Genomic DNA, 72089 nt, shown 5'->3' with positions numbered 1-72089 from the left:
CCTTGATTATTTCCCTGTCTCCTTCCCAATGTTCCCCCATTAGGCTGTCCCTGGGCTGTTTGCATCTGCACGAGCATCAATTTATCCTTCAACTTCCTGTGCTTGGATTCTATTTCATCACTGCAGTATCTAGCATACCGTAAGATCTCATCTACAGGCTTGTTCTGCCAACAAATCAAATGCTGCTGTATCATGAGACTAACCTCTGGCCTCAGTCCCAACACAAACTTAGAGACAAACTGTCCCATGTCTTTCGTATCCAACACATCTAGACCACTGTACTGTTTAAAAGCCTGCAAAAGTCTCTCATAAAACTCATGCACAGTCTCCTTAGGCTCTTGCACTGTCCTATCTATCTTCACCCAATCGATGTCCTGAGGTGAGATCTTTGACTTCAACCATGTAATCACCTGTTCAAACTAATTCATCACTATAGGCGACGGACCATTCGAAACCGGGTCCCTGTCAGGCTCCGAAGTCGGTCACTCAACAGCAATTTTACATGCCGACCACAAATCACCCGGAACCACAATGTCGAACAACGTGTTCAGATCGATCCACAATACCTTCGAAATTTTGACAAAGCGATCAACTTGCTTATACCACTCCACAGGTTTCTCCCTAAGTCGGGGAAAATCATTTGTGAAGGCAGCCAAATCACCCCTACTCCAAAGTACATGGACATATCCTCCATTCTGCACCTCCCGTAAAGGGTAATTCCCTATCTCCGTCGTCCCTCCACCCGGAGGACGTGTCTCTCCAATTGTTCTCTTAGAGCTTTTCTTCTTGGACCATCTTTCCTCCCACTTGTCAAGCATAACCCATGCACGCATTGCTATGATGAGATCCTTGATATGGGTTCTCAATCCCATGATTCTTTTCTCTTCTAGTTCCTGATCACTGTACTGCAACCTATGGCTTCCTTGCAATGATTTCGTTTTAGACAAATCCACCTCATACCGCTTGGCCAAATCTGACAATTTCTCATGAGCAGTTTGTGCTTTGCGAGTCACATCCTTCGCTACAAAAAGCAATTCATCTTGTTCGTACATTTAGACTCTCTCAAGAGGTAGATTCCCACTTCTTACCTCGTCCACCTCTGCCTTCAATCTTACAACGTCTAACATCCTCTCTTTCAGGGCTCCCTTCAGTACTTCTCGACAAACCACGCCATCCCTTTCGTCATACCTACATTCTCGTTCCGATGACCTACTCTCTTCTGACATACTCATAGGAACAGAACGATTCACTATTGTGCCTCGTTCGCTTTCTGCTGTTATCACACTCTGGCTCTGGTTTCTCACTGGTGGTGTCCACATTCACAAATCTGATTTTGACTCGGCTAAAGACCTCGGTCTCACTGGTCTCGGCTCTCCCTGTCCCCTAGAGGAGTCTGCTGTGGCTGGCAATGGTGTACTCCATTCTATAGGCTTCAGAGTCTGCTCCATCCCACTCACTGACCCACTTCCCTCGGTCACACTCCTCACGCCAACAGCTGACTGTACTGAGCGTCCAACCTTCTCTTGATCTGGGTCGTAAACAGAAACAATGGGTCCAATAGTGACCGGTACCCTCAGAGCATCAGGCAGCCTTGCACATCTTCCAACCTCTGCGCTAGCTACAGACTGATTTCTAGTATCCCCAGCTCCTGTCGAGATCTTTCCTACTACTCTCACCTCTGACTGAGTTGGTACTCCCCCTGTCCCTTCCATCGGAGCTGACCTCCCTTCCGGGGCATCTGGGATGTATGGAGGTGGTCTCTCAGATAATAACCTCTCTAGTGGGCTATCATCAGTATCACTGTCATCCTCATCGTCCGCTGCCTTTACTTTTGACCCATCAGTTTTTACTCATAAGGGATACAACCTGTGTCCTTCTATTGCCTGTACTCTCCATCTTTTCTCTTCTGCATCCCATCTGGCATCCTGGAACGCCTTAATTGACTTTTTCACCCTTTCCTGGCTTCTATCTCTTTTCCTATCATGCGCCGCTCTAATCCACGCATGCAATTCCTCAAATTGTGTTGGCCTCGGCAGAGGTCGTAAAGCCGCCATTACGGACTTCAACTGGTACAATACGTCCAACTTGAATGAACCATATCTCGGGAACGCTAATTCTCCTTCTCCTTGGGTAACTTTATGCCAATTTTCAAGCCAAATTATAGTATGCAACCCCACATTTCTTGCCATGTAATGTGCCGGAGTATCCTCTGGAGGGGCTTCTTCTCCCCCACGAGTAACCACATGTTTGTCACCTCTACACAACTCTCGGAACACTTTAAAGCACTTCATTATTACCAAATTTTGAATGCACACAATATTTTCGTTTACTTCCTGGTATTAATCCACCAATGACAACGCGGCTCACACCAACCGACCTATCGCAGCGCAACACCCTCTGACGTCACTTTTTCCTCCACTCGCAGCAGCTCCCCTCCTTCACAACTCACGTCTCACTCTTACATTCGTCCCATTCATACGCTGAAATAACCGTTTGTCCCAAACAAGTTACTTCTCTGACTGTACGTCCACAGTCTCTCGAAATTGTCGACCTCGGTTGGCAACTGTCTGTCCCCATCCGAACAGACAGATCGCCTCCGATAGGTTACAAATACTCAAATCCACATACAACAACCCACGACCAGTGTCGGCTTGTCATACACTCACACGATCGCTCCCCCTATCTCGGTCCAGGTGATCGATGGCGCCTCACGATCTCCTTAGGGTGGTCAACAAAATCTACCGCGGGTGTCTTCTACACCCAATCGCTTAAGCTACTCGTCGAGACTAAGACTTTCCCGGGCTGCGCGCGCTCACAGCCTGATCTCCCAATCACTCAACATTCACACCAACTCCGCAAGACATCACACAACAAATCAACACCGCAATCTACAACATCTCGCCCTGTTCATACTCACTCCTCGAACCACTGCTTTCTGCCGCACTGCTACTCTCCGTCGATGTCCATCAGCCGCCGCCGTCCGCTGCTCACCATCTGATGATTCACCATCACTTAGCGTCTATGGGCCTCAAGGATCACTTATCCTAATCTAGATCTTCCCTCGCTATCGGACATAACCATCCGTCTCTGCTACCAACTGATAGGGCCGGATTCTTGTCGACCCAATTATCTACAAGAACCCTTTCAGGTCGCCAGGATCTTTTTACTTGCCAAATAGCGTAGAGGGAATAAACACAATTATCAACAGATAACTACCACAGGTTGACATCATTAAAGGACTAAGGACTCAAGATCTAAAATTTCCGAGATTTTATTATGAGCAAAAACATCTGAACATAAAGGCACCTTAGTACAAGGCACAAAAGGTAAATGGGCACTGACACAAAAGCTAACCTACGAAGAATTTGCATTCGACTAAAAATGAAAAGAATTACAGATTCTAAAAGCATCAGATATAAAATTGAAATACTGATGTCAATACTGGGTATCATCAGTCAAAGTCTTTCTGTCCCTACTCTATTCTAAAGTGGCATCCCTACTTAGCATTCCGTCCCATGCAAGAGAATCACTGGAAAAAGGTTTCAGACGTGAAACTCCCTAAGAAGTCTTCACTTAGTGAGAGCTCGATCTTCGATGCTCCTTCTAGCTTCCCATCTAAGCCTCGTCTGACTCACCCACGGGGCACTGTCCCTAATACAAAGCCCCCATAATTCAGAACACGCCCTTTGACACCCCTCTTCAGCCAGATCTTCCTCCGGTAAATTTCCATCCAAAGCTGTCCATCTTCCATCGTCCGTTAGCTTGTCCTTGAGTCCCAGGCACCTTCCATCCCAAGAGTTACAGTTGCACATTCCAATGCACTCCCCTGTTGGCTCCACACCGTATCTCAACTCCTAAAACAAAGACTTATTCTCACTAACGAGCTAAATGTCCTTGCACCTGCAACAGAAACATGGGAACGAAAAAGGAAAACTCTTCGCATCTTGAAGTTTTACTTCGCTGCAACTCAAGCCTTAACCAAGAAAACCCTGCAGGCCTACAACATAGCTAAAATAAGAAATAAACAGGCCTTTTCTTCAACATATGCGGTTAGGCCTTACAAAATTAAACACACTACGAACTCACATTCTAGGCATTAATTCGACATTACCATCATGTAAATAAGCAACCTACACTTTAATTCTAACATGACACACATTTAATTCGCATTACATTGCTTGTGAAACCTAATCAGCTACGTTATAATGAATACATTCACGATAACTTGCAACGTTAAACTTCCCAAAACGTTATTACATTCTAACACTTCTATGTTACATGATTATAGCAAATACATTTTTATAACGCTTCTAAATATACATTGATTATATGCGGGTGCCGACTAACAGTGAATATGGTGCACCCCTACAAATCTCAGAATCACATGGCGCTCTATCAGCTGTGATGTGGGAGAAGGATCTTCCGCCTGCTCTGGCTCTGTGGATGCGTGGGGTTTCAGCCAGAGCGAGGTTGATGGATCCGAGGTTTCTCTTGGGTACGTGGAAGTTGATTCTGTCGATAAGGTATTTTGGCCCGTTGTTGTGTAGGCATTTGTAGGCGTGGGTGAGGATCTTGAAAGTGACTCTTTTCTCCACGGGGAGCCAGTGGAGTCTTCGTAGGTGCTGGCTAATGTGTTCCTGCTTGGGGATGTCTAGGACAAGTCTGGCAGCGGTGTTCCGTATTTTCTGGAGTCTGCGGAGTAGGGACTTGTTGATGCCGGCGTAGAGTGCATTTCCATAATCCAGTCTGCTGGTGATGAGTGCGTGGGTGACCGGCTTTCTTGACTCATGGGGAATCCATTTGAAGGTATTGCGGAGGATTCGGAGTCTGTTGAAGCAGCAGGAGGTGACAGCGTTGACCTGTCGGTTCATGGTGAGTGATGAGTCAAGTACGATGCCGAGGTTCTTGGCGTGGTCTGTGGGGGTGGGTGGACTTCCGAGGGCAGTCGGCCTCCAGGTGTTGTCCCATGCCGAGGGGGTGGTTCCAAGGACGAGGACTTCTGTCTTCTCTGTTTTGCGTTTCAGGCAGCTGTTGGTCATCCAGACTGTGACATCTTGCATTCCTTTCCGGAAGTTGAGTTTGGCGGTGGTGGGATCTTTGGTGAGGGAGAGTATGAGCTGGGTATCGTCGGCGTAGGATACGATGTTGAGGCCGTGTTGTCAGACGATGGCAGTGAGGGGGGCCATATAGATGTTGAAGAGGGTCGGGCTCAGAGATGACCATTGTGGGACTCGGCAGGTGATTTTCGTGGGATCAGAGAGGAAGGGTGGCAGTCTGATACTTTGGCTTCTTACGGTGAGGAATGATCGAATCCATTCCAGGGCTGTTCCCTGTATGCCGGCGTCGTGTAGTCTGGCGACTAGTGTGCGGTGGGAGACGGTGTCGAAGGCCGCTGGTAGGTCGAGGCGGATGAGTGCTGCAGAGTGGCCCGTGTCCAGGAGGGTGCGGATGTCGCCAGTGGCGGCGAGTAGGGCGGTCTCGGTGCTGTGGTTGCTTCGGAATCTGGATTGGGAAGGGTCGAGGATGGCGTTCTCTTCGATAAATCGTGTCAGTTCCCTGTTGACTGTCTTCTCCGCAACTTTGTCTGTGAAGGGGAGGAGCGAGATGACACAGTAGTTCTTTAGGTCGTTGCGGTCCGCCGTGGGCTCTTGAGCAGGGGCCTGACTTCTGCGCGTTTCCAAACATCTGGGAAGGTGCCTGCTTTGAAGGTGGTGTTGATGGTGCGTTGTAGTTCGGGTGCGATGGCGCCTGTGAATCTGTGGTATACGTGAGGAGGGCAGGGGTCGGTGGGGGCACCCAAGTGGATGCCTTTCATGGTCGAGGCGGTGTCTTCGGCCGTGATTGGTGTCCAGTTGGAGATGGTGGGCTAGCTGGTGTCTTTTCACACAAAATGTGTGGATTTTCACAAACCTTCATGCAGAGTTATGTTCAATTTCACACGTTCTTAAACACTACTACAGTTTTATGCTGAAGGGCAAATCAGGAGAGCACTGCCTGGGGATTAGACTGGGAAACAGATGAAAAGTAACCCACAATGAGTATGGGAATACCTCTCCATGAATGTTGTTTTACAATTCTAGTTGGAGTGTTTGGGCCAAAACTAAACAAAAAATATTTTTCATCCGCAATTTAGGGAACCAATTTATTGTAATATATAATGAACACAGCCAGCAAAAAATGTCTGCGCATATTGGAAATGCATACACTGGAGTTAGTAAATATACTATGGGAAATAATGTCATATAGTATTTAGCAAATGGGTCCCGTCATTTAGTCCTCCAGGATCGTTTGCAATTGACTACCCTTTTCTTGACTTTTACAATGAGTCTCACTTTTTGAGTCTCACTCACTGTAAATTCACAGTAATTAGACTGAGCATGTTCACCACCAGGGTCCACCTTTTAAGATAAGGTCACTGCTATGCACTTAGGGTAAGAGGCACTGGGGTGGTTACATGTAAACACATGTGCACATGTGTTGACACACATGTGTGGACTGCGCATGTGAGACTACAATTGTATGTAGCCTGATATTTGTGTACAGGTATCCTGGTGCAGAATTGACTCTACAAGGATTGGTGTTGACCTGTGGAAGGCCTTATAAAATGAGGGGACATTCATAGTGTAGGTCATTAGTGCTTTAGCTGTATTCTACATGTATGAGAAATCTTACCCAAAGTACAGTTTTGCTCAACTTAGGCCCACGTGTCCAGCAAGGTATCAAACTGGGACAAAACATGTACACCAAGTTTGATTTTGCACATTTCATGGGACTTCAAGATTTCCCACATTTCCCTGAATCAACTCACAATCAGACTGCAGGTCTTTGCCCCCCTACTGGGTCAAGTTAATTACTCTCCTCCTGCAAAAGTCTCACCACGGAAATGGAGCAATTATCAGTGATTGACCCATGCGAGAAATTGGGTAGTTGGTTGAGTGGGGTGTTAACCCCGCACATGCAACAGCCACAATCCTTGTCAGGGTGAACCACAAAAGTCACTAATTTAACCTGTGCTTAACCTCCCGATAGCTTGGCACAAAAGCAGTCAGGCTTAACTTAGAGGCAGTGTGAATTATGTATGCAGCACACAAACAGTAATAAATTGGAAACACAAAAGTCTTTGGTGAAAATTGTTTTAAGTTTCAAATTTTAGGGTTAGGCCTGGGGGGGGGCTGCCACTTGGAGGTGGGGGGGTTATGACACTTCAGCAGAGGCAAGGTGCAGGGTGGCCTCCGTAGCTTGTTATATCCCTGTTGTTCACATAGGAGGAAAACCAACTATCCCTTTGAGTCACTTCTGGCACTCCTGGGTTCAACCAGCTGGTCCAGCTCTCCTTCAAGCAGCAAGGCAGTCCCCTGGTACCAGCAGGGCAGAGGTTTGGGGCCCAGCTCAACACGTCCAGGAGTGTACTGAAGAGTTGTTCCCAGGGTCCAAAGTGTATAGCTGGTGCCAGCCTTTAAAGTGAGGGGATTCCCTATACTACCCTCACACCTGTCTCTGGACAGCTATTCCCTTCCCCTGCCAAGGCTCTAAGAAGTCTGGGGTGACAAAAGGCTAGTGTCAAGTTCCTTTGTGTGTGCTAGAGGCAAGCCCTTTGAAGTGTAAGTGAGGCAGGGAAGAGCTATGCCCCCAGCCATCCTGGGGGGATGGCCCATCTTGCCCATACCCACTCCCTTGTCGTCACTGTCTGGGAGGAATACGCAAAGCCTAACAGCAATGCCATTCACAGTCATGTGATCCAGGGCACTTTTAGGAAACACCAAATAGTTTAGGCAAGAAAATGCAAACTTTCTAAAAGTGGCATTTTCAGAATTGTGACTTAAAACCTGACTTTACCATTACATCGGATGTTGTAAATTACAATTCATTTAAGTCCAACCGTAATATCCCAATCTGCTCACAGTTAAAAGTTAGCATTTGTTAAAAGTAATAAGGTAACCCAATGATATTCAATGGGCGAGATGGGCCTTACAGTAGTGAAATACTAATTTAGGAGTTTTTCACCAAGACATGTAAAACTTAAACCCACATGTCCTCCTTTATAAATACAATATACCCTGCTGTATGGGCCTTTAGAGACTACCTTGGGGGTTACTCATTTTGTATGTATTAAAAAGGAAGGTTTAGGCCTGCAAAAGGTTTGTTTTGCTTGGTCGAAATGGCAGTTTAAAACTGCACACTGGCTGCAATGGCAGGCCTGAGACATGTTTTAAAAGGCTACTTTAGTGGATGGCACAATGAGGGCTGCAGGTCCACGAGTAGCATTTAATTTACAGGCCGTACCATATACTAGTGGCTCATAAGTAAATTACATTTGCCAATCAGGTGTAGGCCTATGTTACCATGTTATAGGGAGAGAGCACAAGCACTTAACGCTAGTTAGCAATTGTAAAGTGCACAGAGTCCTATTGCCAATAAACATAAAATCAGAAAACAGGAGGGGTGCAGGCAAAACGTTTTGGGGAAGACCACACCTAGCATGCCAGGTCGAACAGTGGACTTGTACGTTCACATGTGCATGCATCACAAAGGATGAGGTGGGCCATTTTACGGCCAGGTGAGGATTGGACCCAGATGCAATTGTATAGACAGAGATACCCCACCCACCTTTTCATTAGCAAGGAACAATTAAAATGTGGTTCATACATGTACTTTAGTTGCATTCTCCAAAATAAACCGCATCAACCTACTCATTAAATTTGGTAACAAATATTGTTACCCAAAAATATTTGGGGTGAGAAATAGCGGACAGAAAAACAAATTACCTAGTTTGTAAAAAATGAAACACTTTCCTGTACTTTTTATCATAAAACTATGAATGCCTCTTTACTTAGATCAATAGAACATTGCAATTGTTTGTGAAGAACTTGTGTCTGCCACCATGGATGGAACTGCTCATAATCACATTTGTGCAATAATGTAATTAAAAAAACTGCTTTGATGTATACGATGCACATTATAAAACACGCCTGTCCTCTGTGTTTCTTCAATGACTTCAGTTTCTCATATTTTGTTGTGGATGTGTTTTGATCATTGGTGCGCTAAGGGGAATAGGTCAGGACAACATGAAGATGGACCGCTGCTCGAGTAAGAATGACTCACGTGGGAGCCAACCTGAAAACAGATTTTGTGAAATGGGGAGCGCTCTGATCCTGTTACACGAGGCTTCTCTTTCGCGGTCATCCATCAGAGCTTTCCTGGTACAAGGATCATTTTGTTTGGAAAAAACAGAATGAACGGCTCTGATATCTCTTTGAATGGAGCGCGGTTCGTGAATTTTTCTGTGTCCTGCAGTCTTTTTATATTAATTGACGATGAACCCATTCGTATGCATCTCTCCGTCGCATTACGCCTATACTCGTGGTTCAGTGAGCTCAGTGATCGGCAGGTCACGAGTCTGCATCTCAGCAAGGCCCATTCAGTTTTCCATCCTTCCAAGGTAGACGAATTGAGAAATTGTAACACTAACCATTGACAGCACTTAGAATCGATAGGCTGAGTTATTATTGAGACAGTCCAATTCAATTGAGGGGAAACTGGCTGTTAATCTGCCCCCCAACAATCTGTAATCCGTTCTCATTCATGCGCGTTCGTGCATAAACAAATACAGGTCGCTGTTTTATGTTATCTCATTTACTACTCATAGCTCTAAAAATTTAAAGTGTTGCCCATTATTTATTTATACAATGATTTTGCAAAGTTTTTAGAATGTATAAATTAGTGCAACATTAGTTTTTATTAAAACATAATTAAATTACTTTTGATCAATTCTATACAACACTTTTAATAATTATCAATGCACAATAAAAATAGTTTTTTTCTACTTTAGGTCAGAATTTATTTTTTAATTTAAATTTAATTACAGTATGTTTTTTATTTAATTTAACACATTTAAATGAATTGCATTTCTAATACAAAATTATAAAAATAGTCCCTTGACATGTTTTTACTTTTGTACCACATTTAAAATAAATATGAAAAATGAATTACATTAATATTTAATATATAATCATTTTAAAATTATTTTTATTTAAATAAACTTTTTTACTTTTCTCTATATTTTGCCATAGGGAGACTCTATAGTCAGGATGGACATTTCCTCATGCTAAAGTATATGGGGAAAATTTAAAACATTTATTAAACTAATAAATTAGGGAAAATAATTTGTATTTTCTGCTGAGCACTGGGTTGTGATGGGAGCCGATTGCCATGACTATTCATGTAGGCAAAAAGGTCTTGGAAAAACTTCATCTTTCAAAGATATAGCATTAACACATAAAATATGATTATCAATTATAAGCAAATGCAAACACTCACCTTTCATTAATGATTCAGCTATATTTTATTAGTGACCTGAACAATCAATAATGTATTTAACTGAGAACTTATTTGTTTTACTAAGGAGAAAGGATAAGTAAAAAAAATAGGCTGATGTAATCGCTTATCTGATCTATACTCTAAATATTGTAGGCAGGCGTTGGTAGTATCCCTCCCCAAACCGGGCCGCTCGGAGGTGGACCTATCAGGCTATAGACCCCTGTACCTGCTCACGACTGAATACAAAATACTGAGCAAAGTTCTTTCAAGTTGCCTACTCCCTTATCTACATACGTTAATCCATCCAGACTCCTGAAGTGGGTTAAACCTCTGTATACAGACCCCACTGCGGGAGCTCGCACTGGGAGCCACATCTCGCGGGAGTACCCGATAGGTAAAGGCACCTGCCAGGGATGCCCCTTGTACCCACTGTTGTTCGTGCTGGCCCTGGAGCCGTTAGCCATTAAGGTGCGGCTCTCAGCCGCAATAACAGATATACGCTTGGGACAGGTTGCACATGCAATTTCTGCATACGCAGATGATTTAATACTGTACGCCAACGACCTGACCATAGATCTCACACCTATCCCGGACATTTTCACCTCCTTTGCACGGCTCTCAGGCCTTACAATAAACGAAAGTAAGTCCTATGCCTTCTTTTTACACCAGGGGGCATGCCCTGAGCCGATTCAGTTCGGCCCTCACTCCTTAACGATTGCTACACACACTTTCAAATACCTAGGCATACAAGTGTACAGAACTGATCCGGATCTTTTAGAGGGTAACGCCTCGTAACGCCAAATTTAAGTTTATCCAATACATGGTCTTACACAGAGCATATCTCACCCCACACCGGCTGAAACGCATATTCCCAGCCACACAACACCGCTGCCCCAGATGTAAGCTAGAAGCAGCTGACTTATTACACATGCTCTGGCAGTGCCCTGTGCTCTCATCTTACTGGTCGGACGTGACTACATTGATCAAATTTACGGTTGGGATCCCTGTCCCAGATACGCCTGCAGTCTGCTTTCTAGGGCTGATGCGACGCCCTAAAGCACAGAAGGTACATCTTCGCTTTATAGATTTAGCACTACTTTTGGCCAAATGCTCCATAATGATGCGGTGGAAGTCGGTTACACCCCCACCGCTCTGTGACTGGCATGGGGTGGTAGTGAGGTGGGGTGGTGCGGAGAGTGCAGCTATCTGTCAGGAGGAAGCCCAGGGACTGCGCAAAAAGATTATCTCTCTAGATGGGGATAGCACACTGGAAGTGTTCAAGGCCCTGGCACTGCCACCAGTCCCTGTAATACAGGACTAATGGAAGCTTTACGGTCCAGACCCTTTTTTTTAGCTTCCACTGCTAATGATTCGTACGTCCTGTAGACCTAACACTGTATGGTGTATATATTGGATGGTTTGAGCGCAAACAGGAGCAGCTAGCAGAGCACTCTGACAAATAAGTTGATGTGGGAAGGGCCAGACGACGTTGGGGTTGGGAGGGAGGGACGGGATAGTTGAATTAATGCATTTTACAACTCTCGTTATTACATTGAAACAGTGCTGAAGTACAGCAGGAAACTGACTAATTTGGACTGCATCCGAACAGCAGTATGTGTCAAGAATGGACACAATAGGAAGTGTGCTGATGCTATACACACATGAGACTGCTGCTGTGCTCTATGCAGCCCTCCCCCTTTTTTATTGTTTCCCAATCCAGACTTTACTGCAACATTTAATGTAATTCATATATTTGTGTATTTGGTAATTGCTGTTACTAATGGCAGAAAAACAAACATGTAATAAAATGTGTTATAAAAAAATACTCTGAATATTGTTGATATGTCTTTTAATATATAGAAACATTATTAAAAACAAGACCCTCAATCTTTTAGTCACCTTTTTTGTGTCAGAGACCCTCTGATATGGCTTTGCTGTAAAACATCACTCATCTACATGGGAAGCACACAATGCGGGTGGGGAAGCATGATGGCCTTCAAAAATCTATTTTCACCAGGGTGCCAAATGCTATTGGGACACCTGTGACTCTGATATGTATGTCAGTGGGCATAATACCCATATCTGCAGTCCATGCAGTACAGGGGTGCCCTACTCCATCAGATACCTCTACTCACCAATATCTACCCAGGGCAGTAAACACTGGCAGAAGGTAAGTAACCCACTGTCTTTGAAGCTAAGCACAGATAACACTGTAATCAGGCCCGAACAACAGCCTTTGGGGGTGGCACACTTATGGTTTTGGCAGTTCACTTATAACATGGGTAGCAAGAACCTCTGGAGGTCCTAGAATACTTTGCATGTGGGCCCAATCATTTCATATATGTACAACAGATGCGGATGAGCTGTGAAGCTGTGATGCAGAGTTTTGTCGTTGTCGTTGAGGCTGCCGTCAAAGAGGGATGCAAGCATCCGCTCTGGGGAAAGCATTCTACAGTGGCGATTATGAAGGCAATATGTCAGTCACAAGATGCAGGTTGCGGCGAAGATACGAGTCTTTTGCGACTGGTCCAAATCACGCAGCAGCGTAAAGCATCAGTTGTGCTCTGGGATGCACCACTCAGCTTAGGATATGCATCGGTTCTGCTCAGGGATGCGTCACTCACCAGAGAAGATGTGTCTGTTCTGCTGGTAAGCACATTAGGCCCATATTTTGGAAGCCTGTTATGTCCCTGAGGCTTCAGTTCAGGAGGCCAGCCAGCTAGTCCTTGGAGTCACTCTGGGCTCTCGGTTGAACAGAGGTAGGTTGAGTCCTTCTCACCCAGGCAAGTGGGCAGCGGCAGCAGATCAGCACAACAAAACAGGGATCCAGCAGATTAGCAGTCCTTCAGCAGAACAATAGTCCTTCTTCTTGGCAGTGTATCCACAGGTCCAAAAGTGTAGTGAAGTGGTGGTGTCTGGTGTCCAGTATTTATACCCAGTGGTGCCTTTGAAGTGGGAGAGGTTTCTAAAGACATGCCCTTGAATTGCACAGATGTCCTGCCTTCTCTGCCCTGGCTTCAAGACTAAATAAAGGGGGCTTTGTGTGGAGACAGGAAACAGCCTATTCAGGTGCAAGTGAGGCTGGGTCCAGCTCCACCCTCCCATCCTGCCAGTGATGGCCCATATAGCCAAATCTCAGCTCCCATTTTGTGTGGGTGTCTAGGAGGAATACTCAAAGCCCAACAGCCAACTGCACCCAGTCATGTGATCAGAGACAGCTGCCGGCTAAGGCAAGAAAATGGCAACGTTCTAAAAGTGCCATTTTCAGAATTATAACTAAAATTCTGACTTCACCATAAGTTAGGATTTTAAATTAGGACTCCAGAGACACCAAACTTGATCCAATCATATCTTCCCATTTGGAAACTGCACGTATAAATTGTAATAAGTTGATCCCAATATTATCATATGGGAGATATAGACCTTGCAGTAGTGAAAAACGAATTTAAGAGTTTTTCACTGCTAGGACATGTAAAACTTGAGAATACATATCCTACTTTTTAAATGCGGTACACCCTGCCCTTTGGGCTGTCAAGGGCCTCTCTAGAGTTGACATATGTATTAAAAAGAAAGGTTTTGGTCTGGTAATAAGGTTTATTTTGCCAGGTCAAAATGGTAGTTTACATTGCACACACAGGCTCTGCAATGGCAGTCCTGAAACATGTTTAAAGGGCTACTTAAGTTGGTGGCACAATCAGTGCTGCAGGCCCACTAGTAGCATTTAATTTACAGCCCGTGGCACAGGTGGTGCACGTTACTAGAGCTCTATAAGTAAGTTAAATATGCCATTTCGGTATGCGCTAATGTGACAATGTTTAGAGAAGAGAGCACATGAACTTTAGCACTGGTTAGCAGTGGTAAAGTGCTCAGAGTCCTAGGGCCAGCAAAAACAAGGTCAGAAAAAGTGGAGGACAAAGGCAAAAGATCGAGGGGAAAACCACCCTAAGGCTGACAGGTCTAACACCCCTACAGTTGAGCTTGAAGAAGTGTACCCACAGCCCCTACTTCTGGAACTGATCTCCAGCTGAGATACTGAGGAAGTTTGTGATTGAGCCTGGAAGCAAAGAGATCTACTGGAAATGGACCCCAAAGTAAAATGAGATGAAGAAACACCCATATGTCTATTGAATAATTACTTCTGTCCTACAGAAATTGTGAGCCTCAATCTACTGGCAAGTTGGCTAAGCCTGAAGATATTGGCCTGCACTGTAACTCTGCTATCTTGACAATAATGCCAACACTGTTCGGCTTTTGGCTAAATCCACTAAACATTCTGAATGGTTCTACAAAGATAAAAATCGTCCTGTAGGTGGTGAGGGCTGTTTTAGTGTAAGGCCCTCATTAGAAATTTGGAGGGTTTTGGTGTGAGAATACCGGAGTGCCAGAAATTCTGATTCCCAAAAGTATTCTAACACCAAAATTTGTTTCTAAAGCGTTTTTTTCCTGAGATGAGAAATAGCCACAGTGACCTAGAAATACTTGTTCCATTTCCATGTTGTTTTCACAGATTCCGAGTAGAAAACAACAGATATCTCCTGCCTTCTCTCTGTAGGCGGAAAGTGTCTGGAAAGTGCCAATGGTGGTTGTAGTTGTGTGGTCAGGGAGCCATGGGTGACAGTAGGCTTTAATCTGTCTGGGGTAGCATTGCTTCCAGCATACTGCTGGATGGGTTGAGTTGAGCTGGACTGTGATGATGTGCACCACTCCTGAAGCAGTGAAGAGAGGTTCAGTGTCTCTGGGTCTGGGATTAGCAGGTCTGGAGTTTGTGGACCTGATTATACTAGGGTCGGAGAGAGGTGGAATTGTGGGTCACAGAATATCACGCCAAGTTATTGCTCCAGGTGAAATTACCTCACTCACAATAAGGGTGAGGGCCTAATTGTAATTTAAGCCACACTTCAATTAAAAAACTAGATAATGATCCTACATAATCATAGAGTTATAAACAGTGTCACAACAAAGATGCTAGGGGCCTTAGTGAAAGTAAGCAAAATGTTGGACTTTGTTGGTGGTGATCACTGTTGTCCTCCAAGTTTCTGCCCCATACAGAAGGACCAATTACGTTGGAGTGTGCCACCCAGCTTGTCTATGACACTACCCAAATAGATGAAGGCCTCAACCTCTTCCATGTATTGCCTGCAAGAGTGACTACATTTGTGCTGGTCATGTCAGCCTTCAGGATCTTGTTTTTTTCCATTTGGATGTTGAGGCCAAGTTGTGTTGATGTGGCTGCCAGATTGTCGGTCTTCTCTTGCATCTGTAGATGGGTATGGGAGAGTAGGTCGCCTGCAAAGTCCAGGTTGTCAAGCTGCATCCAATATGTCCAATGGATCCTATTTCTTCTCCTTGCTCTGGATGTCTTCACAATCCGGTCTATGGTCAGGAGGAAGAGAAAAGGTGAGAGCAAACAACCCTGGCGGACTCCAGTCCTCACTTGGAAGGCTACCGTGAGTTTCCTCCATTGACTATCTTGCAGGTCATTCCCTCGTAAGAGTTCCTTACGATTCTTACAAATTTCTCTGGCACACAACAGTAGCAGAATAGTTTCCAAATGGTCTCTCTGTCCTTGCTGTCAAAAGCCTTTTCATAGTCAATGCAGTTGACACAGAGGGGGGAGTTCCATTCCATTGATTGCTCAATGATGATGCGCAGTGTTGCAATCTGGTCAGTGCGGGGTCAAACTTTGCGGAAGCAAGCTTGCTGGTCTAGCAACTGAGGGTCAACTTGTTCCTTCATTCTGTGCAGAATGACTCTGTTGAGCACTTTGCTTGGGGCTGATAGAAAAGTTATTTCTCTATAGTTTGCCCAGTTACTCAGGTCACCTTTCTTGGAGATCTTAATGAGATATCCCTCCTTTCAGTCTGATGGCACATTTTCCTCTTCCCAGATTCTTCCAAACAAGGGGTAGAGCAAGTCTACTGATGTTTCAATGTCTGCCTTTAGGGCTTTTGTAGGAATGTTGTCAGGTCCTGCTGCCTTCCCATTTCTCAGATGTTTGATGGCTTGCCGTATTTCTTCCTTCGTTGGTCTGCTGCAGTCTATTAGCAAGTCAATGTCAACTGACTGTAGGTCTGGTGGAGACTGCGGCAGGCACTGGTTCAGCAGTTCTTCAAAGTGCCCCACCCATCTTCGTTGTTGGAATTTGTTACTCATGATTGTCTTCCCAGCTTTGTCTTTCTTAGAACCGGGGGCTCTAGTTGGCAGGGGTATGCACCCTAGTCCAAATAGGGACCACCGCTTCCGACAGGGTAGCTTGGCGCAGAGCGGGCGGGCTTAACTTCAGAGGCAATATGTAAAGAATTTGTGCAACACACCCCCAACAGTGACACAGTAGCAACACTCACAAAAGGACACTACACCAGTGTTTATAAAAATATTTCAAAAAAATCTTTATCTATAGTTCAGGCAAGGTTAGATCAATAAAAACGAAAATGCACATATGCTCAGGACTTTCCTTGTGAGTATAACCATAGTCGAGATGTGCAGGTTCAGGGAGTCTCTTGGGACAAGCGTCCTGTAATCCCCAGTTCAGTCTTAGGTAGGGGGGAAAGTCCCGTGGGAAAACAATGTGGGCTCAGAATAATGAAATCCTTCGGTGTTGGCCCTGTCTCCTGTGCGCAGGGCCTCTCACTCTATTTGACCTGGTTAAATTACTGCTGTAAGGGTTGAGCCTGCCAGCGCTAATGGGCTCCCGCCGCACGTAGAATGTAGAACAGGAATGCAGCCAATGTCCGTGTCAGTATGCCACTGAGGTCAGTCACGGGGCCCCGGTACCGCAATGCCTCTCAATGCGCATACGGGCCGTGACTAACGCGGGCACTGAGGGGGAAGGGGACAGTACCGGCCTTAAGGAATGCCCCTCAAACAGTCCCCACAGCCCCGTAACCCGCCAGGGTCTGTTTCGTTAGCGCGGCAGCTTGGCTTGAAACGCCGATCATTACCTGGGGCCGGCACGCTGGCTCGGGGCTTCCCGCTGGAGCTTCTTGCGACGGTGCACGGAGGGCGGGCCAGCCTTCCCGGGTGCGCGCGCATCTCCTCTCCCCCCGTCAGCAATGACGCATCGCTGTAGAGCCCCGGTCGCTAAGCGACGCCTCCGCCAGCACCAATCCCACCGCGGCGTTCTCCTGACGTCACTGGGGATTCCCTTCGGTGCTTCCTGCGGCTCCCCGGGCCAGCGGTGGTGATTTCTGGGCCAGCAAACTTTTAGGTTGGGATACGGTCGGGTTGCCCGGGCCTGCAGCGGTGATCTTTGGGGAAATCAGCGCTTTTCTGTCACAGCGCTCCTCAGCCACAGCGCAGTCAGGTCACGGGCGGTGATTACGGCAGTTAAAGGGTTTTTCCCGTGCACCCGCAGCGGCGTTGACTTCTTGGATAACCTGGAGAGGGAGTCCGCTCGCCAGCAGTGGTGATTACAGGCATGCAGCGCTCTTCCTCCACAGCGCTTCTCAGCACACTCGGGGTCCCAGGCGGCAGCGGCGATTTCTGGCTCTCAGAGCTGCGGAGGCAGTTCAAATAGGAAATAAAATGTTGTTGCCCTTATGAATCCCCCACTAGGCAGGGGAACAGTCAGTAGCAGGTTTCTTATTGGTCTTGTGATCCCAGTGTCCAAGGGATCGGTTAGTCTTCTTGTGGAGACACCCTGGGGATGTTGCCTTTAAAGTCCCTCTAGCAGGGCAAGATCAGCAGGCAGCAAGGCATCTCAGCTAGTGGGGCAGCAGTTCCTGGGAGCAGTCAGCCTCAGTAGACAGTGTCAAGCCTCCTGGCGCAGCAGTCTTCACTCCAGCACAGCCTCTTCTTAGTCCAGTGGTGTAACAACGATGTGAGGCCAGGACCCTCCCTTTTATACCCTACAGTCTAGTTACTAGAAGGGGCAGAAGTCTCTGGAAGGGTCTGGGGGCAGGGGTTTCTGGAAGAGTCCAGGGAGTTCTGGGATGTTCCCTGCCTTCCCTGACCTGGCTGTCACAGTGACGAAAGGCAGGGCCGTTAAGGCTACAGTGGGCAGCCAGTCATTGTTATTGTTATTGTTATTTTAATTTTATACCGCGCCTAATCACCTGCAGGCCTCTAAGCGCCCGGAAAGATGGAATAGGACAATAACACAACAGGTCAGAACAAAAGATCGCATTGGATTAAGCCATGCTCAGGCTTCTCCTGAACAGTAGCGTTTTCAGGCTCTTTCGAAATTTTAAGAGGTTTCCTTCCTCACGTAGCCCTCCAGGCAAGTTGTTCCACAGCTGGGGAACCAATACCGAGAAGGCTCTGCCTCCCTTCGTCACTAGCCTGTACCGAGAGCAAGTCAGCAACTGCAGGTCCGAGGACCGAAGTGATCTCGTCGGGCGGTACAGTTGTAGGCGCTCCTTGATATAGGCCGGAGCCTTACCGTAGATGACCTTAAGTCAGTCATAGCCTGTTCAAGGGGAGAAAGTGTGAATCACCACTCCCACCTCACAGCCCAGGCAGGCTATCCGTATGCAGATGGGAGGGGGGAGTCTGCAGTGTCCAGACCAAGTGTAGGCAAAAAAGTATCTACTTTCTAAAAGGGAGAATTCTAGGGTAGTAGTGCCCAATATCATTGGAAAGGGTTCCCTCCCCGATTCTAATGAGACCAAACATGACAGACTTATTAGATCCCAGTCAGAAATTATCCCAGAAGGGGGTTCCCAATAATAACCTATGGAGGGTTAAGACTCACTGCAGTAGCAGGGGCTTGTGGCAGAAATGCCAGAGTCACAATGTTTTAGGGGAGAGCACCTGCACCTCAGCACTGTTTAGCAGTGGTGAGGCGCCCAGAGTCCTAAGTCCAACAAAAAGGTACGGTAGAATGGGAGGCACAAGGGTGAAAAATGTAGGGGGGACCACCCTAAGGCTGACAGTGCCAACACGTGTGTCCCCCCAGCTGAAAGTGGGGAGAACTACTCAACCTCTAGGGAGTTCTTATCACTAAGGCGGAAAAACCTAGAGAGATTCTCAGCATTGGCGTGGTTTACTCCGGGTCTGTGTTCCACCCTGAAGTCCATCCCCTGTAGGGAAATGGACCACATCAACAATTTGGGATTTTCGCCCCTCATTTGCATAAGCCACCTGAGGGGGGCCGGTGGGCAGTCTGAATCAGGAAGTGGGAGCCAAACAAGTATGGCCTCAGCTTCTTAACAGCCCAGACCACCGCGAAAGCCTCTCTCTCTATAACATTTCACCGCTGTTCCCGGGGGAGTAGCCTCCTGGAGATGAAGGCCACTGGTTGGTCCAGGACCTCCTCATTGAGTTGTGAAAGTACTGTCCCTATGCATTGCTCTGAGGCGTCCGCTTGGACAATGAACTCTTTGGAGAAATCAGGGGCCTTGAGCACAGGAGCTGTGCACATGGCCTGCTTAAGCGAGTCAAAGGCTTTCTGGCAAGCCTCGGTCCAGATTACTTTCCTAGGGTGTTTCTTAGAGGTTATCTCAGTCAAGGGGGCCACAATGGTGCCATAACCCTTGACAAATCTGCGGTAGTATCCTGTGAGGCCCAGGAAAGCCCTGACCTCAGTTTGCGTCTTGGCGGGCTCCCAGGCCAGAATGGTTTCTATCTTGGTCTGTAGGGGCTGCACCTTACCCCCGTCCACCAAGTGTCCTTGGTAGACTACCGACCCCTGCCCGATCTGGCATTTGCTGGCTTTGATAGTCAGGCCTGCCTGCTGCAGGGTCTGAAGCACTTCCTGGAGGTGACACAGATGGTCCTCCCAGCTGCTAGTGAAGACAGCTATGTCGTCCAAGTAGGCAGCAGATAAAGCCTCTAAAACGGGGAGGACCCGGTTCACCAGCCGCTGGAAGGTGGCAGGAGCGTTTTTTAGTCCAAAGCGCATCACTCTAAACTGGTAGTGGCCCTCTGGGGTGGAAAAGGCGGACTTCTCCTTGGCTCCATCCATTAGGGCGATCTGCCAGTACCCTGACGTGAGGTCAAAGGAACTCAGGTATCGGGCAGCCCCCAGCCGGTAAATCAGCTCATCCACCCTAGAGATGGGATGAGCATCAGTCTTGGTCACAGAATTTAGCCCTCTGTAGTCCACACAGAACCTAAGTTCAGGTGTGGTGCCCGGTGGGGCAGCTTTTGGTACCAGAACCACCGGACTGGACCAAGGGCTGTTGGAAGGTTCTATCACCCCCAACTCCAGCATCTTAGTGACTTCAATCTGGATGCTGGCCCTCACTTTATCTGACAGCCTGTAAGACTTGGTCTTGACAGGGAGGCTGTCCCCTGTGTCCACATCATGGGTGGGTAATCCCAGGGATAAGGGAAAACACAGAGGAGTACTGTTCCAGGATCTGGCGGCAGTTCCTCTGTTGCTCAGGCGTCAAGGATGGGGAAAGGACCACTCCCTCCACCGACCCGTCCTTCTCTTGGGAAGCAAAGAGGTCCAGGAGAGGTTCACTTTCCTCTTCCTCGGCCCCATCAGTCACCATCAGCAAGGTGAGCTCCGACCTCTCATGGTGGGGTTTGAGGCGGTTGGCATGTAACACCCTGTGGGTTTGCCTGGGGGTCTTAAGGTCCACCACGTAAGTGGCCTTGCCCTTCTTTTCAAGTATCTTGTAGGGGCCAGTCCACCCGTCCTGGAGGGTACTGAGCTCCCTAGGTTCCATGACCCACACCTTCTGTCCAGGCTCCAACTCCACAGGGTGAGAGTTCTGGTCCTACCATTCCTTCATTACCACCTGGCTGGCTTCTAGGTTGTCAGAAGCTGCTTCCACAACTTAGCCATCTGACTGCGGAAGGCCAGCATGTAGCTCACTACATTTTGGGGAAGCCTCCTAGGAGTCTTCTCCCACCCATCCTTTACTAAGCTGAGAGGTCCCCTCACAGGGTGACCGTACAACAGCTCGAAGGGGCTGATGCCCACCCCCTTCTGCGGTACCTCCCTGTAGGAGAACAACAAACAGGGCAAGAGGACATCCCACTTTTTCCTCAGGCAAACTCCTGATCATGCCTTTTAGGGTCTTGTTAAACCTTTCCACGGGACCATTGGTCTGTGGGTGGTAAGGGGTGGAAAACTTATAAGTAACTTCACACTCCTTCCACATGGCTTGCATATAGGCAGACATAAAGTTAGTGCCCCTGTCAGATACAACCTCCTTGGGGAAACCCACTCTGGTAAAAATCCCCATCAGTGCTCGTGCCACCGCAGGTGCAGTGATGGTCCTCAGAGGGATACCCTCTGGGTACCGGGTGGCATGGTCCACCAGAACCAGGATAAACCTGTGACCAGAAGAGGTCGGCGGATCCATAGGCCCAACAATGTCGATGCCCACACTTTCGAAGGGGGTGCCAACAACAGGTAGTGGTTCCAGGGGGGCCTTCAATTTGGTCCCTGTTTTCCCACGAGCTTGGCAGGTCACACAGGTCCTGCAGAATGTATCTGAGGAAATCCTCATCCTGGGCCAATAGAAGTGTGGGACAAGCCTAGCAAAGGATTTTTCTTGGCCCAAGTGTCCCGCCAAGGGGATCTTGTGAGCTAACTCCAAAAGGAAGGTCCTGTAGCATTGAGGGACCACTAAGGCCCTAATGACCCATGCACAGGAGCCTTGGGCTCACTGTAAAGGAGGCCGTCCTCCCAGTAAATGTGATAGTTCCCAGAAGCATCGCCTGCTGCTTGGGCTTCGGCCTGTCGCCTCATACCCTCAAAGGTGGGGCACTCCTTCTGTGCCCGACAAAACTCCTCCCTGGTGGGCCTTCCTTCCACCTGCCACTCTGCAGGGGTAGGCAGGTCCCCCAAGGGAGCAATCTCGCCCTCCGTGGACTCCGGTGCGACCTCCTCAGGTGTCCCATTCATCTCACAGGGTGACCGCCCCGGGGCGGGTTTCCAACGCCCTCGGGCCCTTGCCTTCTTAGCAGCTGGCTGGACCATTGTTCCAGGCTCCAGCCCTGGTTGACTCCCTTTCCGGGCAGCCATGGACCGTGTGGTAGCACAGATCCACTCTGGTTATCCCAGCATCTCAACATGCGCTTTGAGCTCTACCTCCTTCCAGGCAGTGTGCTCAAGGTCATTCCCTAACAGAGAGTCCACTGGCATGGCAGGGCTCACAGCAAATCGTAGAGGGCCGGAAACCCCTCCCCACTCAAATGGAACCTGTGCCACGGGATAGTGACCCTCTCTGTTGTCAGCCATCACAACTGGGTGGAATGCATTGGAAATTTCTTGCTCTGGGGACACCAGCTGACTCCTTACCAAAGTCATGCTGGCACCTGTGCCCCTCAGCGCCTCCACCCCCTTGATAATTGATGGTGACCCACTGCCTATACTTAGTAGTATTTGAGGGCACATGGATCTTAGGAACCATCTCACTGTCTCCCAGGGATACTAGGGTCAACCCTGCCCCTTCACCCCCATTATCTAGAGACAGCTCCTCCCCAAGCGCTACACTAGCCACCCCGGGGTTTTTACCTCCAGTGGGATGTGGTGCTCTCTTACGACACTTGGGATCCCCCTTGTAGTGTCCAATTTCACCACACTCATAGCACCGGACAGTTTTGGGCTGCTGACCTTTGTCAGGGTAAGTAGGCTTTTGGTGGCCAGATTGGGGCTGGGACCCAGACCCATACCCTTGTGAATTATTTTGGGGGCCTTTAGAGAACTCCTCTTTTGTATCTCCCCCCCTCTTTCTTCTGGTTGGAACCCTGACCACCCCTTCGGGAGTCCCCCTCAGATCCCTTGGTGGACACCCTGTTACTGACCCAGGTGTCCGCCTCCTCCGCAAGCTTTCTAGGATTAGTCAACTTGCGGTCAACAGGTGTTGGCGCAGTTCTGGAAAACATTTCTCTAGAAGGTGCTCTCTCAAGAACAAGTCATACAACCCTTCATAGTCCTGAAAATTGCTGCCCCTCACCCAGCCCTCCAATGCTTTACTCACGTAGTCCAGGAAATCTACCCAGTTCTGAGTGGGAAGTTTGTGGCTGTTCCTAAATCTCTGCCTATACCTCTCAGGGGTAAGACCAAACCTTTTGAGCAACGCTGCTTTCATGACAGAATAGTTGGTTTGGTCTTCCTTCTCTAGGTAAAGGGATTTGTCCCTAACTTCTGGAGGTATGTACTTGTACAAACCACCCCCCCAGTAATTCTCTGGGACCCCATGGGCTCTTAGGGACACCTTATAGGCTGCTTATCACTTATCAATATTATCCCCCACCTTAAAACTGGCCATCACATCCTTAGGCATAAAGACCCTGGACTCACGTGAAGCTTCCGTAGGTACGCTGCCACCATTCTTGTTGCTGTTGGCCCCTATTTGTAGGGCTCGAATTTCCAGCTCCTTCAGGCTGAGCTCATGGGCAAGTTTCCTCTCCTCCATGGCCCACCATTCTTTCTCACGTTCCCTTTCCAACTTGGCGAGCTCCAATTTAAACTGTCTCTCCTCTCTCCTGTCCTCCAATTCCTCTGAGGACAGGCTCCTTACTGACACACTACTGCCTTCCCTGGAAGGTACCCTTGTACCTGGTAACAAATTGCCAATTTCCACTGAGGGCAGTAGGTCAAGATCTCCTGCGGCGTCGTGCTCTGATCCCTGCTCGTCCCTTTCTCCTTCTGGGTGGGCCGTTACCCATGCTCTCAAGGCTTTCTGAAGCTCTGCCTTCTTGGCGCTTGGTTTGAAGGGCACCCCTTTCTCCTGGCAGAATTCCTTGAGCTGTGCCACCGTGTACGCTTTCAGGTTGGCTAGCTCAAATTCCATTTTGCTGGGTAGGACCTCAGATGTTCGTGGAGAAAATCAAATAGGACTTAGGCAAAAGGACTTCGAGAAAGAGCAGCCAGTCAGGGAGAATTTAAAAATAAAAATGCCAATTGGAGAGGGTAGACAAAAAGGTTTTCGTGGAGTCAGGTGTAGGGTTGTGGTGTACACTGAGTCACTGTGTGGTGTTACACAAGCACAAGTCCTAATCCCACCGCTTGATCACCAATGTTAGAACCGGAGGCTCTAGTTGGCAGGGGTATGCACTCTAGTCTTAATAGAGACCACCGCTTCCGACAGGGTAGCTTGGCGCAGAGCGGGGAGGCTTAACTTCAGAGGCAAGATGTAAAGTATTTGTGCAACAGACCCCCAACAGTGACACAGTAACAACACTCACAAAAGGACACTACACCAGAGTTTATAAAAATATTTAAAAAAAATATTTATCTATAGTTCAGGCAAGGTTAGATCAATAAAAACGAAATGCACTTATGCTCAGGACTTTGTGACTATAACCATAGTCGAGATGTGCAGGTTCAGGGAGTCTCTTGGGACAAGGGTCCTGTAATCCCCAGTTCAGTCTTAGGTAGGGGGGAAAGTCCCGTGGGAAAACAATTGTGAGCTCAGAATAATGAAATCCTTTGGTGTTGGCCCTGTCTCCTGTGCGCAGGGCCTCTCACGCTATTTGTCCTGGTTAAATTACTGCCGTAAGGGTTGAGGCTACCAGGGCTAATGGGCTCCCACCGCACGTAGAACAGGAATGCAGCCAATGTCCGTGTCATTATGCTGCTGAGGTGAGTCACAGGGCCTCAGTACCGCAATGCCTCTCAATGCGCGTATGGGCCGTGACTGACGTGGGTGCCGAGGGGGAAGGGGACAGTACCGGCCTTAAGGAATGCCCCCCAAACAGTCCCCGGAGCACCGTAACCCACCCAGTTCTATTTCGTTAGCGCGGCTTGGCTTGAAATGCCGATCGTTACCTAGGGCCAGCACGCTGGCTCGGGGATTCCCTGGACGCCAGAGCTTCTTGCGACGGTGCACGGAGGGCGGGCCAGCCTTCCCGGGTGCGCGCTCAGCTCCGCTCCCCCGTTGGCAATGACGCATCGCTGTAGAGTCCTGGTCGCTAGGCGACACCTCCCGCCAGCACCAATCCCAGCGCGGTGCGCTCCTGACGTCGCTGGGGATTCCCTTTGGTGCTTCCTGCAGCACCCCGGGCTGGCGGCGGTGATTTCTGGGCCAGCAAACTTTTAGGTTGGGATGCGGTCGGGTTGCCCGAGCCTACAGCAGTGATCTTTGGGGAAATCAGCGCTTTTCTGTCACAGCGCTCCTCAGCCACAGCGCTTCACAGTGCAGTCAGGTCACAGGCGGTGATTACGGCAGTTAAAGGGTGTTTCCTGTGCACCCGCAGCGGTGCTGACTTCTTGGATAACCTGGAGAGTGAGTCACCCGCGCCAGCAGCGGTGATTACAGGCATGCAGCGCTCTTCCTCCACAGCGCTTCTCAGCACACGGGCGGCGGCGGTGATTTCTGGCTCACAGCGCTGCGGAGGCAGTTCAGATAGGAAATAAAACGTTGTTGCCCTTATGAATCCCCCACTAGGCAGGGTAACAGTCAGCAGCAGGTTTCTTATTGGTCTTGTGATCCCAGTGTCCAGGGGATCGGTTAGTCTTCTTGTGGTGACACCCTGGAGATGTTGTCTTTAGTGTCCCGTTAGCAGGGCAAGATCAGCAGGCAGCAGGGCAGCTCAGCTAGTGGGGCAGCAGTTCCTGGGAGCAGTCAGCCTCAGTAGACATTGTCAAGCCTCCTGGCGCAGCAGTCTTCACTCCAGCAGAGCCTCTTCTTAGTCCAGTGGTGTAACAACGATGTGAGGCCAGGACCCTCCCTTTTATAGCCTACAGTCTAGTTACTAGAAGGGGGCAGAAGTCTCTGGAAGGGTCTGGGGGCAGGGGTTTCTGGAAGAGTCCAGGGAGTTCTGGGATGTTCCCTAACTTCCCTGACCTGGCTGTCACAGTGATGAAAGGCAGGGCTGTTAAGGCTACAGTGGGCAGCCAGTCACAGCCCATTCAAGGGGAGAACGTGTGAATCACCACTCCCACCTCACAGACCAGGCAGGCTATCAGTATGCAGATGGGAAGGGGGAGTCTCTAGTGCCCAGACTAAGTGTAGGCAGAAAATAATCTACTTTCTAAAAGGGAGAATTCTAGGGTAGTAGTGCCCAAACCCCATATATCATTGGAAAGGGTTCCCCGCCCTGATTCTAATGAGACCAAACATGACAGACTTATTAGGTCCCAGTCAGAAAGTATCCTAGAAGGGGGGTTCCCAATGTTAGCCTATGTAGGGTTAAGCCACACTGCAGTAGTAGGGCTTGTGGCAGATATGCCAGAGTCACAATGTTTTAAGTGAGAGCACCTGCACCTCAGCACTGTTTAGCAGTGGTGAGGTGCCCAGAGGCCTAAGTCCAACAAAAGCTATGGTAGAATGGGAGGCACAAGGGCGAAAAATGTAGGGAGAGACCACCCTAAGACTGACAGGTCCAACAGTCTTTAACAGGTCTTCCTGGCTTGCTGTATCTGCCAGAGTGTCCTTGTTGTGTCATAGAGTTCTTTCAAGTTTCTATGGCTTGCTGCTTCCTGGGCTTCTGTGGTAAGACTATCGATGAGTCTTTGCTTGTCTGCTCTTAAGCTTTTCTTTGCTTCCTTCTTGGTTTTCGTGTATTCGCCTTGAGCTTTTGCTTTTTCTGCTCTTGTCTGGCTGGTGTTAAAAGCAGCTTTCTTCTGCTTTCTCTCTTGGATTTTGCAGAGAGTCTAGGTGGAGACCCATTCTTTTTGCTGGTGTTTCTTGGGACCCGGTACCTCCTGGCAGGTTAATGTCACTGTTTTTTTATCTTCTCCAACTCACTTTCTACTGGGTCTCTGTCATCCTCCAGTTCTTGCAGGACTTGAAACTTTGTACTAAGTGTGACTGAGTATTCATTCTGTTTCTGTGCAACTTTGAGGAGGGTTTTCTTATATCGCTGGCATTGGTTTGTCGATTATACTAATGCTTCTTCAGCTTTAGCTTTAGCCTGGCCATGAGAATGTGATGATCTGACACCACATCCACTCCTTTCTTCACTCTCATATCCTGAGGGGACCTTGGAACTCCTTGGCAATGCAGACATGGTCAATCTGATTCTCGGTTGAATGGTCTGGTGACACCCACATTGCTTTGAATATTCTTTCATGTGGGATACACTACCACCTATGACCATACTATTTAGAGCACCAAGATCTGTGCGTCTTTTCACCATTCTCATTCATGTTGCCAAGGCCATGGTTGCCCAATACTTGGCATTGAGGTCCCCCATCAGTATGGTGATGTCTCTCTCAAGGCATTTCTTCAGGATGGACTTGAGTTTGTTGTAAAACTGTTCTTTTTCATTTTCTTCTAGGTGCATAGCTGTGGATAAAATTCGAGTTGACCCTAATTTTCCTTCTGCGGAAGGTTGCTGTGATGATTCTGAGACTGTGGGCTTCCCATCCAATCAGAGTTCTGTTGGCTTCTGGCATCAGCTTCAGTGCTACTCCCTGAATATATGGGGCATTCTCTGCCTCGTGTCCAGAATACAGCATAATTTCTCCTGGAGCCAGTCTTTTTCTATCCAGACTGTGTTCATCTTGCCTGCTAATGCCAAGCAAGGCAAGGTTGTATTTTTTTCGCCACTGTCGTTTGTGCTGTCTTGCCTGTCTCATACATAGGCCTCACGTTCCAGGTCCTGATGGTGATGGTCTTGGTCGAAAGCAGGTGAATCGGCTTCGTGGCTTCCAGGGATCTCTGGCTTTCACCACAAGGTAACATAAAAGAGGGTCCCTGAATATCTATATAGAGGGAGAGGAGGGCAGGGAAAATCAAATTATAATAACAACAAGCCTCTCCCTATAGATTACTTAATACATTTGTGGTACATCCTACAATAACAATAACATCATTGTCCCACAAGTCAAAAATAATTTTTTTCCCAATTTTATTTTATCAAACAATTACTTTTTTTATGGATAGTTTTCATCAAATTCATTTATATAAAAATTATTTTACTGTACATAGTACACATAGAAACAGCCCCACAATAGTAAAACACCATATGTAGAAACAATATAACACCACAACACACACAGACACCAATCATACCATACAATGTTCAAATAAGAAAGAGAAAAATGAAGACGACAATGCACATAAACAAACTATATATGAACAGGGTTACAAAACATACAATTCATAAATCATATCAAGACAACAAAAAGCGCTGACGCACGTTTTGGAGTGGAACTTTTTCCAACAGTTCCTTCGTCAGGGCGCAGAAGGTATAGATCACTAGGTGGTTTGATACCATCCATAGGTCATAGGCATCTATTTATAATGCGGTGTGAGGGGCTCCATATCACAATATGTTCAAACGTATACAAATAGTTCGGTTAATGCGGCAATGTTGAAGGAAAAGCCTCAAGCGGGGTTATGAAGTCAAGAAAACGTCATCGGTATTATGCGTACGGGAAATAGGCAGCCGGTATGACACAACGAATGGACTTCTAGTGGGAGTGTCAAGATTCCTTAAAATTGGCGGGCGTAGCAATTACTGGATAAAAGCAAGATGAAATAGAAAATGTCGGATTGAATTTAGCTTGACTGGAAATGTAGACGGCCTAGCTTAAAAACAACCCAGGGGAGTCATAGCCACATCTTTAGGGTCTGTCTGAGCCGTACGGAAAGGCAGAGACCCCTTTCAGGACAATGTTGCCAGCTGAAATATTTATTCGGTCAACTGGGTTATATTTTAACACCAACACTTTTTTTTAATAACTGTATTTTATTGACTTCAAGCAAAAATAAAAAAGGAACAAAATCATAAACAGTACAAGAGTGCATCATCATACTTATCCCTACAACAATCACAGAGCATAAGCGACTTCCAACATTAGCAGTACAGAATATTACATTTGCATGCTGGAACATCTACTAGCCCAGCCAATGATCAACACAGTATGTAAATGAAACCAAGACCACAGGTCGATTCTCAAAAAAGGAAGCACAATTGCACACTTGGTCATCAGAAATTTATCAAAATACATACATACTATAAGCGTTCTGCATCAGAGCTACTATCAGCACTTGAATCACTGTCATCCTGGAACATGCCTAACAATTGAGCCCACAGCATAATCTCAAAGCAAACACAAGGAGATGATGGACAGAGCGCTGAAACATTTCAGACACTCACCCCCAGTCACAGATCTGGGTGGAATCCATCATCATTCTTTAGCTCACTTCGCCACCTCAGTTCAGACCCAGCTATATGCAAATCAGTCTTGACCCTGTGCCTCATGGGAACAGTCCAGCCCGAACTGTCAAGCCAGGTCTTCCCTGAACTGGAAACAAGCATCCTGCGACCGGTTTCGGGGTAACACCCCTCTTCAGCCGGGCTAGCTTGAGTACAATGGCAAAGTGAGCAAGGGACCCACGTCTGGGCATAACCTGCCAACATAGGGCGAACAAAGCAAACACAAGGAGATGATGGACGGAGCACTGAAACTTTTCAGACACTCACCCCAGTCTCAGATCTGGATTGAATCCATCATCATTCTTTAGCTCACTTCGCCACCTCAGTTCAGACCCAGCTATATGCAAATCAGTCTTGACCCTGTGCCTCATGGGAACAGTCCAGCCCGAACTGTCAAGCCAGGTCGTCCCTGAACCGGAAACAAGCATCCTGGGACTGGTTTCGGGGTAACACCCCTTTTCAGCCAGGCTAGCTTGAGTCCAGTGGCAAAGTGAGCAAGGGACCCAGGTCTGGGCTTACCCTGCCAACATAGGGCGAACAAAGCAAACAGAAGGAGATGATGGACGGAGCGCTGAAACGTTTCAGACACTTACCCCAAGTCACAGATCTGGGTGAAATCCATCATCATTCTTTAGCTCACTTCGCCACCTCAGTTCGGACCCAGCTATATGCAAATCAGTCTTGACCCTGTGCCTCATGGGAATAGTCCAGCCTGAACTGCCAAGCCAGGTCTTCCCTGAACTGGAATCAAGCCTCCTGAGACCGGGTTCGGGGTAACACCCCCCTTCAGCCAGGCTAGCTTGAGTCCAGTGGCAAAGTGAGCAAGGGACCCACGTCTGGGCATACCTTGCCAACTTAGGGCGAACAAAGCAAACGCAAGGAGATGATGGACAGAGCGATGAAACTTTTCACACACTCACCTCCAGTCACTGACTTGGGTTGACTCCATCATCATTCTTTAGCTCACTTCGTCCACCACAATTCAGACCCAGGTACATGCAAATCAGACTTGACCCTGTGCCTCATGGAAACAGTCCAGCCCGAACTGCCAAGCCAGGGCTTCTCTGAACCAGAAACAAGCATCCTGGGGCCAGTTTCGGGGTAACACCTGAAAGCTCGAAACCGGTCCTCGGATGCTTGTTTTCAGTCCAGGGAGGTCCTGGCCTGGCAGTTCGGGCTGGACTGTTCCCATTGGGCGCAGAGTCAAGACTGATTTGCATATGCCTCCTTCCAAACTGGAATGGCATGGTGAGCAAAACAACAATGGATTTAGGCCTAGATCTCTGTACTGGGTGAATGTATGACATTGTTCTGCATTCTGTCCATCAATTGTTCTTTTGGCATTTGCCACCCTGAGTGGGACGGGTATGCCCAGACGTGGGTCCCGTGCTCTCCATGCCACTGGAGTCAAGCTATCCTGGCTGATGAGGGCTGAAAGCCTGAAACTGGTCCTAGGATGCTTGTTTCCAGTCCAGGGAGGACCTGGCCTGGCAGTTAGGGCTGGACAGTTTCCATTGGGCGCAGGGTCAAGACTAATTTGCATATGGTTGGGTCCAAACTGGAATGGCATGGTGAGCAAAAAGCTGATGGGTTTAGGCCCAGAACTCTGTACTGGGGAGAATGTATGACATTGTTCTGCATTCTGTCCATCAATTGTTCTTTTTGCATTTGTCACCCCGAGTGGGACAGGTATGCCCAGACGTGGGTCCCGTGCTCTCCATGCCACTGGAGTTAAGCTATCCTGGCTGATGAGGGCTGAAAGCCCGAAACCGGTCCTCGGATGCTTGTTTCCAGTCCAGGGAGGACCTGGCCTGGCAGTTCGAACTGGACCGTTCCCATTGGGCGCAGGGTCAAGACTGATTTGCATATGGCTGGGTAAAAACTGGAATGGCATGGTGAGCAAAAAAACGATGGATTTAGGCACAGATCTCTGTTGTGAGGTGATTGTATGACATTGTTTGGCATTAGGACCCTCAATTGTTCTTTTTGCATTTGTCACCCCGAGTGGGACGGGTATGCCCAGAAGTGGGTCCTGTGCTCTCCATGCCACTGGCTGATGAGGGTTGAAAGCCCGAAACTGGTCCTAGGATGCTTGTTTCCAGTCCAGGGAGGGCCTGGCCTGGCAGTTTGGGCAGGACTGTTCCCATGGGGAGCAGGGTAAAGACTGATTTGCATATGGCTGGGTCCAAACTGGAATGGCCTGGTGAGCAAAAAGAAATATGGATTTAGGCCCAGATCTCTGTACTGGGGTGAATGTATGAAATTGTTCTGCATTCTGTCCATCAATTGTTCTTTTTCCACAGCATAATCTCATCAGCTGCCCCCTTGACCCTTCGCGAAACTCTTATGTGGTGTTCCTCTGCCACTCCCCATTCCATTAGGTCCCGCAACCAATGGTCCATCAGTGGGATTCTAGTGTCCATCCACCTAATGACCACTCACCGTTTTCTAATAAAAGGGCCAACTGGGCTAATCTATAAGGAATTTTCCACACCTTGGGGTGAGCAACCACTCCTAACAAGCATGCCAACGGTGTCACGGGTATTCTTATCCTAGTGGCCATCTCTATGTGTGGCCCTAGTTGTGCCCAATAATCCTGGACCATCACACAGTCCCATGCTAGATGTAAGAAAGTGGCACCTATTTCCCCACAGCGCGCACACTTGGCTACCCTAGCGGGATTCATTGTATTGAGGCAGTAGGGCGTGACATAGGTGCAATGCAATAAATTGAAGTGAAGCAGCTTGAATCTGCTAATACAGGACACAGTACATACCAGGCTCAATGTTCTCACCCAATCCGGATCTGAGATAGGCAATCCCAAATCCCTCTCACAGGCCCCACGGGCTGGAAACGGTTGATGTTTAATGTCACTCCTTGGGGCTTTGTAGAAGAGAGTGCCGTCCCTCCCCCATCCGTTGAGATCCTCAAGCACCCCGGGGGCCGCGATGCTGCAGGAAATCCTTCAAAGTTCCCCTCATCACACTCTCCAAATTAGCATAATGCAAGAAATAGGCAGGCCCAATCTCAAATGAGTACTGAGCATCCTGGAAAGTAATGAACATATCTCCAGGGTACATAACACCCACCACCAGACACCCTCCCTCTCTGCAGTGGTCCATAGGCATATACCTGTTTATGTTATGGAAGGAAGCCTTAACTCCCTGCTGAAGGGAGCCCTATGTAGAACCTTTTGGACTACCTTCTCCCAGAGTCCTGCCATGGTTTCGATTAAATACGAAACATGATGTTCCGATCTGCCCCCTCACATCAACAACTGTGACAAAGTGTCTCCTCCTGTCTCAGTTCCTAGCAGCCTTTTCTCCCAATTATCAGAGTCTGTGAGCCATCTAGCTGCATGCTGGAGGCATGCAGCAGATTAGTAGAACTGTATGTCTGGGACAGCAAAGGCATCATCCTCCAAATCCCTTTTGAGCATTGCAAGAGCTACCCTGCTGCGCCTACCTGCCCACATTAGAGTCACCAACAGCCAATGAGGCTTGCAGAAGAACCGGTCCCTCAGTGGGAAAAGAGTGTTTTGAATAAGGTACAGGCAGCGTGGAAGGAAATCCATTTTTGTCACAGCTGCTCTGCCCATCACAGAAAGAGGGAGCCTATTCCAAAGTGCAAAGGAGTCCTTAAGGCCTTTCAATACTGTATCCACATTTTTACACTGGTGCTGGGCCTCAGTATATGTGACCCAAATCCCCAGATTTTGAAAGCCCTCCAACTCTCATCTGAGGTTCACTTCCAGCAGCTGGTCCAACTGCTTCCCAATCAGTCCGCCCAAGGGGAACAGGAGCGATTTGCGGACTTTGACCCTAAGGCCTGAAAATGCAATAAAGGAACCCAGGAGCCGCAGCAGAGGGGAACTGACCCGCCGGGTGAATTAACAGGAACCAGTGCGTCATTCTTGTATAATGAGATAATGGATTAGTGTCTCCTGCGAGGGGTTCAATTGCTAGTGGAAATAAAAGGGGTGAGAGGGGGCACCTACCCACGGACCAGGCTTCAGAAAGTTTAGCGCCCACCCTGACACATATAGAAGGCTCAGCATACAGGAGTTAGATCCAGGCACAGAAACTAGGGCCATACCCCATGCCCCGCAATACCGCCATTAAATTCCCCATTGAACTGTATCGAATGCCTTTTCGAGATCGTGGGAAACCAGTGCCATCGCCCTCTCACCATCCAAGGTTTCATGCAGTACATGGGCCAATCTATAGAGGTTATAAGCAGTGCTGCGTGCCGGCATGACCAGCTCCCTGACCACCCCCCACAGTCTGGTTGTCAGTATTTTGCATAATATATTTAGGTCTGTATTGAGCATAGTGAGGGGTCTGTATGCAAAAGGATCGGCAGGGTCAGCCTCAGTTTCAGCAATAGGCACACTACCCCCTCTCACATGATCAGAGCAAGGAGACATTTCTCCTTCGCCTTCATACAGACATCCAGCAGTTTTTCCTTGAGGACAGAGGACAAGACATGATAGAATTCAGCCAGGAACCCATCTCCCCTGGGGTCTTAGATCTGTTAAGCACCTCTACAGCGGCTCCCACCTCTTCCAAGGACAGATCTTCCTCCAATTCCTGCATGGCCTCCCTCCACAACTGGGGTAGCCTTACACTGGCCAAGAACCTATCCATTCCTCTCTTAGAAGTCTGGGGGGTCAGCTTTGTACAACAATTTAAAGTGATCTAGCAGGGCAGAAAGAATGTACTGTTACCGGATTTGATCTGACCTTGCGCGTTCCTTATATGCAAGATGGGGGGTATCTCTGTTTCCCGCCTGAGCACCCAGCCAGGAGCTTACTTGATTAATCTCCCTCTCTATGTAACAGCTGCTGGTAGGATTTAAGGTCCGTTTTATCGAGTGTGTCCCAGAGGGAATGTAGCTCTCTATGGACCACCAAGGCAGTCTTGCACACATCTGCTGAGTACACATCCTGCTTCTGCATGTCAGACAGCCAACCCTCCTGTACCTTTAGATCCGCTATGAGTTGCTTACGGACACCATAGACTGACCCAATGCAGTCCCCTCTACCCATTGCTTTTAGGGCCTCCCATTCAATCGCCCAGGTGTCCATGGTACCCTAATTCTGAGTCAGGTAATTCTCCAGAGCAGTCTGTAGATCTGCCGTGCAGATTACATCCACAAGGAGGTCAGAACGCCATGTCCTGAATCCACTCAGCAGCACACCCCAGGCCACTGTCCCTGGGCACCTATCCCAAACCTCCAGCCAACGCCACATATCATGTGGATGATCAAAGAAGTGTAATTTGCCCCAGATATAACTCTCAGCCTAGCGGGGTACAACAAGATGTAGCAAAGGCCTTGACCTCTAAGAATATTTCCTGGTGCCATGCACCTTGTTGGTGTGAACTGGGTACACAGAGATCCTCTGGTTCTCAAATCTGGCTGTGTCGGTGTCCCTGGCCAATCTGAGGATACAATCCCTGTCTTTGTGGTTTATTATGCAGGCTATTATGGCCTGCAGAGGTGCTCCAGGGTGATGCGGAGCCACCAACACCTGATGCGCCCTCTCTATAGTACACATGAGTGACAAACCAGTGGGCTTCAGGGCACCCCGAATCTAAGACTCAACAAATTGTTCGGTATTCGACCCTTCAGCCTGCTCCGGGAACCCTAACAGGCACACATTATTGCGGTGGAACTGTCTCCGTGCATCCTCCACTCTAGCCTCCAGGGCCTCAGACCTAGATGTGATCACGATGTCCTGCCTCTGCAGGGTGGCCACCGCAGTCTGAATCTCCTCAACTGAACTCTCGAGCAACCAGACTTTTTCAGAGACCTTGCGAAGGTCGGTGCGAGGAGATTGACTTCGACTGTCACAGTCTCTATTTTGTTCTCCGTGGCGATCTGGAGCCCTGAATTGCATCCAGCAACTCAGCACTCGTGGGCTCCTCCACAGGTGGCCAGGATCCAGGTCCCCCTGGCCAAAGGTCAACTGCGTACTGCGATATGAGGGGTTGACAGTGCTCCATAGTTTTCCCCTGAGTGGCGCCATCTGCTTACTTCTCCCCATGACTGATCAGAAGAAGAGCTGCTGTGCTCATCCAGACCCCACCAGGCTCACACTTAAGGGTCCCTGACGTGCTCCAGTAGTACTAAGCTGGGTAGGCCAAGGCTATGCAGTTGTCCCCTATTAGGGCCTGCAGATTCCAGTTCCAATGGCCCTGATACTCAAAGCGGAGGCAGAAGAACAAAGTCCCAGGAATCCAGCAGAGGTCCAACCAGCATATGTCACACAACAGCAGTGGGCCACAGCCCAGCGGGCCCCCAAGCAACATAAGTCACTTACTTCCAGGAGCACGCACACCAACCCAGGGCAGAGGCAGCAGTAGCTGCCAGGTGGCACCACCCTCAGCAATGTTGCACAGGATTCCGGTCACCTCTTGTCGGTCGCGCAACCTGGGAAACTAAACAGGGCCTGGGGCCCGGCCCCCAGTTAGCACAAAAGACTTCCTCTCATTGTCGAGTCACTGGCTGCCGGCACACCCAGAATCACAGGGGTGAAGGTGCCTCCGTCAGTGCTGTATGACCCCCCTGACCAGAATGAGTCCGCAGATGACAAGCCGCCTAGAACGGCGAAGCCCGAGGCCACCCAAAGCGGGAAAGACCGCTCCCCCAGCACAGGCCTTGGTTATCACCGCAGCCAGGCGCTCTCCTGCAGGTCACTGCCGGACCCACCACTTGTGCTCAAGATGTGTGCCCCACTGCTCAGGAGAAGAGGCGCCCGCACACCAGGCCCACCATGAGGAGCCCTGAACTGCACTGCCCAGGGGGATACAGCAGCACCCCAGGCCAGCAATTGGGGTTCAGAGGCTCTCCGGGGGAGCATCCCATGTAACTTTGGGTGAAGATACAAGATGGAAGGCAGGATTCTGAAGGATAATCTGGCCCGGTCAGCAGACCCTTAGAAACATGTCCTGCCGGTCATCTTGCATGGCCATGCTCCCGACACAAACACTTTAAGTAGAACCCTCATGAGAAATTGGACTCACAAGTGGTAAAGTACGGCAATCAATGGAGGAAATGAAATTCTCCTCACTACATGTGTAAAACAAAGTGATGCAACAGTAGTACAGTGCACAGCAGACTGCAGAGCAATTCTCACAGCAAATAGGGGAAAGGAGGGGACATTCCAGGGCTGGTTTGTGACTGTCCTCCAGAGTCAGACTGTGACAGAGAATAGGGCCGAACACCAAAATAAAAGTGGCACACATTAGTGAATTAAAAATCTAAAAAATTGGCCCATGTTTGCAAACTGGGGCAGTTTTGAACTTGTAAAGACACGCTGTATAAGTGTTGTACAAGGTATGATAGACTGCATAGATTTGAACTTGCTGCAGGCAATGTTTTGTTTTAATATCAGGGAAATTAACAGCAAATTACCGGCAGGCCCACAAACAGCCAGAAAAACGGCCCACACACTGACCTGGCACTGCCTAATTGCCCTACAGGCAAGTCTGACCCTGCAGTCCTCGGATTCCTTGGTCAGGGAGACAAATAGCTCACTTGATAGTGCACAGCAGGGAGAACAAGCATTGGCATAGACAATAGGTCTCGCCTTTGGGACATTATAAGTCTTTAATTATGCAGCGCAATATATTTGGTGCAACAACAACTGTTGCATACATAAATACTTATAAGGTCCCAAAGGCGAGACCTTTTGGCTATGCCATGGGGGAATCGAAAAAAAGAATCGGGAGAATGTATTTCCACCATTTACTTTTATTAAGACACATGCAATTTGAAGCGGGAGACAGCCAAAATAAAGTTGTTTACTTGAAAAGCAGGAGTTTTCCACCTGAATCGGGTGTATTGGCATGTATTTACACCTACATCCTCTAACAAATGTAAGTGGATTCCTTTGCAAAAATCGGAACAAATACTGTCCATAGGGATCTACTCGTCACTTTGTGCCTTTTTGTAAAGATCATAACAAGCAACTGTTTATAAAAAATTTATTTCTTTTAACCCTTTCCGTGCTCATGACGGAACCACTCCGTCATGAGCCACGGGTGCGCTGTGCTCATGACGGAGTGGTTCCGTCATGCCGCGGCCGTTGGCGGCCGCTCCGCCCACGCGGCGCTAATTCCCCGCCTGTGCGGGCGATTAGCGCAGTGGGCGGAGTCGTGACGGAACCACTCCGTCATGAGCACAGCTCACCCGTGACTCGTGACGGAGTGGTTCCGTCACGAGCACAGCGGCACCGCAACTGCCCCCAAACCCCCCCAGCGCCGCGGCGGAATTCCTGCCGCGGCAAAGGGGTTAATGAAACCTATTTTATTGTGATGCGCTCTAACACATTTGGGTAATGTTCGTGCTATGCAAAAATGCATAAATGAACGAGATAGCAAGCGAACTTGCCACTTCTCGGTCCAGGTGTAGACTGGACTCCAGAGACCAAAACGGAAATGCTAACACTAAGCTGAAGGAGAGGGCGGGATAAATAATAAAGAGCCGTTCACATTGAGCAGCACAGAAGAGAGCGGACTCCCAAAAGGAGTCGCAGATGGGAAACAGCACTTGGAAATGGCCTCAGTCCGTCTTGAACTTTTACTGCCGTGGGTTTTGCCTGTTTTCTCTTTCAATGCTCCCCATCCTCCTCCCCGTAAGTCTCAACTGTAGACTACACGTTCTCACATGTCTTCGCGGTACAACGCTGGTGTGCCATGCGTGTGCTGCCCGAGTATAGTGCATGGCCCATACCAGGATAACATAGGGTAGGGCGAGGAAGGTCGTTTGGCAGGTGGTCAGAGGGGACAGCCATAAGACCAGCAAAGCCCGCCCGGGAGACTCATTTCAGTACAAAATCCCTGTACGTTTGAGATTTACCACCGAGCAAAAAAAATGTTCATTTAGTCTTGGCAGATGGTAATTTATTTATATGAAATATGTGCCTCAGAGAGGCCTTTGTGCTGTGTTAGGCAGGTTATATTTCAGCGGTTGTATTTTGAAAGCCCACAAATAATTCCCGAAAAGAGTCAGGAGCTGACACAGTTGACGAGCAAGGAACATATTCAGTGTATCGGGGAAATGCACTCTAGTGCAGCTGAAACCTGATGGTACAGGGCGGCTTAGCATTTTATTATTGACGTACGCGCTTGTGAACACGGCTGTGCAAAGATTCAAGATGTGCTTGGTTTTTGAGATTTTTGTGACATAAGTGCCAACCTGGGCCCCTCACCTTTGGAAGAGTCGAGGACAGACGGGGACACCCCAAGAGGACCCGGAGGAATGCCTGAAGTAGGCAGCGTGTCCTGGATGCCACTTTCGCAGCTCAGCGCTCTTAGAGCACGAGCCCCGAAGATCTAAAACTTGCAGTGGGCCCTGGCACTGGAAATAATTAATGGTTGATTTGCCGTAAACCTGAAGGAAAGACAGTGATGATGATGCGGCCACCTCATGTTATAGTTGTGCTCATACATTCAAAACGAGTGTGCACGCTTACCAAAAGACACAGTTTTTATTAAAAAAACAAATAGAGCGCGGTGTCCCTGAAGTGGACGCCACGAAAATATAAATAAATAAAGTGAGCGCGGTGACCCTAGCGGGCGCCGCGCTCTGTAAGGTAATAAAAAAAAGCATTTGCAATGCAATAGGTACGATTGCATTGCAAATGCTTAAGTTTAAAGCTGAGCGCGGCGCCTCTTGAAGGACACCGCGCCCGGTTTTTTAACTTTAACACTGAGGGCGGTGTCCTTGAAGCGGGCGCTGCGCTCAGTGTTAAAGTTAAGAAATATATAAATAAACTGAGCGCGGTGTCCGTGAAGCGGTACCGTGCTCAGTTTTAAAGTAAAAAAAAAAGCACATTTGTACCACAAGGCAAAATATTGTTGTGCTATTCCTAAAGTGCTCTCTGGGGGGCGATTGATCGCTTTCGGCTATGATGGGGGGTAGGGGACTGAGTCTTTTGTCCTGGAATGTTAATGGACTGGGGGACAGGATAAAACGGGGGGTGGTCCTGCAGTTCCTAAAACGAATTTCACCTGATATAGTCTTTCTGCAGGAAACACACCTCATTGGAAACTCCTTTCGTGCTATGAATAGACGGGGCTACCGCCTTACGGCCCACTCGGGCTTCACGTCTGGTTCAAGGGGTGTGGGCATTATGGCTAAGACCTCGCTCCCGTTGGAAGTTGATGAGGTGCTCCATGATGACAGGGGACGGTACACGGTTCTGGTGGGTAGATTGGAGGGCAGAGTGATTGTTTTCGTTTCTGTTTATGTCCCGCCAGGGTTGCAAACGACTACTTTTGCGGATCTGGGGCGCCTCCTCCTTGGCCTTCCGGAGGGGATTCTAGTGGTTGGGGGGGATTTTAACGCTGTGGTTTCCGGGACTGAGGATCGTCACCCCCCTAGGGATCTCCCCCGTGCCCAAGCGTGGTTGTCCGGCCTCTTGGATACCTTTGGGCTGGTGGATTGCTGGCGTTTGAAACACCCTACGCAGATACAGTACACCTTTCATTCCGGGGCCCATGGCAGTCTTTCGAGGCTAGATTATGTCCTAATGCCAGCGGCGCATGCGGGGAGGGTCGGGGAGGTGTGCCATTTGGCGCGGGGTATTTCAGACCACTCCCCGCTCCTGTTGCACTTCGACATTGTCCCGAGGGGGGAGGGGAGGATGGTCCCGATTAATCCCTGGTACCTGCGTGACCCCACCATTTGCACAGAGTTGGTTAAATCCCTTAAGCGATATTTTGAAGATAATGTGGGGTCTGTGTCCTCAGCGGTCTCTCTGTGGGAGGCGTTCAAGACGGTACTCCGGGGGGAGGCCCTGTCCCTTATTTCCCATTCCCGGAGGCGCGAGCGGGAGGAGGTGACCCGTATTGAAACTGAGATAACTGAGTTGGAGGGTGATTTGGAGTGTGGGGTGACGGAGGACAAATTGCATGCTCTCCGACTCAAGCAGGCGGACTACAAGGCCCTCGTCACGGAGGCAGCCAGGGGCCTCAGTAGGGAGCAACAGGGGAAACTGTATGATGTGGGTGATAAGGCTGGTAAACTGATTGCGTGGCTGGATAAAAAGGAGAGAGCGAGTCGAGTTGTCCCGTCGATTGAGCAATTGGATGGTGTGTGTGTCACTGACCCAGGAGAAATTGTCGATTGCTTTGCAGAATATTTCCGTGGGGTGTACTCCCCGGTATCTTCCCGCTCGGAAGAGGACTCCCATGCCTTACTTAAAGACATTGCGTTGCCTTCCCTTTCGGAGGAGGATAAAGCGTTGTTGGACGCGACCCCAACATCTGAGGAGATTGCCCTCGCCATACGCTCGGTCGCCTCCGGCAAGGCCATGGGTCCTAATGGCCTTCCCATCGAACTGTATAAACTACGACCGGATACGCTGGCGCCACATCTCCGTGCTATGTTCCTCGCGGCCCGCTCGGCGGGTTCCCTCCCGCTGGACCAGCGTCTGGCCACTATCGTGGTTATTCATAAGGAGGGGAGGCCGCGGGATCGGGTCACGTCCTACAGGCCCATTTCGCTGCTGAATGCGGAACCCAAAATTCTCGCCAAGGTGTTGGCTAATCGGCTGGTTGGCGTGGTGTGCGATCTGATTCACCAGGATCAGTCCGGCTTTATCCTTCATCGCAACACTGCGCTCAACCTGCGGCGTTTGCATGGGGTGCTCGCGCGGGTCCCGTTCATACGAGAGCCGGCCATTTTGGCGTCCCTGGACGCCACTATGGCGTTCGACACGCTTGAGTGGCCATATATTTGGGCGACACTGGCGAAGTTTGGTTTTGGCCCGGGATTCATCGGTTGGGTGAAATTGTTGTATTCCGGACCGCTGGCGCAGGTGGCGGTGAACGGTAGAGTGTCGGCTCCGTTTGAGCTGGGTAGGGGCACGCGGCAGGGCTGCCCGTTATCACCGCTCCTCTTCGCGCTTGCCTTGGAGCCCCTGGCGGAGTGGCTGCGGTGGCATCCTTCTATCCGTGGTCTCCGATGGACCCCCGAGTATGAGGATCGCGTATCCCTTTACGCTGATGATATTCTTTTATACCTTGCTTCCCCGCGTAAATCACTGATTGTACTAGTTGATGTTTTGCACTCATTTGGCCGCAACTCCGGCTTAGTCATCAATTGGGCTAAATCTTGTGTGTATTTCCTTTCCGGGGAGGCTCCTATCCTTCCGCGGGGTTGTCCTATCCAGATCGCTCCGCAGGGATTTAAGTACCTGGGTGTCTTCATTACCCTGGACGCGGAGGCCCGATATAAACAGAACTTGCTCCCCCCCCTCCAGCGCCTGAAGGATGACGTGGTGCGTTGGAGGCGCTTGCCGCTCCCGCCGCTCGGCCGTGCGGCATTGTTTAAGATGATGTCGCTGCCACGTTTCCTGTACACTTTACAGAATACGATGGACGTTGTCCCGGCGCGCTACTTTCGCGAGGTGGAGAGTCTGCAGCGACGCCTGTTCTGGGAGGGTAGGCGGCGTATCACCCTTGCGAAGCTGACGCTCCCGTGGTACGACGGGGGGGTCGCCCTCCCAGACATCAAACGGTATTACTGGGCCTCCCAGCTGGCTGCGATAAACCACGGCCTTTATGGGCCCGCTCTTAACCCGGCCTTTGAAATGGATAAACTATTACTGCCGGGTGGCGACTATAATCGGGCGCTGTATCCTAGATCGCTTGACGCGCGTCTGACGGGCCCTACGCGGGTCGCGGTACGGGTGTGGCACGCGGCTAACTTGGCGATGGGGTGGAAGGACCGGTTGACCCGGGCGACGCCACTGTATGCATCGGAACGGCTAGGCTCCCTGTGGACCTCGAAGGGCTTTGAGAAGTGGGACATGATAGGCATCAGCAAGGTGGGCGATCTCTGGACGAGGGGGGGATTTAAGACGTTCGAGGTGCTGCAGACGGAATTCCAGTTGCAGGACAGGGAGTACTTTCGATATATGCAGGTCCGTCACGCGCTGTGCTCCGTATTCCCGGATGTTGCCTCCATCCCGGAGTACTCCCCTCTGGAAGACAGAGTGCTAGATGTGCATGTACCGGACGGCACGATTTCATTAATTTACAAAAAGCTCATCAATGATCGCTCGGGACTGCTGACTAGCCTTCGTGAGGCGTGGGGGGCTGATGGACTGGAGCTGGATGACGAGGACTTGGTGTCTGCGGTGGCCTCCCCGAAAGAGGTGGCCATACCGGCTCGCCTTCGCTTCGTCCAGCTCAAGATACTCCATAGGGTCTATGTTACGGGGCCGGGTCTGATGCGTATGGGCTATGCCGTGGACGGGTTGTGTAAGCGTGGGTGTGGTTCTTTGGGGACCTTTCTCCATATTTTGTGGGAATGCCCGGAGGTGGCGCGATTCTGGCGTGGTGTGCATGCGGTTTTGCAGGCAGTCACGCATGTGACGCTGCTGCCCGAGGCGAGGAGATGTCTCCTAAATGTGTGGGAGCCAACCGACTACTCAGTGCCGCAGACGTGGTGGGTGACTCTGGGATATATGGTGGCCAAGCGTGATATTGCGCAATTGTGGGGTTCCCAGAGGTTGCCAACTGTCTCGGCGTGGAAGGACAACATGGATTGGTGTATGTTTCGGGAAAAGGTAGTGTATGTTGCGAGGGGTAAGCCTGGGAAATGGGTGAAAGTGTGGGGCCCCTGGAACACCTACCGTGGGGGAATCTGTACCCCGCCGCTGACGCCTGATCTGTCACCGGCCCCGTCTCCTTAGCCTGCTTGTCTCCCTGGTTCTGGGCATTGAGTTCACTTTGTCTCCGTCCCGACCTATCCCCCCCCTGCTATTCCTGTGGATCGGTAGGGTCCCCCCCAGGGGAGCTCATGCTGCTGCTTCGACTGTTGGTTGCCTTGTGGATTTGTGTTTTCGTTTCTTATATAAAAATGAAACCGTTGTGTGGGGTCCGGATGGTGTGGCTGCCGACGCTTCTTTCAACTCCTGTGACCTCTCTTCTGCCGCAGCGTGTGTTTTACTGCTTGTATTATATGCTCTTCCTGTTTGCTAGCGGCCGGCCTGAAGGTTGTAGGCCCATCTTTGAACATCTTTTGGATTCTGTAATAAACGGTTTAAAAAAAAAAAAAAAGCACAAACGGAGCGCAGTTTCCCTGAAGTGGACGCCACGCTAATGTTAGTAAACAAGAACACAAACAGCTGTCGCCACACCACGCAATTGTGCAAATGAAAAAAGAAAGTGCTCACCCAGTAATTAGAAGACACTGTGTCACGCCGCCAGTAAAAGATCCAGTCCACGTGGGTGGGGCCAAAAGTGGACAGGGTGGTAACCAGGAAGGACTAAAAAGCCTCATGAACAATCATTACACCCCGTTTTGCATAATTGGTGACGCCAAATAACGCACACCAATGGAAATTACAGACAGAGCCGAAAGCGATCTTCTCAAACCGGATTGATTTCATACAGCTCTCGCAGAGCGAGCAGCGCCTGCGCGCTGCTACGCCAGGCTTGACCTAAAAATCAGAATGTTCTCCTTGCAGGAAAAAACGTAAACAGTCTCACTGTGGACAAGGAAAGGAAACAATCGCCACTCATTAAATGGAAATTGCGGAATTTGCATGCCTTTTGTAATTGCGTGGCTAATTAGCGATTTGCAAAATCAGTAAAAGCTGAAGAATCTGTTTTAGTGCCTTATCATTCTGTTTTTAACGTCTTTATTTGTAATTATTCCGTCGGACTGCTATGGAATACATCAATAAAGCTACCAGTCCATGCCTGTTTCGTACCCTCAATATGTTTTTGGGGCACTTACCTCCCTTGCATAAGCAGGCAACCATAGCTGTATTCATGTCAGGTGTCGGGCAAGATAGGTCTTGGACACTCTGAACAAAGCTATGATTGAATTTGTCCATACGGGATTGAACTTAAGGAGCAATAAACCCCACAATAGAAGGGAATGGAGCCCACTCTCCAGACCTACAATGGGGCAATTACGCTAAGGCCAAAATATGTGTGACCTAAAAACTTACAAAATATCTCCCTCAAAACTGGTGGATGGGCCAGGATTATGTCATATGTGAATCTGTATTTGCATCGTCAGTCTCAGCCCCCTGATTAGGATGGGATAAAGAAGTAAAGTCATAATTGAGGCCCAATTCTTGTAACAGATGTATACCAATGGGCAAGAAGAATAGATTGGGCAGAAGAAAATATTCAAGACAAACCAGAAAAACATGGGAGATACTGAATGTAAGTTAAGCAATACAAAAGGCATATTTTGATTTGCAAATGGAACATAGGCTCCATTATGCATATGGACCAGAAAGCAAAACACTGTTTACCAAAATATATAAAAGATAGTATGATGGATGTCAAAAAGCTGTGTACCCAAGTATTAATTGCTTCAAACCTATCTTTGGTAGTTAAAGACCAAAAATTGTCTGTAACAATTACATTGGGGTATTACTTTAAAATGCAAAGAGGGTACGAAATGCTTTGCAGCTATATAGTCATCTCCCCCCCTTATAGCTCGGTTACCTTCCCCCACACACTGAAATGATGTCAGGATCTCTCCGTGGTTTCAGCGCTGCAATAGTTGATATGATGGTAGCTAATCATTGCAGCAATCATCAGACAGGATTCTTGATCACATACATCACTTTCTATAGCAGGGCATACCACCTTCCCAAAGTCTCACATCTTCCTTTCTTGATTCTCACTGATATGTATATCCTTGCCTTCCGCAAGGGAGTTTAAACCACAGGATATGTTGACCCTGATCTACAGTGGATAATTAGGCTGTATAGATTTGTTGAAACACTTTTGATATTTAAACTCACTCTTACAAGCCTTGATGGATATCACACCAAATTACTATTTTACCAGTTATTGCCAGCAACTCTGAGTATATGAAGGTATGCATTCTGGTACTTTTAGACCTCTCAGCTGACCATCTGGTTATTTTCTACCAGCTATCAACCACCACCCCAGTTCAAAAACAAAATGCCCAGCTGTGGGTCTAGTCTTTCCCTGGGGACAAGGGACAATAAATAGCATGGAAGTCTTTACCATGTTACAGAGTTGCTCAGGGTAATCATGAGGCTATCTGGTTTTCTATATTAAGGCTATCTGGTTTTCTGTATTCCTAGACAACCTATCAGACTTAGTTACATCTCCAAGTCTGAAGGACCACCCATATCTAGAGTGTACTCAGTAGAAAATTGACGAGATCAATAATTGTATTTCCCCTATTGTCTGCAAAGGAAAAATATGTTAGAAAGTGCTGCTTGAAAACCGCCATAGATGAAGCGAAGGTTTTCTTCTTAGGCACATGGAACAACCAACAAAAGTTCATAGCATTTTGCACAAATCTCTCTAGATTTTCCTTCGATTCTATTTTCCCTAATTTTCTATACTAATTTCTGAATGGGACAGTTATCACTCTTTTTCAATGTTTCTGTCATCACTTTGGACTACATCCTTGTTCTTATCGCTATGTTTTGGGCCTTCTTTTCTGAGTATTCTGTCTATGCACAGCCTAGTTAAACGTGGATATGTTATACTATACAGTTTTAGGACAACCTAAGTGTATACATATGCCTCTATTATTGTTCTTACAGTCTTGAAAAAGTCACTGATGTGATGAAACACGTGTTGGCTGTTGCGTGTTCTCTTCATCGAGGACTGGATTATTATTATGTCATTGTACTGTTTTAAACTTTGAATGTATCACTCTTGATGAAGTGTTCAGTCCTTTTATATATTTTATCATATACTAGTGTAACTTTGAAACTAACTAAGGTAAACTAATGAAATAAATCAGTGAATGTCTTTAAAAACTATATTTCCTGTGTTTCCTCTGTTTAGAGTATCTTTAAATGTCCCAGTTTTGATAAAACTATATCAATAATTAAGAATCAAATGTTGTGAGTGCTAGGGTATATCCAGTTGAAGGTTATGACACAAGTAACTCTTTTGTAACTTGTGTTTCTACACCCGAGGTAGTGGGGTGTTTCTATTACCCTAAGTGGCACCGATACTATCTTTTCTTGTTATTTGACTATATCAACACTTTATTGCCAACTTACAATTGTTCCTATTATTGATGTGCGACCCTTCTGTCCACCACTACCTTCTATTAAAAGTGACAGGTAAGTGAACCGTTGTGTTATTTTTTGGGTGACCTGTGGAAATGTGAGGCAATGTGAAAACGTGGTTTTGCTAGGTGAGGAGTGAGTCAACTTTACAAACTCACACCAGTCTCCGCCTCACAACTACCCCCCACCCACCTGATCTCCAGGGAGCAGAGCTCTAAAAGAAACATTTTTCATAAACTATCATTAGACCTTGTAACACATCTTGTTGCGGTCTTAAAACTAAGTTACTAAAGTCCCTGCTCATAATGCAGTGGCCAGATTCGAAGGAAATCTCATATGGATGGGTGCTGCTGAAATCAGTGGGTGGGGCTTCTCTCAATCGCTCACTCACGGAAGGTGAAGGGAGGCAGGCAGCAGCCCAGCGGTTCAACAATGGCTGTAACACGAATGGGCTTGTTAACTCGAGCAGGCAACCAGGCTGGGAGTGTCATCCAGCGAATCTGCAGATGTTGTTGTCGTGGCAACAAGTCCTGACGAGTATTCCAGTCTAGTGCTGGAAATGTTGCAAAAATGCCGATACGTGGTAGGAGGGAGACTGGCTTGACTGTTTGAGGTGGGGGAGTAGGGGAGAGAGCTTTGAATGATTTATTATTTTAGTTTTTTTGCAATTTTATATAGTGCGGACATGTCCGTGAGGTATCAGAGCGCTTTACAACAGTAGAGGGATACAAGCGAACAGCAAGTTACAGTTACATTATTTAAATTCGGACGGTAGCTGCAACCAGGACAAATGCAGCAGTTGGTCATGGGTCATACATGGTTCAAGCATCGATTTAGATAGTGGGGGTCACATAATGAAGGTTGTTCATATCCTGGTGGAGAGAGTACTTAAGCATGGTCGAGGGTGATTAACCAAAGTGTCTCTCAAATAGGAGGAGCTTAAGGGCCTTTTTGAAGGTAGCTATGCAGATTGTTAGGCGAAGGGAGGGAGGAAAGGAGTTCCAGATTCTTGTGGCACTACCAGAGAATGACTGGCTAATGTAGCATTCTCGACTGAAGGTGGGGGTTTCCAGGAGTAGGGATTGGGCATTTCTGGATCCCCTATTAGCTCCAGAGATTTTCAGTTTCTCATTTAGATAGGAGGGTGAGGAGGAGTGCAGCGTTCTATAGGTAATGCAGGCAGTTTCGAATTGGGCTTGCACTTCAATGGGAAGCTATTTGGAAGGTTAGCAGGGCAGGGGCAGTGGCGTAGCTAGAGCTTGTGGCGCCCGGGGCTATCCCTCAGATTGCCGCCCCGGTGGGGGGGGGGGGGGAAGAAAGGACAGCACACACTTGAAAGAGGTCCGAGAGACACGTAGTATCGCCGCTAATAGTTACCTCGATCATGCAAGTTACATGCACATACATGACACGGTCCAAGGCTACACAGTTGAATGCACCAGTGACCGGCAGTACAAAGGAGGACACACAGACTGCATGATCTATCTGGGGACTCAGAAAAACCACATGCGACATCTATCAGAAAGCTGCGTGAACGATTACCTGGTAATCACCTCAGCACAATGTAAACATGCACATACATGACACTGTTCGGGGATCCGACATTTACAGCTGACAATAAATGTCCAAACATCATGGTCCCCCCCATTAAAGCAGTGGGGACGTGCACAAACGTGATGTGCTCTGAGGACCCAGAGCCAACTTAACAGTGTCGAAGCCTGTAATTCTTTATCTTTCAAAAACAGCAAATTAATTATTCACAGGGAATGACTCACTATGTGCCCTTAGAACTAAACTCAGCACAAAGGGGTCAGTCAGCTCCACAACCTTGCCAACACAGACCAGATACAAAGCCCGCTCTGGTGGCCCAATGGCAACAACCAGGGATCACGCCCTGTCATTACTTCTAAGCAGCAGCAACCAACTCCCTGGGACCCAAAGCCAGCTTGTAATAGTGCATCTCTCCTTCAGAGCAGCCTCAGCACACACATGGTGCACAGCCTACCCAGGGGGCCCAAAGCTAAAATACAGGGAGTGGAGACACATTGTCATCACAATCCTTAAACACAGCTGTAGGGGCCATGGGAATATGTTCAACCCTATCCAGGGACTCCGTGAATAATCAGAAGAAACAAGAAACATTACATTTTTCTGCAATTTTGTTTTCACATTACTTTCATGGTAACCAAGTGTTAAAAGTCCGCAAAAACAGTAGAATCATAATAACGTGTCTAGTATGGAACGCCAAGGCTGTGTAACACACGTCCCTGTAACACACGTCTTCAGCTGCCTCCCAGACCCGAATGTAGGCATGGCAGAACCAAGGTCTGGAGAAAAATAACCACTTAAAAGAAGTCCGGATATGAAGTAAGCTATGTGTGCTTTTACGCATGTGTGTTTCAAAATGTCCACGGCTCAATCATTGGACAGTGGTAGCTTGCTACTACTGGTATCGCTCTACTCACAGACATCCGGGAATAAAGCCCTTCATCAGATCCCTTACGCATTTCAAAAGGTTCATAACCTTAGTGGACACAGACCTGGATGCGCCTAGACAACTGCTGACTAACTGGAGCAATCACACTGGCAACCTGCGATCACAACTGGAGCTCTCGTAGCCTAGGCCCTGGTGCCCTGGGATCAGAGAATACCAGGTTCTTCTCTTGTATCTTGTATCTCAATCTTTTGTGTTCCTTTCCTCTCACAATCCAAAATGCTTAAGGTAAATAGCTCACACAACATTCGACTCTCTCTAGAACTCTAGGCTCTACAGATGAATGCATTATTTAGGAAGAGAGAGATGAAAGGCTTGCCTGTGCTCGCAGGTAAATGTATCAATGAGAGAATGGAAGCAGAGAGGTCAGTTTATCCCTGCTGTTTCCTGAGGAGAATTACAAGAAGACATCAACATAAGGGCAGGGTACAGACTGACATTTACCCAGAGACAGGTGCAATAGCCCACATGTCTAACTGGCGCTAACAGCACAGCCACCACTTGCTCAGATGAAGACTTATTCCACACTCAGCGCTTATAGTACAAGTATCACTCATATGTCACAGATAGCAAAAGTACTACTTACGTGCCACAGTGACCACAGCTATCATCACATGTCAAAGGCAGCTGATTAGTACCATTCATCTGATCATTGCCTTGCTCTTCTGGTTAATTTCTTACTCAGTACAAACAGCAAATCTATCCTTTAAGGTTTTTGTCAGCAGAGCTACTCTCACCAGACAACAGAGCATTCCCAAACAAGTTACAGGGAGCAAAGCTATGCCTTAATAGCAGCTGAGCTATCCCTGGATAGGTGATTGTCCTTCTGAAAATCTGTCCGCACGGTGTCTAAGCAACTAGGGAACCAGTGAACAAGAGGGGTTCAGGAACTAATGCTTTCAGGATGGCGTTTGGAGAAAGAGAGACTCTCATACTTTAGTGGGACAGGTAAAACAAAGGAACCGGGAGACGCAATACTTGGAGACAGACAGACCTCAATATTGAGCGGCTTTAGGCTGGGAAACATCAGGCAGAGTAGAAATGGAAGGCTAGAACAAGACAACAGAGACAATGAAAGCAAGAGACAGGCCAGTTCCAACTACAAGGATACAGGCAAATAAGAACCTAGGGTGGAATGTTTGAATTTGAACCTAGATGAGGAACAATGCATACCAAAGGAGAAACATAAAATCCACAAATATTGCACTAGAATGACTCTTACATCAACCACCTGTGTCATTTAGAAGGGCACATGGCATTACGTTCAAACAACACTACCATAGCTGACACTAATTAGGGGGAAGGATTCAAGGCCCTAACCTCCACTGTGAACCACCATGCAGAACCCCCAAACACACTCAACATTAACACAGGTTAGGCTGGAAAGTGTCAAGAGTCTCTCCTCCCCCCCAACTCCATTTATAGAACAGCTCTATGAGGATAACCAATGTCTTCCAAGCCAGCCACTCACATTAATGTGATTCAGTTCCTCTACTGGAAAACCTCTGATGGATGAATCACAAACGCAGACTGATGTCTGCATAAAGTGCCGAGGCCAAGTAATTGGCTAACTCTGAACCATATCTGGCAGGTCAACATAACAGAACTGCTGCTACACATGCTAAACCTCTTCTCTATGTGTTTGGAAACGTTGCATACCAGCTGTCCATACTGTCCATATGCTGTGTGTGAATTAGCGAAGCTTTAAGAGACCGTTCCACTTAAAAAAAAAAAAAGAAATCAAAATGACTGTCCTTGTCAATTTTGTTTTATATTTAGCTGCTTACAATTGCGTTTCCATTATTTTTTTAATAACATTTCCCAAATTAAGCTTGAATATTGACGTTCAAACAGTTTGAATCAAACTTCTATGTAGGTACACCAGGAATACACTGTTGTATGTATCAAGTCTGCATCATCTAGGGCTGTAAGGGCACAGCCTGTCACCATTTCACATAATTATATTAAAAAGTAACGAAGAAAGCCTTTGTGTGCAAGGATAAACGTTTCCTGTCTCTGTCCCCATTTCTCTCACAAGAGGAACCTAATAGACAAGAACTGCGCCAGGGGGTTACCTGTTTGAATGAAGCTCCCCTCACGCTACATTCCACAAACAGTGCTCCAGGTTTAAATGTCCCGTCCTCACAAGCACCAGGAGACCCCAAGCCAAGGCACCCCAAGCTCCGCTGCACAGCGCCGTCCACAGGAAGCGCAAGCACTATTTTGTGTCCCGACCCGGACCAGACCCCAGGCGGCGCGCACAATGAACCCGGACGCCTCCGCCCAGCATGCAGTCAACCTTGCAGAAGCTCGTGCGACGTCACGGGCCTATGCTAGGTGGTGGTGGCGGCGTGCGTACGCTGCAGGCAGCAGTTGCAAGCAACAGGTGGCGGTGCGCATGTGCTCGTACTTCAAACATGGCCGCGCGAGTGGCACTGGTGGCCCATTGCAGTGGCCTTTATAATTTATTTGGGGACACTGACACTACTGTAACAGTAGTGTCAGATTCCCCAAATAAATTATAAAGACCGCCGCAACGGGCCACCAGTGCTGCGCGACCGCCACCCCAAAAATAGTGCCGCCTGGGGCGGACCGCCCCCCTCTTAGCTACGCCCCTGGAATCAGGTGAGTGAGATGGGGCGTGAGAAGATGGGATGAAATGGGAAAAGGGAGGGTGGGGAAGGGAGATGCAATGGTGACTGAAGTGTAATGGATGGAATGTGATGGGAGAATGGTGGGATGGAATGCAATGGGATAGGGGATGGGAAAGTAAAAGGGAAGGGGTGGTCTTTGGGATGGGCTATGATGCGAGGTGATGTGATGAGATGAGGAGAGGGTAGGTGGGGTTGGGGTTTGATCTTTTAGCGTTCGGATGGGATGGATTGAGAAGATGGTGAGGTGGGATTTGATGCAAATGGGATGGGGTGGGGTGAGATGTGAGGGAAGAAATGAGATGTGAGGGTAAGGGATGAGATGGGCATGGTGGGGGTTGGGTTTGATGGGACAGGGTAGGGTTGTGGTATAGGGTGGGACAGGGTGGAGTGGGCCAGGGTGGAATGAGGTGTGATGAGAAGGCAGGGTACAGTGCTGCATGGTAATTGTTACTTCAATGCTGCACACTGGAGAACTGAATGTCAGCCTTGGATACATGGAGAATGTGAGAAAGGACAATTGTAAGAGCACTTTTCAAAAACTTCAAATAAATAAGAGTTATTGGCACCTGAAGCATTACTACAATAACCGTAAATTGTTTTTTTTTTCAAATTAAAGAACATATTCTATAATTACTTACAGAGTGCTCTGGTTATCAACCTTGAAAGGATGAAAGGCTAAGATCCACTTTACTGCGATTCAAACTTCTGACCTGCAGGTAAAACTAAAGGTCTTAACTTGCTGGGCCTTCTTGCTGGCTGCGGACGTATTACCACTCCTCCACCCACTCCTTCCGCATCGTAGTGCAGTGTGTGCACATTTTGAAACATAACTAATCAGTCCAGAAAGAAGTGTGGAGGAGCTATTCAGTTTCACAGTCCCGCCGGTTTTATATTACTAAAGAGAGAGAACGCACATATTAGCCCCACCTTCAGGGGCTGGAGCCTACTTCTGCTGCTAAATTAGCTGGGGTAAGGCTGGTTTTGGATATTCGCGCTGAAGAGGAGAGAAAGAGTTGCTTTGCTGCAGAAGGCGCAGGGCCTGCGCCACTAAAACATTTTAGCAATGCAGTGATCCAACCACACGTGTGGGCGGTGGGGAGCGCAAAAGTTTAAGCATTATCAAAATTTCACAGGCACTTTTGTAAAATGCGAGGCATTTTTACAAAAGTGTTGATATTGTGATTTTTTTGCAATCATGACATCCTGAAGGGTTTGATTTACAACTTAAACAATAAGCATGCTAAATCTATTCATCGGTTTCTATGAAATGGTAAATGCAATTCATCCCGAAAGTTTCCAACAGTCAGTTTATGTGGCATTTAACCGTTTTCCTATGAAATCACATACAACCCTGTGGAGCAGGTAGGCACAGACTATGGCTGGTGCTTTGAAGAGACAGCCATTGTCACTTGGTGCTGTGTATCTGTGAAAGCATGCAGAACTTCCACAGATCTGACCCAGTGATGGCTCTCTGTGATCTCACTTCCAAGCAATCACCTGCTCGCACACAATCACCAGGCCTCGGGTCATCTACTGCATGCATTAGCTAGGCTGTGAAACAGTGGCGGTCTGTAGCCAATCAGTTCATGGACTGTCCAGTGCATCACACGTGAAAAACTATTTCAAGATGTTATGCACCTACCACATGTTTACTGCAGAATGTGTAACGTCATGCATATGGTTGCTAGATATCACAGCTCAACACTGACACACAGGTTCACCATAAACCCATGGCAAGTTTGATTCAAGAAACTAAAGAAGCTATAAACATATCACAAACACACCCTCCTTCACCCCCACTCAGTGGAGTGTGAACACGGAGGCACATTGGAGCAACTGTGCTTATAGCAGAACTCACAAAACGTATTTTTTTTTTTTTGGGCATTTTTATATAGCGCAAACTCGACCCGAAGGTATTAGAGCCAGGGCCGGCTTATGTGCTGGTGGCGCCCTGTGCGACAATGTTTGTTGGCGCCGCCCCAATGACCACCTCCACCACCATAGGTATCTCTCGCTAGCACCCTTTAACAGTGACCAAGTCTCCATAACCACACTCTCTCAGATGCACTGAATTAGTTATAGCGCCACTCATACCAGTGAAGGGTGTCCGAGCACTTTGCATCACACACACATTACACAGAGACAATCAATCATACGCGTGTAAATCAGTGTAGGAAATGTTACATAAGCCAAAGGACTAAAAGTGTAGGAGTCACATGTCATCCATACTGATAGGCAGTATAGTTTAAGAGTGCTTGGTGTGGAGAAGCACAAACTCCGAGGCGAAAATGAAACCGCATAGTTGGGAGTTTTCTTTAATAATAAGAATCGATTTCAAGCCAAATTAACCCTTTTTGCAACATTAATTAATGTTCTAATAATGTATACTTTGCAGTCTGTATGCAGTTCCAGGATGAAAGTTAATATCTCACTGTTCTATATTAGGACTTTAAGTTATAAATTGCAAGTAACAAAAGGATGTCTCTTTTGAAAGCAGTAACCTGCTGATCCGTTTACATCATACCCACTCTGTAATCTACTTGGTACACGTTCTTTGCAGCAGGCATATTAACCCTCTGCACTAACCACCTAAATCAAAACCTCAACTATACAAAATGCTGATCTCTCGCCAGGAAGGTAATTAATCACACGAGTTATCTTGACATTTATGTGAGGCCTGGTAATGGGGGGGGGGGGGGGGGGAGAAAGAAAAACGCTGCAGCAGGTGCTTCAAAAGCAATAAACTTTCAAACACGGCGCCCCCAGGAAGCCAGCACCTGGTGTGGTGACCTCGAGGCTCGAACTCTAGTTTCCAGCACCAAAGGCGGCAGTTTAGTCCGGCCGACGGACCACATCCTCTCCCCTTCATCTAACATCACTTACTTGCGCCCGGTGTTCTCAGAAAGTGCCGTGGTGGGTCCTCTGCTCTCTGCCCTGCCTGTAGTCCACGTCCCGTCGTCCCCGAACAATTAACTGCTTCGAGCCTAGGGCGGTACATCGCTTTACCTAGACTCGCAGATTTGTATTGTATCTCCCCTCTCTGCCTGCAGGCTGCAGCTCCGTCGCCGTCGGCCTGCCACCACCTCCGCCCGGATCGTGTCAACCTAGCAGAAGCGCTCGTGTCCTTCGACGTCACGGGCCTATGCTAGGTGGTGGCGGTGCGCATGCGCTTGTATTTCAAAGAGGGCCGCGCGCGCGGCACTGGTGGCCCGTTGCGGCGGCATTTATAATTTATTTGGGGACACTGACTGACGCTACTGTAACAGTAGTGTCAGTGTCCCCAAATAAATTATAAAGGCCGCCGCAACGGGCCACCAGTGCCGCGCGTCCGCCGCCCCAAAAATAGTGCCGCCTGGGGCGGACCGCCCCCACCGCCCCCCCCTAGCTACGCACCTGGGCAGGGGAAATATGATCAAATGTCTTGAGACCTAAAACGAAGCATGCTTCCACAGGTAGTGATGCTCTCAGTGGGCCTAGGGGAACTTTGCGAATGCTTGAGAGAAGGGCAATTCCCTAGTCTAGTCTGGAGAGAATGAGAGACTGCACCACTGTTTTGAGGTCTTGATCTGGGATCAATTGTCTGATGCTCTAAAGCTGCCTGAGTTGCTGTTGTGCACTTTTGGCAATGGCTGTGATGTGGCTTTGATGGTTTAGATGATTGTCAGGGTGATACCAAGTGATCCAGCACTCTGGACAATGGCAGCCATCCGTGATGGGAAAGTTGACCATCCATTCCTGTACTGTGGGTTTTGCTTTCGGAGGTCAAAAGAAATTCTGATTTAGATGGGTTAAGTTTTAGATGATGGTTAGACATCCAGTTTTACATCTTTAGGAGTGTGATTAAAAGCAGGGCAAGGTCTTCAGGGGATGAGACTTTCATGTATATTTGAGTGTCATCTGCATAGAGGTGGAAGAGAATCCCAGAGTTTCTGAGAATCATACATAGTGGTTCTAGGTAGAGGTTAAAGAGGGTTGGGGATGGGATTGAGCCTTAAGGGACTCCTCGATGTACCTTGACTGGTCTCAAGAACAAGTTGCCCATTCTCACAATTTGGGACCAATTGGTTAGGTAAGAGGAAAACCAGTTGAGGACTGTGCCTCCACATCCCATGCGCTGTTCAAGAGTACGAAGGAGGTCCATATGGTTGACAGTGTCGAAAGCTGCAGGCAAGTCCTGGAGGACCCGGAGGCAGAAGTTACCGGAGTCAAGGATTCTAAGGGAGTCATCAACTGTTTGGAGGATTGCAGTTTCTTTACTGATTCCCTGGTGGAAACCTGATTGGAGAGTGTCTACGAGGTTGTTTGTTGGAATGTGTGAAGTTACTTGGGACGCTATGCAACTTTCAGTGGCTTTGCCTAAATATGGAAGTGTGGAGATTGGGCAATAGTTGTTCATGTTCTCTGGGTCGAGAGACTGTTTTATCCACAGAGGAGGGACGTACCCCACTTTTAGTCATTCTGGAAATAGGCCCTGTTGAAGAGAGAGGATTATATTTCATATCGGTACCCTAGTATAGGTCCAGGGAACATCGTACACTTTCCCTACATCATCTCCCCTTCATTTCATATGAATGAGCCTTATAAGGACATAACTCCTAATAAGGACAGAATGCCTTGTAAGGATATAACGCCTTATAAGGACTGACGCCTTTTATGGACTAAACCTTTCACCTAGTTCCATGCAGAGGGAGGGTTTTTCCCAATCGATATTGCTAAGACGTCATCCTTAGCACATATGAATAATTTATGAGAACACTACCCGGGGGGTAAACCTCACCTCTCCTATCTACGCACAAGGCTTAATCCCCAACGTCATCCTCATACTAAACAATAGCTAACACTCACACATGGACTGTATAAATACAGCACCTCTTGCTATCAGTAGTCAGGAGGGAACCGAAACTTCAAGGCCGAGACGCTGAGACTCCTGCATGCAGCCGCTCCAGCTGACAGTGGTCTAACCATCTCTCTCGGGGTGTCCAACTCGAGTCCAGGATGAAGTCCCACACTCTCACTATTCAGGTAATGGGGTTCGACTAAATCCTAGCGGAATTCTTGGCTCCTAGGCTTATTAGCTCTTTCGCACCTACTCACATGCTAGGTACACTTAGATACATCTAGACAGGCATCTTAGGAGTATGCGCTTTATTTTATAGATGCATTTTATATTCATGTATATGTTCATGACTATTGCAAAATGGTAGAACTGTACTATTCCTTTTTATTCACTGTACGGCTGATCCTATATCTCTGCTACTGTGTAACAGTTGTAGCAGCGCATATATTTTACACGAGAAGAACAACAGTGCAATAAATTCCTATTGTAAACCCACTCAACTGTTTCTTCCGTGTATCTCTCTGAGACAAAATGAGCAAGCACGAGTGACTGGGTGAAAAGTAGTACATTGTTTCCACGAGTCTGGGGAATCAGGGTTTGTTGTGTTCTGAGGTTGCCAAAAACTAATCTCTCTGATAAAAGAAGATTCTAGTGGCACTGTGAGCTAGCTAATGCAAAACACGGCTAACATACATGGTAGGGGTGCACAGAGGCAGTCTACCACTCGACCCACAGTGTATGTTATCCAAAAGCGCAGGTCCTGCATGAGGGTACTCTCGGAACTACACTACATGGAGCCACCAATGTTTGGTTTGGTACTTATTTAACAGCAGAATCTGAGTAGCTCAGTTGTGCTTATTCTCAGAGAACCCTACTCACAAAAACCAGAGACGTCTGGAGTGGGTGGGCACAAAACTCCACCACAGCTGAGTAGGCGAGATATCCTATTTATTGGATGTTGGTTAATCAATCTTGAAGGAAATGTTTCCAAAAATTGTGCATAAAACCTTATCTTAATTTCCTTGGACAGATGGTCTGTGTTCTATACACAATGGCTAACGAAGAAGGAGCATTAAACCAAAAAGACCATCTGGCACAGGCACTTAATCAGCCTGAAGAAGACGATGCCACTGCAATACAAATTGCAGCCAAAGTACGACACACTCTGACAGTTAGACTCGTCAAACATGGGATACCACCCAGAGGGAGTGTAGTAATATTCGTGATAGAGGCACACAAAGATTTTAAAACAGAGGTGTTCTATTCCTGGGTTACATTCCCAGCAACAAATGCTGTAACAGAAACCTTTCATTATTACACACATGAAGAGACACCAGCGGTCTACACTCCGTTTGAGGAGATTGAAATTCCGCTTACCTACCAGGAACATATTTTCTGGTTTAATAGTGCCCTACCCCAAATAAGAACAAGAGCAAGGCTTGGTCCTTTAGGAAGACCAGGAACAACATGGCCGATATTAGCGACCTATGCACCACATCCTGACATTGACACAATGACACGTGAAGAACTGCTTGTTCAACACAAAGAGTTGATAAAACTTTACAGAAACATGACACACTTTATAGAAACATGACACACATGACACATGACACTAGCGGTCCAACCAACGGTAATTACACAAAATGCAGCTCCTACACAGAGCACAGCTACTAAAATTACTCCACAAACATTACACGCGGTAATGGGTAAATTGCCCACAAAACGTGAACAAATTCCTTTCTGGGTAGCTCAGAAAATAACCTAGTTAGAAGCAGTATTCCCAAATACAACACCATTTGAAAAACACAGAATGTTAACAATCTACTTGCCCATGGGGATTACACAACAGTTAAAGGATTGTACCTCTTGGGGTATAGTCTTTGCTGCCATATATACCAGAACTCATGGTATTCCTTCATTAGCAGTAATACCAGATGTATTAAGACAAATACAAAATGAGTACGGAGTGGAGCCTGCCCTAAATTTAGGGATGAAGTTATTAAATAACTACGACCAGGTATCAGCCATAATACTAGCTAACATTAAAGGGGAAGCAACATCAGTGTCAATTCACCAACGCCTACGGGAGTTCTCTCCACTAGAACAGGTGAATGAAGTACCCAAAGTAATTGAAACTGCGTATGCAGAATTAGGCAGGGATAGTTTGGGGGGAAAAGCTTTAAATCCTCAACTGATCGGCAGTCCCGAAAAGGACACTTCTAAGCAGACACCTACTTCTTCTAAAAAGAAGTGGGATAGTAAAAAAGAAGACTATAAAGACAAGAGATCTCAGTCCCGAGGTAGGTCTACTCCACAGGAGCACTCTGAAATGAGGTACAACCTTAGGAATAGAGATAATATTAGGAAACCTGACAGGTATTAGGATACTGATACACGTTCCTCTCGTTCCTTTCAGGGCTCAAAGGAAAGCTCAGAAAGAGAAGGACAGTCAGAAAATAGAGAGGAGCGCACACAGTCCAGAGACAAGCAGCGCGCTCAAGACTTTACTTCTAAAAAAGAAGATAAGCAAAACTCAAAACCTCAATTTAAGAAAAAGAAAGTTGCTGGTCTGAAAATCAGACTTGCCCAGAATTCTGAGGACACAACTTCTGAACGGGAAATGGGCCCTGACGATGCTAGACAGTGCGGCAGAAGTAAGAATAGCTCGCCAGAACCTGAAGTAATTTCTGATGACAGCGGACTTGAATGATTACATCATGGTGGAAACACCAGACACCAGGGTGAGCGTCCCACATAAGTTATACAAAATAACACTCCGGATGGAGGGGGACAAGCCCAGAAAAGCAAAAGGTCTTTTTTGGAAGAACTTGTCATACATCCTGTTAGCAGAACAAGATTGGCCGCCTGCATTCATAATTGAGTGCCAAAGGGGAGAAAGTATAATTTTTCCTGCATTCTCTGACCATGTTCCTGTTCACTTTAAACATACATATGCACGGGAGTGGGAAGTAGCCCAAGCTCCAGCATTGTACAGAAATCCCACTGGGTGGGATGAGAACTCAGCCTACCACGTGATCCCGTTAAAAGTTTCACGTACTGCTCAGAGACAATATCCAATAAAGCAAGAAGCTAAAAAACAGGTCAGGGAGATCTTAGATCAACTTGAATACCAGGGGGTCATTGAAAAATGTACCTCTCCAATGAACAATCCTTTGTTTCCCGTCTCTAAACCCGACAATACATATCGTCTAGTTTTAGACATTTAAACTCATACACAAAGACATTTGCTGTCCAAAATGCACATAGTGTCGCATTAATGAATAACATTGTGCGCAAAAATTTTAAAACCACACTTGATATCTCAAATGGATTTTTCTGCCAAAATATAGCGCCTGAAAGCAGGTATCTGACTACATTCAGTGCGTTAGGGTCTCAGCGACAATTTTGTCGACTCGCCCAAGGGTATAAGAATATGCCTGGGGTATTTTCAGCAAGAGTAACAGAGTTACTTCAAAAATTTGATGAAGATGCGTTGTCCTTTGTGGATGATATTTATCTAATGGACGGCGACTTAGAGAGTCACTTGACCAGGGTAAGCACCATTATTATGGGATTTACCACTGAGGGCTCCAAATGTAACTTTAAAAAATCTAAAATATTCCACCTCAGTGTCCTATTTTTGGGATATGAACTGTCAAGTGAAGGGAAAAGTCTGGCAGCAAACTTTTTAGGAAAAGTGTGCACTGCTCCAGCCTCCAAAATCATAAAAAAATGTACAAGCAATACTAGGATTCCTAAATTTTGGCAGAACATACATTTTAGATTACGCACAAAGGGTAAAACCTTTCTACGACTTAATAAAACCTGACTTTTCAGTCGGAAATTGGAAACACAAACCTACTAATATTCTTCGATCACTCTAGAAAGACATGATTGCTTCCAAACATGCATAAATGTACTACACTTGGTGATCCGTGTAATTGCGGGGCAATGCGGGTACACTTATTTGACCTTCAATGAAGGCGAAACAGTACCAATTGCATACAAATCACACCTGTACACAAATGCAGAAATGCGTATCACTTCAACAGAAAAAATCCTGACAGCTGTTCAGACAGCAAGAGAAAGAGCACTGGCTCAGGGGAAACGCACTATTGTCGTAACCCCGGTACCGGCTTTAGAAGCTGTTACAAAGGCCAGCATTCCAATGCAAAAGCATTGCATCTAAGATGGATACACTGGGCTAATTCTCTTACTGCAACAGACGTTGAATACAGGTTTGATCCAAGTTTAAAAACACAAGCATTCTGCAATACGAACAAGAATATCCTCTACCAAATGAAATCTTGCCTCTCGATCAGTATGAATATATTGTTTATACTGACGGATCTGTGCAACTGGCCATAGGAAGAAAGAAGCAATATTTTTCGGCGTGTGCTATTGTTAAAGGTCACATGCGTGATGGCAAGTTCCATCCTGGTTGCACAAAAATGCAATCTCTAGGAGACTGCACGGCACAGTTGGCAGAATTAAAAGCACTGATAATGGCACTTGTAAATATGGATCACGAATTCCCCACACTAATCGTGTGTGATTCTTTTTAATGTGTACAGTCGTACAATGAGTACTTACAACATTGGGAACAAAACGGGTTCAAAGATGCGAAAGGTGGCACAATTAAGCATAAAATGCTATGCGAACAGTTAGCAGAGTTAAAAGCCGAGCTACCGAGGACTCACGTGATTCATACACTGAATCATCAACGTGATGGCGTTCACGTTGCAGGGAATTTATTGGCTGATGAAGCCGCAGAGAGGGCTGTTTGCACGGCTTCCGTAGCTGCCCTAACTCGTTCAAAAACGAGAATAGATGGACATATTATGGTAGCTGTCATTGCTTCACGCAAAGGCAGCTAAGCAATACCTACAACATTTCCACTCAAATACTCCTACAAGTTAGATGCACAAAACATTTCATATGCTCTGATTCCTGGAGTGGGGGATAGAGTAATACCAAATATGGATCGTAGGCAACGTTTAATACTAGCTGCACATGAGGGTTTGGGCTCTGCGCACACAGGCGTTACAGCGACTATTTCTTTACTGAAACAGTGCTATTGGCTGCCAGGGTTAACTAAGCAAACTAAAGACAATGTCTTGAAATACGACACCTGTCAGCAGATGAAAGGCTTCACCGCCTGCACAGACGCCATTATTAAAATCAGACAAACCTCGCGCGTGTTTGTACTTGGACCACTGCGGCCCCTTACAAACAGACGGGGCTTACAAATATATTATGGTTGCAGTGTATTCCTGCTCAAGAGTCCTATTGGTATGGCCTCAGCGCTCGGCTGATGCTCAAACTGTTATAAAAGATTTGCAAGTCTTTATCGGCACATACACAGTTAGCACGTTACATTCTGACCGCGGCCCTGCGTTTAGCTCTCGGGCTTACAAGAGGCCATGGAAGGAATGGGCATAGCATTGTGGTTCTCATCTCTGTACCATCCTGAGGGAAATGTGGTTGTGGAGAGAAAAACCCGTGACTTAAAGCAATCTTTAACAGCTAGGGTATTAGGCAAGGGCGGTAGTTCGGTCGAACACCTTTATGGGGTACAGCGGACGTTAAGCAACCAGCCAAGAAACTCTCATATGGTGTCACTCCATATCAAGTCCTCTTTGGGACACGAATGTGGGTACCTGCTCTTGATTGTGAGGGTGCAGGGGCACATGAAAAACCATTTGATATCCATGATCGTTTGGATGTTTTACAGGATCTAAATGAATCCAGGACAAAACAGAGCAATGTCCATCTAAAGCAGACTGCCACTGAGGAAGTCAAGGTAGTCATGGCAAGACCTATCTGGATCCCAAAAGTCAGGGATATGGTCAGAGAGAAAATTGCACACAAAAAGGAATTTGGACCTTCATACAGAACACCTGTACCAGTCCTTGCAGTACACAGAACAAGAACGGTGCTGCTCCTGCCTCTTGCCGGAAAAAAGGAGAAAAGATTTTTCTCAATCGACTTAATCAAACCACACTAAGTGGCCGATTCTAAACAGTAGGCCTAGTGGACTCCGCTGTAGCAGATGCCCTCCTCTAGCTACAATCCAAGAAGTTCAAACAGAAAGACTCATCACCTTTGAAGAGCCACCTGTAAGGAATGAAGGACTAAGCAACAATGCTATGGAACTTGTTCCACTTGAACCAGACATTCAAATTCAAAATGAACATCAGAATAATTCACAAGTTGCAATTAGACCAAATACAGAAGTCTAAATCAACATGCCTCGTCAAGAGGAAAATAGCATTTCAACTAATCCCAATGCAATTTCTAAAATTGATCGAACTTCTTCTGGCTATTTCATGAACTTTAATACGTTTTCTCTGGATCCAAGCGAGCCGGAAAAGACGCCAGCCAAAACACCATTCAAGCAACAATTAAAGAACTTTTTCACTTTCTTCAAAAGATATACCAGGTATCACCTTGGATTGACCTCCGGGATATTGTTTTTTCTTTTCTGGCTAGGCTTAGTACTAACTTTTAGTATGCTTATTAAAGGACACTATCTTCAACAAAGTTCCACAGCCCAAAAGGTCAACATCCTACTGAAGCCACATCCATGATCACATTGTGAACAAAGAGACTTGTCATTAGTGAACATTACAGCAGTTCTTATACCGGATGGTATAGTATGGGACAAGGTTGATTTTAACATATTCGGCCCCACCAAAAATTTTAAAATTAATCATGTATTTAAAATTTTATTAAGTTATATTATTACCTCAAGTACATTTTCTGATGATTGGGACACTGAAACAGTAAATAACATGTTGTGTGATTTAGAGAAAACTGCAGCATTTTCAAATAATGAAATGTTAGAGGGTTCTTCAGACTATGACAAATTGTACTGTTACCAACATTATGGTCATCATTTCCTGCACAAATCCATTTCAGCTAGGAATGTTTTTGAAAACCATCAGTGGGAACATTGCCCAAAACCACCAAAAAGTAGTTCACATGAGTTCGCACAGAAATTTGCATACCTTTCAGGGTTTAACACAACAGATCCAGCCTCATATTATAATAAGGTTGCCCCAACATCAGCACTGAAAATTTACCGTAGAGATTTTGATGCCGAAGTGGGGATCAAGAAGCGTTTCTTAGTGGTACAAACTGCAAGAACGCTTTAAGCGGTTCTCTCATGTGCCAAGATATCGTTTTGCATGGAGCCTGTAATGGTTCAATAGCGAATCTGTCTTGCCACATGAAAGGAACTCCAGCTGCCGTGATCACACCAGCGTTTGAGTTACTTTTGAATGGGAGTTACTGGATGCTGAATGATCAAGGTTGCTGTGGTATGCTTCCGGGCTTTGCCTATCTGGTCACTGTGAACACGAGGGTTACTTGCTGTATGCAAGTATTGTTTCCACCAACAAATACAGTCAGGGAGGAGCCACTATGGCTTTCACTGAATGTTTCTTTTATACAGTTTGATGCTTTGAGCAGAATGAAAGCCATGCTTTTACATCAGACCGTACTCTTAGCCTCCGCTCGAGAAACCTTTGAACCTCGATAGAGATACAGGCGGTTATACGTACAAACTGCCCCTTCGGAGTAAGCCCAAACCACAAAGGGGGGGTTGTGGAGTGCTCACTGCCAATGGCATCTCTGTTCTGGGCCTCGACGCTGGCCTGGACCACAATGAGAGGAAGGTGAGGGCTCTGCACCAGCAACAGCATTATCTTGTCCCCGCCACCCTCCTGGAAGCCGATTGGAGCCCAGCCATACAGTGGATATGACGTGTGCCGAGTTAGGAGTGGGCCCACTGCAGGCAGGCGGTGGGGTTTGTCTTGGGTGCTTGATGGGTGAGGTATTGGAGTAGTAAAGAGAACTGGGCCTCAGACATCTTTCAAGGGGTTCATTAAAGACAGCATTGTTAATTGACACTCATGAGGGTCTGGACAAAGAGGGTTGAGATCATTGCTGTGATGAGATGATGGGCAAAAACTAAAAATGAGGCATCACTATTTCATGCCAGGAGGCTATGATGCAACGTAAAGACACGTTTCCTACGCAGAGCGCTACAACACCCCCTCAATACATACAACTAAGCAACGGTACAATAATTCATACAGCCTGCAAAGACTTCGGATACCATTTCAAGCGGCCCCTGTGTTAACAGAATCAGGAGCAGTTCATTTGCAAACCAAATACATAATTATAATGCAGTGGTATCTCACTTTGAGCACCGGAAGCTTGCTTGTGGCTCACAGCTACAATTAACACGTTATCGATCACCAATAAGAGGCCTGCTGTTTATAAACCATAGGGGGGGCCCCGTCCACACACCACCTGACCAGATTAGTCTCAAATGATCCATCCGCAGCGACTCCTACTCGAATTATGTATGGTTAGATAGCGCCTCTCTGAGCATTGGAGAGCCCCTGGGGGAGAGGAAGTGCGCATATATGCCCAGGCTCGCTACGTCTTCTGGCACTTGTTTCACACACCCAAAGCGAGAAAACGTGAGGAAGAAGGGGGTCGGGTGTTTGGGGAAGGCTAGGGAAGCAGTGTGGGATCTAAACCAAAATTATTTGCAATGCTATAGGTCTCGCATTTAAATGCGAGACGTATGGCATTGCAAACAAACGGCCGCCATTGTCCCCGCTGCTTCGAAAGTGAAAGCTGGCATGGCCCACTGAATGTAAGCAAAGCACAGCCTAATGTTGGAGAAACTCAATAAAGAAAATAGTACACGAACCGTCTAACAAACAAGTAAATGGGCCAGTAACCATGGGAGGTTACAAATGAAGACATGGCCGTACTAAGGAGGGACTAACAAGTCCATTTATGAATCAGAAGACAGCATTTATGAAGGACAAAGACACAAGCCAATGAAAAATATGGGCTGGGAGTGGGCGGGGCTTCTCTCCCAAACTGTACTACAATAGATCATCGCCAGAGCAGCGCTTGCGCAATGGCTCAGGCTCGACCTAAAAAGTGGGCCCCATCTGGACTTTTCTCTCCTTCTCCCTCGTACCCCGCTCCTTAACTCAAGAATATTCAAGTACTTAGCCCTTAAGCAACTTAGGTAGGCGCCAAAAGTCCACTCCTGTTTTACTTAGAAGATTAGGGTACTGCGATTTTCAAATTAGAAAATCCTTTTGTGAACAGTACCTGTTCAGTGTTTTCAAGTGATAAAGGACTTCATGGCATCTCTGCTAGAACGAGGCAGAAAGGAGCATGGTCTTCTCAAGTCTGGCCCACACAGCCATCTTCAAGTTCTCCCTGAACGTCGCAGGCCAGCTTTTATTTGATACATGTAAACTAGTATCAAGTGTTCATAGCATTCATTGAAGAACTGCAATTCTTTTAATGACATTGCTTGGTGACATGTGGGCAGAAGACTGCAATTTTTCCTGTCATTTGGCCACCATATGGACCCCTTACTGGAGCTCTCACAAGCTCTGTAGGAACAACTGATAATGCGCTTCCTGGGTGAGATACCAGGTAGAAGCAATCCTGTTGTTGTACATCAGAATTTCATATACAGTAATATCGTCTAACATAAAATTGGTATTTTGAATATCCAGGAAAAAATGTAGTAAAAGATGTCTAGTGCCATTGACGCTGTTGTGGGAGGACAAAAAAACTGTCATTATGTTTTTACTGCCAATTATTGTAATTGCATTTATATAGCGCTTACTACACCTGACAAGGCGTCGAAGTGCTTTTTCGACAAGTAACACGCTACTCTGGAACCCAAAAAGGATCAGTGGTGTATTAGTATAGGGAGCAAAGGAGGGTATGGAGTTCCTCAGAATCAGAGTAAATGAACGTAGAGATACAGGTGGGAGCTGAGCCACGAATGGTGGTCCCACACAATATAGAGACAGGGGGGAGTTCCCCTTCCGGAACAAGGGCTCTCACACACCTAGCAAGCTAGGTGTCATGCTTCATCATATGAGCCTGCCCCTCGTCAGGTCGGCGCTGCAATATCCGACGGGCACCCAAGCACCCAATACGGGGCTCTTTAGCAGGGATCTTTTGTTCCTGCCGTTAGGTGCAGTTGGGGTAGGAGGCCTAGTTGGTGTAGATGTGAAGTGAGCGGATTAAAACAGGTCAGTTAGTCCTAGCAGTATTTTATTCAGAAAGGTAAACTGCCTGAGTAAAAACAGGAAGAGTGGCAGTGAACTAGAGGTCAAGTATCTAGCTGTGTATGCTCTACTCTCTACTGGTAAACATTGTTTCGTGCCTAGGGGCGTAACACAGCCCCCCCCCCTCCACCCCTGCGCTGAAGGGCCCTCTCACTCAGCGGAGCCAGCAAGCAAGCCTCCCCCTCTTCTCTTCAAGACTAGTCTTCATGAAATCAATTTTAATGGTGCGCACATGGTGTGCACAGTTGTGCACGGCCTCAGGCGCCAGTCCCCATAAATGAAATAGTGTGCGACTGCGCGGTGCGCGCACGCCACGGCCGGCGGCGCACTGCTCTTAATTAATTAAATAGTGCCGTGCGCACGCCCGATTTCCAGAAGTGCATCTGAGAATATGCAAGGTTTGCAACGTTCCAAAAGTACTCCGGGATTGTCATTGAAGAATTCCTCAAAGGTAGGAGATTTCCGTTGTTCAAGTCCACAGAAGTGAAAGCTTGACATTTTAAAGAATTAGGTCCTAGGTGACTGCGTAGTGCGTTTTACAAAGCAGCTGTCAAATATTAATAGATTGATATTTTTTGCCAACTCCTACAACAGGTAAAACAGGAACATGCCAAATCTCTATGCTGTTCAACCAAACAAGTTTAGATAAAATGTTCACTGCCGAAATTGCCTTCAAAGTGGCTCTGATTGACTTTAGTTCCAGGAATAGGCTTCAGTGAGTGATAAAGGGGTTGTAAGTGCCCCGCTCCAGCACGTGCATCTGCTGCGGTCACACCATTTTCAAGCAGCCTGTTGATAAAACACGGCCTTCGATATTTTGTAAGCAAGAATACTTTTCTGCAAGGGGTTATCGCTAGCCACCTGTGTATACATACAAACGGAGAAACAAGAACTGCGAGGCAATAGTCACTTATAAATGGGGAGGGGAAAACGGTTTGCAGGCATAAACAATGCAGCTAGGCGTGTTTTGCACACAGTTCCTTATTTTCGTCTGCTCTGAAAATGCAAACTTCGCGAAATGACATACTTTAATGAAAAAGTACGCAATTTCTAGCTTACTAGCTAATGTTTGCTGGGCGTCAGTTTTACTTTCTTAAAGTAGTTGGATGCTATTTAATGCCTCCTCAATAGTGTGCGTTGTACAATCTCGTCATTTTCATTGCCACGTACAAAATGGCGACTGCTGTCAGATGTTAAGCATATCAACTATAATCGACTTGAGTGAACTTCAGAGAAAGACTGACCAAATGATTTCTCTGGTCACAAAAACTGGTTGCCTCGACGCATCCCATAGTGGACTAACAGCTCATGGCATTAAAAAGGCTAAGCAAAACCTTTCATCCCAAAGGGAACCCTGTGAGGAGAAACTGAAACTCGTTTTGAGAGAGAGGCTGCTTTGACCTCTGAGGAGCAGTTCCGGAGTAGGCTGCAACAAAATGGTCAGCATCTCCAGTCAACGGGCACATGTTACGTGATGGACACCACGAGGCACATGCGTGATAGACACCACCCAGGCATGTTACATCGTGGGCATGTTAGTTACATCAATCATGGACAAGTAGGTAACACTAATTGTTGACTCTTAGGTTGTTCCTCTTGGCTGTCAATAAGGCCTGTTTCTTTTTTTTTTTACTCAGCTATTGAACATTTTTTTAACAGTTTGACTTTGTACTTGTGGTTTTTAAATATGGGCTATTGAATTATTTGGTATATCAGGATAGCGGGTTGGTAACGTTAATCTGGTGCAATTTTACGAAGTGGACAATCCTTGGGATTTCCATTGATCATTCTGTTAAGTGTTTGTTTGAGTTAAATGTACGTGTAGTAAGGTTCTGGGGTAAGTGGTTCTCACTAATATTTAGGGTTGTTTTAAAGAGAATCTACTGATTTAGCAGTTCCTTGATCTTGAAGGGTCCTGTGCGGTGTCTGGGGGGTGTCTGTCTGTAGGCAGAAAATGAGAACGTGTAGATTCTTGGTCGGAGCAAGACCACTGACTCATCGTCAGTGAAATTGCTCCCCCCGATCGCAGCTCCACCATTAAGTGAGGCCTGCCGCTGCACTTGCACTCTCGAGTGCTGGTGACCGAGGCCCTCCTTCACCCGCTGGTTTCCCTACGCCTCATCCCTGGTGGTCCAGTGGACCTCTGTCCTCTTCCTCTCGCTCTACTCTTTCACTTGTTTTTACCTGTTTTTCTACCCTCTTTTGTTTTTCACCTTTCTGCGTTTTTCTACATCTCTGTTCTTTTGTGCCTTATTTCTGCTTATTTTCCCTTTTTTCCTTTATCCCCTATTTCCTGCCGCTGCTGCCCCTGTGGCCCCTCCCCCCAGCGCGACCGGCCCAATCCAGCTCCCCTATCCGCTCCCGCCTCTCAGCTGTCCAGCCCTCCTAGACCCCTACTTAATGGTGGCCGCTGCAGCGACAGGCAAGCAAGACCACTGACTCATTGTCAGTGAAATTGCTCTCCCACCCTTGCAGCTCCACCATTTAGTGAGGCCTGCCCCTGCCCCTGCACCCTCGAGTGCTGGTGTTCAAGGCCCTCCTCCACCCGCAGGTTTCCCTGCGCCTCATCCCTGGTGATCCAGTGGACCTCTGTCTCCTTCCTCTCGCTCTGCTCTTTCACTCGTTTTTCTACCCTCTTTTGTTTTTCACCCTTCTGCGCTTTTCTGCATCTCTGCTCTTTTGTGCTTTATTTCTGCCTATTTTCCCCTTTTTCCTTTATTTCCTTTATCCCCTATTTTCCTGCCGCTGCTGCCCCCGTGGCTCCTCCCCCCGCGTGACCGGCCCAATCCGCTCCCCTCCCCGATCCCACCTCCCAGCTGTCCAGACCTCCCCGACCCCTATTTAATGGCAGTCGCTGTGTGGCCGCACGCCGAAGGCGCACCAAAGGCAAGCCCGTCCGTGACCCAACCGCGCCAGGAACCCTGGTCCTCCGCCCCGCCAGCACTACAACCCAGCCGCACTCCTTGCACTCAACCCAGACCGCAACAACAACTGCAAGCTAGCATCATCAGTCGACACCCACAGACCCTTCAGCTGTCAACGCTGCCGGCACACCTGCAGCACTGCCAGGAACACGGACCCAGCACAACCTGCCGGCAAGAACACAATCGAACCGAAGACCCTGCAATGCATTCTCCTCAACGTCCGATCCCTCCACAAACATGCCACCGAAATCTGGGACCTTCTCGACAGCACCACTTCGGATGTAGCGTTCTTCCCCGAAACCTGGACCAACACCACCTCGGGACCAGACATCGCCATCACGGTCCCCCAAGGATACAAGATCTACAGGAAGGACTGCCCTACCCACCCGGGATGAGGAATTGCCACTGTCTACAAATCTAGACTCTGCCTGAGCATACCCCCAGACGAGACCACAGAACTGATGGAACACCTCCACTTCAAGATACTGGCCAGCCTCACCGCCACCCTCCGTGGAACTATCATCTACCAATCCCCTGGACCCCGCGGATCTTTTGTCAACTCCATCACAGACATCATCTCCCCGCAGGCCATCGCATCCACCAACTACACCCTGCTGGGAGACCTCAACTTCCACCTCGACAACCAACTGTACCCCAACACCACATCCCTCCTGAACAACCTCCACAATATTGGACTATGCCAGATCGTGACCGAGCCCACGCACTCAGCAGGACACACCCTCGACCCCCTCCACACTACAGGAAACTCCATCACCTTCAGCCACACCACCGAACTCCCATGGACTGACCATCGATGCGTCCACTTCACCTTCAGAACACCCACCATCCACAGACACCAGCACCTGTCCCACGAAGAAACTGGATCAAAATCACTGATGACCAGCTCACCTCCTCACTCAACAATTCCACCCCAACCATCGCGGAAAACGACGACCCCAACACCGCAGCCCAAACCCTGTATAGATAGATCTCGTACAGCGCCGACACCATAGCCCCCCTCAAGAAAAACAATACCCATGCCAAGAAAGCCAGATGGTTTACCACCGAACTTCGAGAGTCCAGACGCACTTGCCGCCACCTCAAAAATGCCTGGAGGAACACCAAATCCACAGAAGCCTACAACAACTTCAGAGCCGCCACCAATGCCCACCATCAACTCATCAAAGAAATGAGGAAAAAAGCAATTGAAGACAGAATCTCCAACCACGTGCACAACAGCAAGAAACTCTTCAGCATCAACAAGGAGTTTGCCAAACCCACCAGCGAGTCTACCAACATCCCTCCCTCACAAGACCTCTGCGACAAACTGAGCACCTTTTTCCACCACAAAATCAAGAGCATCTATGACAACTTCGACAAAGACAACCAACACACTGAACCCTCACCAACCACCCCCGACGCCCGGAAACCAGCGATTGACAACTGGACAGCCCTCACCAGCAAAGACACACTGAAGACAATGAAGTCAATCCACTAAGGGGCCGCCACGGACCCCTGCCCCCACCACATCTTCAACAGAGCTGCTGACACCATCGCACCCATGCTCCGCCACACCATTAACCGCTCCTTGGCGACTGGCTCGTTCCCCAACTACTGGAAACACGCCACGGTCAACCCACTCCTAAAGAAGCCCTCGGCGGACCCCACCGACCTCAAAAACTATAGACCCATGTCCCTGCTCCCGTTCCCAGCGAAAGTCATCGAGAAAGCCATCAACAGCCAACTCGCCACATTCATTGAAGAACACAACATCCTCGACTCCTCCCAGTACGGCTTTAGAAAAAACTACAGCAAGGAAACCACCCTCCTCCCCGCAACAGATGACATCCGCACCCTACTGGACAAAGGAGAAACAGTAGCCCTCATCCTCCTCGACCTCTCAGCGGCATTCGACACAGTCTCCCACCGCACCCTAATACGCAGACTCTACGACGCAGGAATCCAGGGCAAGGCCCTCGACTGGATCCACTCCTTCCTCTCCAGCAGGACACAGCAGCCCTGCTCCCCCCTTTCCTCTCGGAGCCTACACCTACCACCTGCGGAGTCCCCCAGGGCTCAGCCCGACGCTCTTCAACGTCTACATGGCTCCACTTGCCCTATCGTCAGAACCTACGGACTCAACAGCGTGTCATACGCAGACGACACCCAACTCATCCTCTCCCTATCCGACGACCCTAACACTGCCAGACACAACTTTCGAGAAGGCATGGAAGCCGTCGCTAAATGGATGAAAAACAGCTGCCTACAACTAAACACCATCTAAACAAATATACTCATCATGAGCCCAAACCCCGACGCCTGGAGCAACACCTGGTGGCCCCCCGCCCTTGGAAACCCGCCAACACCCATGGACCACGCATGCAACCTGGGAATCATCCTGGACTCCGAGCTCAAAATGGACCGCCAAAATCAACTCCGTCTCATCTTCCTGCATCCACTCCCTCCGCCTCCTTCGTAAGACCTTCAAATGGATCCCCCTCGAACACCGAAAGACCGCCACTCACACCCTGGTCACCAGCAGACTGGACTACGGCAACGCACTCTACCCCGGAATAAACAAAAACATCACCTGCAGGCTGCAGAACATCCAGAACGCCGCCGCAAGACTAGTCTTAAACCTGCCAAAGCACTGCCACGTCTCCCAGCACCTGCGCACACTCCAC

Source organism: Triturus cristatus, chromosome 2_2 (assembly GCF_964204655.1).
Source record: "Triturus cristatus chromosome 2_2, aTriCri1.1, whole genome shotgun sequence".
Lineage (NCBI taxonomy): Eukaryota > Metazoa > Chordata > Amphibia > Caudata > Salamandridae > Triturus > Triturus cristatus.
This window is presented reverse-complemented; position numbering follows the sequence as displayed.